The sequence below is a fragment of the Amblyomma americanum genome, chromosome 8 (genome assembly GCF_052857255.1).
Source record: "Amblyomma americanum isolate KBUSLIRL-KWMA chromosome 8, ASM5285725v1, whole genome shotgun sequence".
NCBI lineage: Eukaryota > Metazoa > Arthropoda > Arachnida > Ixodida > Ixodidae > Amblyomma > Amblyomma americanum.
In genome coordinates this window covers 41,053,664-41,125,752 of record NC_135504.1, presented here as the reverse complement: position 1 = coordinate 41,125,752, position 72,089 = coordinate 41,053,664, and the positions used below count along the sequence as shown (strand labels likewise).

The 72,089-nt window shown below is 46.9% G+C and overlaps 1 protein-coding gene and 4 pseudogenes across 2 annotated transcripts; 2 read left to right on the top strand and 3 right to left on the bottom strand.

The window, feature by feature from the left end:
* Nucleotides 1-2,529: 2,529 nt before the first annotated feature.
* On the bottom strand, nt 2,530-4,115 carry LOC144101459 (legumain pseudogene; annotated as a pseudogene).
* A 22,061-nt stretch (nt 4,116-26,176) lies between these two features.
* LOC144101455 (legumain pseudogene) lies at nt 26,177-27,635 on the top strand (annotated as a pseudogene).
* An 8,792-nt stretch (nt 27,636-36,427) lies between these two features.
* On the bottom strand, nt 36,428-37,785 carry LOC144102328 (legumain pseudogene; annotated as a pseudogene).
* Nucleotides 37,786-39,012: 1,227 nt separating this feature from the next.
* Nucleotides 39,013-40,408, bottom strand: LOC144100237 (legumain pseudogene; annotated as a pseudogene).
* A 17,807-nt stretch (nt 40,409-58,215) lies between these two features.
* LOC144101458 (uncharacterized) lies at nt 58,216-64,909 on the top strand. 2 transcript variants are annotated; one of them, XM_077634638.1, is made up of 5 exons: nt 58,217-58,600; nt 61,329-61,472; nt 62,412-62,576; nt 62,665-62,867; nt 64,175-64,902. In XM_077634638.1, the coding sequence occupies exons 2-4, from the start codon at nt 61,463-61,465 to the stop codon at nt 62,841-62,843; spliced, it is 354 nt and encodes a 117-aa protein (XP_077490764.1). In that variant the 5' UTR covers nt 58,217-58,600; nt 61,329-61,462; the 3' UTR covers nt 62,844-62,867; nt 64,175-64,902. The 2 variants fall into 2 exon arrangements, with proteins under 2 accessions (XP_077490765.1, XP_077490764.1); XM_077634639.1 differs by lacking the exon at nt 62,665-62,867 and having other exon boundaries at nt 58,216-58,600; nt 64,175-64,909.
* The last annotated feature ends 7,180 nt before the right edge of the window (nt 64,910-72,089 follow it).

The following is a 72,089-nucleotide window of genomic DNA, read 5'->3' as shown; positions in this document are numbered from 1 at the left end:
AGACAGCAAGTGAAACAAAAGCGAGATAAAAACACTCAATATGCGTGTATACAAATAACACTTAGCAGAGGCACATACAATCCAGCAATACATAAACAATATACATTCTAGGCTCATTTGGGGCAATATTCTCTAGGGATTTGTATCTGTTAACAACAGATGATAAGTTGTGTTGCAAAATCTGTAGTTTATAATCATTTTAAAAATGTGGAATAAACCAGAGATCGACTTTGCGGGTGCAGACTCCATTTGGTCAGAATCTTAAATGTGCAGTACCTGCTTATTTATTAATTCTGAAAATTAGAGGAATTAATATTAAAAAAGTGGCAAATTCCAAAAACACACGCATGGCCAAAACAGGTTATTTTACAATTGTGAAAAGCATTTTGCGTACGAACGAGTTAAGGAATGTTAGCAATTTAGCAAATCATTGTGCAGAAATCTGTTTTTGTTTTATTTGTTTTTGTGGCGGTAGCCCAAAGTTGCAGCATTTAAGAACAAACAAAGGGCAGCATATTAAATCTTAGCTCTGACCTACATGGGAAGAGGCCGTCGACACGTGACAACAATCCTGCTATACAAGCAGGCTTTTTACGAATTTTATTGACATAGCAATCCCAACTTGTTGCGTTGAGAAGGCAACCCAAACAATTTTATTGCTATCTACAGGTCGAATTTCTTGTCTGCGTATTTAAGAAGCTGCAGGACCTCAAGTGGTTTGTTCCTTGTACGGAAGATTATTATCTTCGTGTTACTAAGATCGATTTGGAGGCAATTAGAACATGACCACTTCTGCAGTTTTGCAAGCATGGCATTGCACGTTTCTGTTGCATCGCTTCATTTATATAGAGGGCCAGAGATAAGTAGACTGGTATCGTCTGCATTTCTACGAACAAATTTCTCGGTATAACCAATATGCGAAGTGCCATTTATGAACACATTCAAAGCAATTGGCCCTGAATGCCCCCATGAGGTACACCATTTAGTACCACCAGAAACGAAGACTGATAATTTACTGTCTAGGCAGATTGTTGGCGATAATTCAAGTATAAATTCATGAAGTTTAGACGAATTCCACGAACTCTATTCTGAAAAAGTTTGGGAGTTGATATATTGAGGTTAAAGAAATCAAAAGCTTCACAAAATCAATGAAGAACCCGAGAGCAAAAATACCTATTTCGGTGTTTCACAGTATAGATCTCTTAGGTGAAAATAAAGCACTTTTATTCGAGTTGATCATTCGGAAGCCAAACTGAGCCTCAGACAATATTTTTGTTTGCATTTACGAACTTCGATAGACGACAAGAAGTTACAATTTGAATTTATTTTGAAAAAAAACCGGAGTGACAGATATTGGTCTATCAACTGATAAAATTTGTCGGATTCAGTGATAGGCTCATAGGCTCATAGGCTGATAGAAGTTACAACATGAAACAAAATGTAGATAACGCTTATTTTTCATGGTTCAACCTTGCACTCCATTTCATGGTTCGAACTTCGAGAGTGCTATTCCAAACTAGCCAGTCTTTTTTCCCAAGTTCGATGTCTTGTTTATTGGTGTCTAACATTTGGAAGTAAGCATGTCATCATTCTTCCCTAGGTTTGCGCTTTTTTAGTCGCTCAGCTTTATGCTTCTTAAGTTTCTCATTTTAGAGTGCGCAAAATCAAGGCTGTCTGTCATGCTGCGTTGTTATGTGGTCAGCTCTCTCCTACTTCATTGCTTAAACCTTTTTCAGTGAGTCTTTCAAAGTCTATTTATTGTTTATATCTTCTTTATACTCAGCAAGGTCAGCTTTTCATTGCTCTTTCAGCTTCTGCAAGATCCTTCAACATACTTGAAGTGCACTAAGGAACTGTGGTCTCTTCAAAGGACTATATACACCAAATTTTTGCTTGCGTGTTTTCTTCTTTCAAACGATGCGTTAGACATTCTTATTGATGAAGCACCCTGTGGTATTCGTGTACGACCGCTAAATAGATTATAATTGAATTTCTTGATGCTTTTCGGATTTCAGTGTCATCGTCTGAACAAGGACTGTGACGTCAAGTTGATGTTTTGGTCACGTGATTCCTTAAAAAAACTGTAATATAATCACTGACAGGTCATTTTTTGTCATTCCAGGTGTTGAAAGAGGCTGGATTAAATGTCGCATTAAATTAAAAATACATATCAGCGATTATATTGCAGCTTTTCTGGAGCATCACGTGACCAGAACATCAACTTAACGTCACAGTCGTCCGTCGCTCGATGAAACTGAAACCGAAACAGCAGGAGAAGAGGATTTCAATTATAAATTGTTTAACAGTTTAGGCAAACACTGCCCTGCAGTCCATGTATTCTAAGACATGATTTGACAGAAGAAAACGCGCAATAAAATTAGGTGTCTATAGTCCTTTAACAGGAATTAATAAGTGACTCATGTACCTGCAGTTACTGCACAACAATTTCAGAAGTGAACACATCCCACCTTCTCCAATGAAAACAGGAAAAATAATAGCACGATTTTATACGCAATGAAGCGACAAGGCTAAAGAAACGATTAGTTTTTATTGTCTTCTCGCGCTGCTTTGTGAAGACCCACATGAAAGCTCGGAAAAAATCTTGTAAAGGAATCCAAACGTACTAATATTAACGTATGCCTCTCATGGTGGCGTGAGTGCAAGCAGAGTTCATTGCATTTAAGATATCCCTCGATTGGTACCCGGACTCGCATGCGTTGACCAACACACGCAGCTGGTGTAACGCGTAGGGGTTCTCATCGAGATTGAAGCACTTGTCGTTGAAGTAGCTCACAGCGTGTTCGTAGCAGTCAAAATTTTCTAGATTTCTCTCGGTTGACAGGAGCGACTCGATGACGTCTTTCTTCTCTCGAGCGATGAACGTTGCGATCTCTTCAATTTTTCTGTTAAGGAAGGCTCTGTTGTTCAGTAGTTGATTGAGCTTCTCCTGCAAAGATTTCTTTGTGGCCGGGTCGGTGGCCTTCTTCAACTTGTGCTCTAGAATGGTAATGGGCACATCACGGTTGGAAGTTGGTCTACACGACACCTTCGGAAGGACGATAGGTTTCGCACTCTTGCTGCCTTGAAACCTGCTAAGCCTAATTTTTCCGATGTTGGTGTCGCCGTATACCATGACGCTACTGTTTCCAGATTCCTTTCGCACTTGGTTGTACTGGTCAATAAGAGTTGTCTTAATGAGTTCCTTTGTATCCGAGTCCTCCATCCATTTGACACTGTACTGGTTGCCCAAGTACGCCCCTCTGCGACCGTCCCAGTAGCAGGCGTACGACTGCTCCTCAGGGCTAGCTGCAGTCGTGACATACACGTTCAAGCCTTTGGGCAGCAGGCGATGGAAGAGAGATCCAGAGTGGCTAGCCTGAATATACAATACCATCCTTGAAAACTTTCCTTTCCTGCGCATATTTATGAGGACATTAGTAAACTCCCTGGCTTTCAAATCAGGGCCAGGGAACCCGAGTGCACCTCTTCGCCCATGGCCTGAGAAGAAGACGAAGATGTGGTCTTCGGGGCCGCTGGCGATAACCTTGCCGCTACCACCGTGCACCTTGTTTCCCTGTAGTATTTCAAGGAAGTTGTTTGCGCTCACCATGTATTCAGTGTAATCCTTCGGAACTCCCTTGTATACGTCCGATCCTTTGGGATGGTTGAGTATCACACCGGGCGTTTTGTTTTCTGTGTTGTTGGCGATGTCGTCGTACATCATGACAACGATGCGCTGGTCGGGGACGCCGTGATTATGCAGCACATGGTACGCGTGGCAAATGTCCGCTTGATGCCGGTAGTTATCGTAGGTATTTGAGCCAGCCACAAGAAAGGCCCATATCCTTGTCGGAGGGCGACTAATGTTTTGCATGACGCCGGACTTCGCAGGGAAAGCGAATACGCTTAACGTGACCGCCAGCAGAGGCAGAAAACGAGGTCGCGACACTGCCATCGCTGCTTTCCGGGTGATTCCGTTCCAACACGGTGGGCCGTTTTAAGGAGAATGAATGAGCAGTCGTGGGAAATTATTGGTGCTAAGTACGCAGGCGCACATACGTAACAATAAGACTTGCGCCACATGCGAGAGGTCTTTCAGTGAAAGCGAGCAGTTAGTTGCAATGTGCCGCTGCGGTACTCAAACATCAGGTGACCCGAACAATGCTGGAGTTTGCTGATTGCAGACCTGAACACAATGGATGAAGGATAACAGTTATCGGTTTTGCCCACTTTAGACGTCCAGCTTCCGTGAAGCACAATAGCGTCACCTGCTGATTGTATTCATCATGAAATATTTGCCCGATCTTTAATTACAATCAACGCAGGAGTCTTTGAATGTGGCTTAAGTTGAAGGAATCAAGCCGTATTTGCTTTTTGTCTTTCTTCGAGCAGCAGGCGCGGTGAGATTCTTTACACTCTCTGAGTTTCAAATAACGCTGATGCAGTAGCCTCATTTTCCACGTTTTTACCAATATTAACGCTAATAGTGAGGGCATATGAATTCCAATACCGCATATATGAATTGATGCTAGAATTGATGCTAGATAGCGCCCCAATTTTCACTTCTGCAGTGATGACTTCCGACCACTTCCCTAATGCATTGGTTGTTCCCCGCATGCTTTAACATTTCTTTCAAAACTTTGTCACACTCCAGCAGAGTTTACGCTTTGCAGCATGTATGAGTATGCTGAAAAAAAAAAAAGCTCCTCGCATCACCGAATCACTGCCTGCTTGATCGAAGGTGAGCCGCGGGTTTGAACAAGGCGGGCGTGGACACTGGGGTGCTTTGAAAATTTGTTATTGGAGGTCACCGCACTATGCGTCTGCAAAAATCCCCGAAACTTCTCATCGTAAGAAAGAACGCGGATGCTGGCTTACAACCCAATTCATTATTCAGCGTTCACGTTGATAGCTAGTGACTGCTGCTTCGATGGCGAGGTGGCAGCGAGGGCACCAAAAGACCTGGACCATACAACAACGTCTTCGTAACATAGAAGGGGAACTCAAAAACGGAAAATACGTCCAAGGTAAAAACGCAACGAAGCGACATTGTCACCCGTGCGCACTTGTTCCGTGCACTCCCAAGACACCCATAGAGCGTCTGGTGGAGGCATTTTCGGTCTCAAAGGAGATGCCCTCGACTCAGCGTGGCAAGCACAGCCAGAAACCACCTACCAAGTGACAGAGATGGGTGGTCTTTTGGTGCCCCCAGTCTTCGTCGGTCGCAAGATAGAGATTCGGTCGGAGTCAAAGGTTCAGAACGAAGCAAACATTATATAGCAAGGAGGCGATACATAACAAATTGTAATCACTATTGAGAACACCTACAAACTTATCTGCGAAACAATTCAAAACATGAGAAGTAACCCTAAAGAGAGGCCAAAAATTGGAGAGAACGTTTAATCTCTGCCTCAAGGGCATGGCGCGATAGCATAAAGGGTTAATTCCCATATATGCACAAGGTCATTCTCTACTTTACATTCATAGATCCCTGGGCGTGCTCATACCCCTCATGGCGCAGTGGTGCAGCGTTTAAGCAATGCGCCACTACCCTACGATGGCAGGTGATCCCGGGGGTAGGCCTTTTTCGGCGCAGGTTGCTCTTCCCGAGTAACCGATCATTAATTTAACTGCTGCCTGCCACGGTGGACAGTTTGCTCACTATCTGCTGGGCAGGTTTTCATGACGCCGTCAGGTTGCGTGACCTAGGCGGCCCACCTCCCTGCCGCCGAGCGAAAGAGCCCAAGGCATTGTCTACCAAATTCCATGCGCCGACTGCGACGCAAGCTACATCGGCGTAACAAAAATTTCAAGGAAAGAATTCGGCAACACAAGAACGACGTCCGCAAATTCGCAAGAGAGCGCAATCCAGTAGCCGAACATTCCGAGGACTCCGACCATAGAATCAAGTTTGAAGAAACCCGCATCCTCGGAACCGAAACAAATTACCACAAGAGGCTCCTTCTGGAATCCTGGCATATCCAAACCACCCCGAACAATATCAACCGCACAAAAGGAAACCTGCCCAGGGACTTCGCTCTTCAACGCAACGAAAAAAAGTCGCCATTCAGCACCTCCCTGCAGTGCGCCAGCGTGACTAACAGCCTAAAACCCCTCCCCCTCCCCTGCGCCTTGCGCGACACAGCTGTCGTTCTTTTCACCCCCCCCCCCTTCCCCTCCATACTTAAAAGACGCTAGCTTCTGCCCTCAGTCACCTCTGATGAAGGAGCCGAGTCGGCTTCGAAACGTTGGGTTAAAGTTAAAATTTTTGGTTGGAGTTGAGCAGTTTATTATAAGCCCACCTCCCTCGTAACTTGCTCTGTGGGCACAACCTGCCAGAGCCGTGCCCGTGATCTTTCGCTCACAACGCCGACGCCAGATTTTCTGGGCAACGGGGCCTTTATCACTATAGCGTTAAAGTACAAATGAGGTCTTGCAACTAAAGTTCACTAATAAAGGAGAAGAGGAGGAGGAGTAACACAATTTTATTTATCATATGACGGACAGGGTAGCGCTTAGAGATAAGGCTTCAAAAGGCACATGGGCCCTCTCAGCGGTGCTAGGTGGCTTGAAGGGTATGCTTCTTGGCTACCTCTAGGGCCCAAACCACTATCCGAAGTTGTACCTCCGGGCCAGGGCTGAGCAACACAGTGTCCCACTGATTTTGCTTTGCGATTAGAGGATCAGAGGTTGGCTGTCGTCTGGGCGCTCGAATAGGATGAGATTAAGGTTTGGTTTCTATAGGGGTTTTAGCGTCTCAAAGTGACTCAGGCTATGAGAGACGCCGTAGTGAAGGGCTCAGGAAATTTCGACCACCTGGGGTTCTTTAACGTGCACTGACATCGCACAGTACACGGGCCTCTAGAATTTCGCCTCCATCGAAATTCGACCGCCGCGGCCAGGATCGAACGCGCGTCTTTCGGGCCGGCAGCCGAGCGCCATAACCACTATTCCACCGCGGCGGCTGAGATTAAGGTTTGCTTAATAGTGACTGCAGAGATCGTATTAAAAAATATATTCCTGCCGGTACACTAGAGAGTAGATATAAGGATTTGGGATTGTACCCGTCTGAAGTTGCCGCCAGGCAACCTGTTCTACTTTGGCGAGGTATTCTTGTGAGGGCGGGTATTTAAGTGAATCTTTTCTATAGTGGAGGGTTATTTCATGGTATATTACCAGGCGCTCCCTCCCAATCCTGGGGCACCGGTCGCTGTGTGTCCGGCTGACAAATCCTCGGGCACATTCATGAGCTGCTGTGTTCCGTGAATAGGGTGGGAGGTGTGTGCTGGCACCCTTGTGAGCTGGAACCGTTTTGCGAATGATTTTGCTCTCGCCACGATGGAGAGAGCTGGGGCATGAAGCATTCTCTTAGCTTAATTCCTGATTGCTGCCTTTGAATCGCTGAGAATGGGTTGTGATCTGGCACCGGCTATGGCGAGCGCTATGGCCGCCTCCTCAGCCTCTGTCGATAGTCCGGCATTGAGGGAGGGGGCCATCACCAAGGGTTGGAAAAGGTCCAAGGAAACAGATCGCAATTTGCTCACCGGGCACTGCGTCAGTCCGACAACCGAACGCTCTCACGAAGACTACCGCGCTCTCCCTCGCTGGTCCATGGCTGGGCGTCTGAGGCGCTGACCCGAGAGTCGCGTGGGAGCGCTTCGTCGAAGCTAAAACTGCGGCACAGGATGACAGATGGCGCTAAACTCCCTTCCTATATCGGGCGTGCTGTGTCTGTTCGTTAACTTCGCGCCAAGGCAGGCGGGACATACGCATACGTCGGCAGTACTGCGCGCTCTAACCCTACCTTCAATTAACCCTGTCCTTTGCCAGCTGCGGCCACCGCATCCAGCATGCTTCGTAATCTTATCCACCAACCTATTATTCGGCCGCCCACTGCTCCACTTGCCCTCTTTTGAAATTCATTCCGTTACCCTTAAGGACCAGTGGTTACCTTGCCTTCGATTAACATGTCCTGCCCAAATCCATTTCTGCCCATTGATTTCGACTAGGTTGTCATTAACCCGCATTTGTTCCCTTACCCACTCTGCCCGCTTCCGGTCTCTTAACGTTACACAGATTCTTTTTTTTTAATAGCTCGCTCCATTGTCCTTAAGTTAAGCTTAACCCTTGTCGTTAATCTCCACGTTTCTGCCCCGTAGGTGGGCGCCGATAAGATACAGCTGTTGTACACTTTTCTCTTGAGGGATATTGGTAAACTGCCAGTCATAACCTCGAGGGAACCTGCCAGATCCGCTCCACCCCATTTTTATTCTTCTAGTTCTTTGCCTCTCCTGATCCAGATCAGTGGTCTCTACCTGCGCTAATTGAACGTATTCTCTCACCACTCCCAGCACCTCACTACCAATTGTTAAGTGGTGTTCTCTTACTAGAATGTCGAACGTTATTTGGGTTTTCTGCATTTTAATTACAGGCCCACCATTCTGGTCCGCCTGACTAAGTTGAAAACTGTGATATTCTTTATTTCTCTCGCAGGAACTCATTGACTGTGTTTCCCGGATCATCTCCTGAGTGACCTAGCAAATTAATGTAATCAGCGAATCGTTGATTACTTGAGTATACTCGATTAACTCTTATCGCCAACTTTTTCCAATCCAGGCCTTGGGATGCCTCTTGCAAACAGGCGGTGGATGACAATGCAGAGGTCGTACATCTCTGCCTGACACTTTTCTTATTAAATTTTATTGCTTACTTTATAGAGGACTATGGTTGCTGTGCACCAGCTGTTTCTGGGCATAGCACGGACTAGACCGCCACCTTTGCAGGAGCTAGTTAAGGTGAGCTGTCGGTCTTTGATCCTAAATTCTCCGTCGTCTTGACACTGAAAGGAAGCAAAAGCGTCTGATGTCTGCGACCATCATTATATTTATAAGACCACAACCAAAACATATAAGGGTAGCATATGTTCATTATTGCTTCAACAGTTGAGTTTTTCCGGGCCAGTGGCATCAAGTATTATGCAGGTAAACTGCTGTCTAAAAAGCAATCAATTCGCTTCGTGTTATCGAAGAAGTGATCTGTTATATGAAGGCAGCGTGCTTTTGAATGATTGATTTCATTTGATTTATTTCCGTCAAATCGGCAGGGACTCGAACAAAAGTGAAAAGAAAAATAATTCACTTCACGAGGTTCAAAGCCCTGCGTACAAGGCATACAGCGGTTGTACAACATAATTACATATATAATGCTTAATTTTCAGGACAAACTTTATACATAAATAGATGTGCAAAGCCACTGCATGAACTGAAGCTAACCTAATAAAATAAGAATATAGCATTCTCATGTCGGAAGATTGCATAAGCATAATACATAATAATACCTAATAATAATAACAATAATTTAGTAAAATAGAGGATCGAAAAAAAGATAAATCTTCATTATACAATTCATAGTGAAGGTACCATCTTTACTATGACGCAAAAAAAATCTTCAACGTTGACATGCTAATATTTTATAAATTGATATTATGACTGTGCAGATAGTTAAGTAGCGATGGAAGGGAATACTCTAACATTTGACGGCTAAAATTTGTACGTAAAAAAAAGGAACCTTCCAAATTTCTGGCGACCGAGATGTCAACTTACCTTCTCTTAAACTTAAGTTTGCTTTGGATGGAATAAGGGCCTCCTCGCTATGAAGATCTTGTTTATATCTTCCGGCCAAGGTGAAAAAATAAAGGCTATGTATGGAAATCATTTGTAACTTCGTGAACAGGACTCTGGTGTGTGTATTTGGCTCAACACCTGCGATGAGTCGAGCGGCTTTTTTTTTGTAGAGTGTGAATTTGATTTAAATTTGTAAATTTAGTGTTACCCCAAATAAGAAAACAGTAGTTCACATTAGACATAAACAAAGAATTAAACAAATGAAGTTTAACAGCAGGAGGTAAGAAATATTTCGATTTAGCTAGTATACCCACTGTCCTTGAAATTCGAGAAATTACGTTATTTACATGGACATCCCAGAACATATGTTTAAGAATAAATACACCAAGAGTTTTAATTGTATCGACAACTTGTATTGTTGTGTGACCAATAGATAAACTGATACTTTGTGTCAATGTAGACCGTCTTGGGGTGAAAATACTGCCTTTGTGTTTTAGCCATTTAGTTGTAATGAATTTAGCGTGCTCGATAAATTTATATCGCTGAGAGTTCTCTTTTCACATTCTAGGCAATTATAATTATGACTACGAAACAACAAAGTTGCATCATCTGCATATATTATAAACTTTGCAACCGGGGTGCTATTTATGACATCATTAATATAAAAATTCAATAATAAAGGTCCCAATCACAATCAGCAGCACCGGCCTCTAGGCTACGTCCACTGGGCGACAAATGCCTCTCCAATCCATCTCGAATTATTCATGCTTGCCTACACTGCGGCCAGACTATGTCCGCAAACTTCCTAATCCCTTCGCTCCACCTGACTCTCCCTCACCCTGCTATATTCTTTCTCTCCTATCCTCGCCGTCACGTTACCCTATGTGGGAATCGCTTGTAATTTTTCTAGGTTACATTCCCTGACAATTTTTATTTCCTCCATCATTTATTTCGTGTCATCCTCATAAACACCAGCCTAACTACAGCGACTTAAGAACGAAGGCCTTTTCTATAGCGTTGCCATTATCCCAGCACTGCGTCACTGCGGCCACTTGATCCCCGCAAACCTTCTAATTTCCTCCGTCCACCTGACAATCTGACAGCCCCCTCAACGCTTGCCTTATCTTAAAATTCAGTGTATTGCACATAACGACCTTCGATCATCTTCTGGTAGCATTACTTCCCCCCTCGTGCCCATTCTTGACTTCAGCTAGGGTATCACTACCTCGCATTAGTACGCTGACCACTATGCTTCCTTCCTACCTCTTAATGATTTCCAGCGCTAGCTGCACTATTACTGATTTTTAAAAAATTTGGCTTCCATATTTTCACAGAATAGGTGAGCAAAGGGAAAGCAGGTGTTAATATAGTACACTCTCCTCTTGAGGCACTCTCGCAGGCGCCGTTTCTTGCACATACACTACCTACTCTAAGTGTATGTATTGTCTGCACCCCTCGAATGCTTCACTGCCTATTTTAAACTGCTCCTCCTTCCGAGAATGTTGGACCTTACTTTAAATTTCTGCACTTCAATTTTTAAGCCCACCGTTACGGTTTGCCTCTCTTGGTCATCAATTATACATTCCAGTTCGTCCTCTGAGTTACTTGGCAAGCCATTGTAATAAGCGAAAAGCTAATTGGTATCGTATTCTCCATACTAATTAAAACCGAGATGTTGTCAGTTGAAATCTCTCAATTACCTCCTGCAAACAATCGGATGCTTGTACCGGAGAGATCGAGCCTCCGTGCCTGACACCCTTTTTCACTGGGATTTTATCGCTTTCTCTATGTAGGACTACGGTGCTTGTGCAGCCTCTGGAGATACTTTCCCGTTATTTTACTTGCTGTAGCGTATATATTCAACCTTATCTTAGGGCGGCATTGTATGAGTATAGCAAGTGCGGCCACACGTACGCATGCATGTTCTCGAGTACTGCGTCAGCCGAAGATCGATGCCGACGTCTGGAAGTCTGTGACGGCCAGTGCCCTCGTAGACTGTTTACGGTATTATCCTCTTCAAAACTGCATCAGTGTCAACGTGCCCTCCGAATACAGCCTTCAATGGCAAACCTGAAACCACTGAAGCAACGTTACTCTCTGACATTTTACGTTGACTTTAAGGCGCGTATACGGCCATGTCGCTCCAGGCGATCTTTCTCTTGTGTCAAACACATCTACATTTTCGGGATTTCCAGTTAACTAAATGTTGCCAGTAGTGTTGTCGGTTGTACGAGTATCGTTAAATGCTCCATGCACATATAGTATAACGTGTTTTTTTTTTCCCGAGCCAAGATGTAGAACGATTGCAAATACTTTTGTGCCTTAAATAATTTTTTAGGATCAATTTTGTTTCTTGGTGCAAGTGAGGACTTATCTGCTCAAAGAAGAAGAGAAAATTATTTGCTGTTGCTTTTATATGCCAGGCTCTCGCCGAGCGTAAACCAAGACGGTCACAAATAGCTGCTGGATGCACAGAAAAGGAAGTTCTCCAAATGTTTGGTATTCGAAATGGAGAGGAGGGGCCCCAAAATAACAGTGAATACGATCCCTTCCTACATAACGAGATGCGGCAAACTCTGTAAATGCTTGAGAGCAACCCTTGCTGAAATAAATCTTTCTTCGCTTTACATTAAGCCAACAGAAAAGCTGTATCAAGAAAGTACCCCTAGGAAAAATGAAAGTCGGCGATTTGAGATATAAGTATGAGAGCTCATATGAAATTCACCACAGCGATCATGCCCAATATCATCTGGCCTGCGTTTCATCGGCGAAAGCAGTGAAACGGTGGAAGTGTATTTTTTATTAGGCTTCAAACGTGACTACTGAAAGGACACACCGATTATAAACTTTCCTTTTGAGGGGCGATACTAACGTTTTAAAGCTTGACAGCACCTGCGATATGCATATCAACCCTATCTCTCAGCTACGAGGACATTATTCTTTCGGTGAGATTTTTCTTCTTGGTACAAATCTGTTGTCGGCTGAGATATTGATACGGACATCTTTAAGACTGCCACGAAAAAAGCGGTTTGTCCTTCTTTTCCTCCGGTGGGTGGGTAGCTCACTTCTCCAGGCGTATATCTAGGTCGAAGTGTGCACATTGTACCTAGTTACAGCCGAAAATATGGTTACTAGGCCCTGGGAAAGTTACACAGTCTTTGTTTCACACACAATCTGTCATTCCCAGTCTTTCATGTTGTCTAACTACCTTAGTGATCAGAATACGGTTTTTGTAACCTTTAATTGTAATCATGACTGATATGCATGCATTGAACGACTCTAACAAACATTGTGTCATATATCAACTGTGCGCAATCCATGTCATGTGAGCACTCACAACACATAGAATGCACTTGAAATACCACTTTAATCACACAGCAATATCAGGCATAACAGATCACAAACACTCTAAGTAATGCAAAACAAGGATAAACAATGCCGACATAAGTAAAAAGCGCGAATGAAGGTGCCAGAAAGGAGCGCTGATCTGATAACTGACTTTTATTGAGCGTAACGAGCAAAATATATAGGAAGGCAGTGCCAGAAGTAATCATATGCAGTCAACGTCGAATTTTGTAGAGGGCCATAAAAGCTTTAAATGCTTAACAGGCTGATAAGTCTAAAAGACGATGAAATCTCAAAAGGGGTGGTAAAAAAACAATTATAATGTATGCTGAATGACTATACAACACTAAATTTCAGATGATGCGAAGAGCCATAAAAACCTACAAACGACATCTATTACAAGGTGACAAAGGTAAAACCGATAAAATATGGCAGAATGATTGGTAGAAGAAATATACACCGATTGTGACAACGTGTAGGTAAGAACGGTAATGACCTTAACGATAAGAACGCTAAGCAGTGCAAACTATGGCCACACAGTGGTAGCGCACCTAATTAGAATTATCCTAACTACACAAATCATCCGTCGTTTTTATTTTTTCGCTGCTTTCCGTAGTTGATTCGGTGAGCTTAACTGATCTGATGCTTATTTGCCAAGCCGTTGAAAGTTCGTATTGGTTTTCACATTTTAACTTCTAACATACAAGAGCGCAGTCCCCATATAGATGCACTTGCTCTCTGATTATCAATCAATCAAAGGAAGCTTTATTTCATAATTCAATTAAAATTTGTGCAAAATATTTGAACCGATAGCCTACATGCTCCGGTCCAATACAAAACAAGACATTTAGGCAACCGAATAAATATGTAAAGTAAAAGAATGAAAACAGCGAAATAAGACAGCAAAAGCATCCAGTGTCCGATCGCATGCAAAACAAGGCATTTGGACAAACGCATAAGGAAGCTACACACCAGCATTTCAACAAACTATACGCAGCGAATTCAGACAAAGTACAAAGAAACACAAATGTGCAATCACATCATTACTTGATTATGCAAGAAATATAATTTCGAAGACAGTTTAAAATTTCTGGCAAGCTTTATTTCCAGTGGCAATGTATTCCAGACTTTCGTCCCAATTAACTCAATTAATCTTTCGCCGTATGTGTTCTGATGGACCGGAAGATTAAAGTTACCGTTGGCAGCATGTCTTGTGTTGCGAACAGGCAAAGTGAATAAGCTCATCGGGAGTGGAGAGTTAGTTTTTACCATTGTAATGGGAACAACCGGCAGGAGTTGAAGCAGCGCCGCGAAGAGGTAGACGAAGTGCAGCTGGGATTTCGAGTGACGCCTGTGTCCGTCGTGTCGCCGTTCGACCAACGCCAACCGACCTGCGCTTCGAATGAACACCTTTACAATACGCAATTTATTAGAAGGGAGCTTTTGTAGTCGTGTAGAGCAGAAAATTTTAGTACTCGAATTTCTTCAAACCGATTGTTTCTTGGATGATGCAGTGAAGAAAATGTTATAATCCTTAGTACTCGCTTCTGCAAGAGTAGTAGAGGTGTGAGATAAGTCGAGTATGCGTGCCCCATGATTCGCTGCAATAACTCAGGTGACAATGAACGAATGAAAAGTACAAGCTGCGTAATATGTTGTGAGGAAAGTATTGTCTAGACTTAATAAGGACGTAGCAGCCACACGCAGCTTTATTACAAAAGCTGTTCCCTTGTATCTTCCAGTTAAGGCTGTTGTCAAAGATAACACCAAGATATTTAAATGAAGGAACTGATTCGATTACAAAACTGCTCAAAGAAATCCTAATTTGATTAAAATCCGGTATCTCCAGTAAATTTCCAGTATCTCATCCCGCATGGTAAACGACCGCTGTCTTTCCGCAATTATAGCTTCGGCATGGCGTTGGTCTTCTTCATATTAATTTCCATGCCTAGTGTCAGGCGTTTTTTCACTCTGGTATTGAATTATTGAAGGCATTCCATTACACCTGTTGCGTAAACTAACTATGACGTTTGTGATTTGCGTCGTTCTGGATGGGGAAGGGGGGGGGGGGGGGGGGGGGGTATTCCACTAAATCTTTTAAAAGAGAGACTCATATAACTCGCACAACATGAATAAGATCTCGCAAGAAACGCTTTCATATTAATCTCGTGTTTCACATACCAGCCTCATACTAATGTCATAATGTTCTCATTGGAATTTTCCCGCAGGGTAGGCATACTAGATGCAAATCAATATGGCTCCCAGTACGGTTCACAAAGCTTGTAGAGAGGGTGCGCGCTGGCGTGAAGCTGCCTTCCTTGCTCTAAGATAATACAGCACAAACTCTTATGCAGAGGTTTCCGGCCTTCGCTTAGAGCTGTCGTGAATGGTAGTGAAGCGCACCCCGAGGGATCCGTGGCAGAACTTGGTGTCAGTGCAGCTTCCTTGCCAAATAAACCAGGGATGACGATAGCTCGCGTTCGATTTTTAACCTCTCATAGCTTATGAAAACTTTACAGTTAAAGTAACCATTTCATATAAGAATAAGATTATCGACACATGTCTAATTTAATAGGTCAATTCCTTTGAGTACTGCCTGTGAGTATTGCCTTTACAGAACCTGAGAAAATAGTAATTAAAAGAGATGTTGCCTGGGTGACGTAGTCTGTGCATTGTTATTCGCAGAATGCTTTTACCGCTATAGCGTAAAGCTCCCGTTATAGAGAAAACCCAGCGTCCTCGGCGGGAGTCATCACAACCTGTCCACCGGATTGTGAGGAAACTGACCACCGTGGTAGGTGACAGCTCAAAACGCCAAGAGCAACCTTGGTCGCACAAGCACCACCGGTGACAGCACCTGCCATTGCCAGGCATCCGGGCAGTGGCGCATCGCTTAACCGCTGAACCACTGAGCCAGGAGTGATATGAAAACTCCCAGGGATCTGTGAATGCAAAGTCGAGAGTCACCAATTGCGCATGTATGGACACTCATCCGTTGACGTTATAGCGCCATACTCTAAATGTGGAGCTTAAGTGTCCGCTTCAGTTTTTTTTTATAGTTGTTAAGACAGCTACAACTGACAGAATTAGGTGTAAAAACGAGGAGACGCACCCCTCAAGCCCCAGTGATCATGTGATGTTACTGGCTAGTGCACAATGCTTTTTTCTCAGCCGACGCTGTGACTCAGTGGTTTTAGCGTTCTGCTGCTGATGCCAAGGTCTCAAGGTCGAATCCTAGCAGCGGTGGCTGCGTTTTGATGGAGGCGAAATGCAAAAGCGCCCGTGTGCTGTGCGATGTCAACGCAAGTTGAAAAACACCCCATTCTCTACTACGGCGTCCCTCATATGCGACGTGTCCCTTAGACGTTAAACTCGACAATTTTTTAACGTGCCAAGGGAACATCGTGAGCTATGACGCCCACCGTATTGGAAAGCTCTAAAATAACTTCGACCAAACTTTGTTCTTTACCATGCAAAAAGGTGCTTTGCATTTCACCTCCGTGCAGTTGTGCATGCTCCTTCTCAACTCTAACATAAACACTTTACTCAGCAGTCGAAGACCATAGATACTATACCGTCCTCCTAGTGGAAAACTGCAGGTATGAATAGCAGCAACTGAGTGGTGGCCCAGACACTTGGAACGCACTGGTAAATTCGAAGTTAATACGAGAAGAACCATGATCATTTGAGTGGCGGTGAGCCAGGAACAAGTGCGGACAGGTAAATAAGATACTGCAAGCACTAAAGTACGACCTATAGTATTGCCAAATAATCACATCACATTCAGATCACCAGGAAGTTAAGCAGGAACTTAACAACACGGCCGACCAATTCGTTTGGTTACGAGTAAAAAATTACGAAGTACACTTAAAACTACTTACGTGCTCTGAATGCGAAAGCGTTGTTTTTTAAAGTTTATTTCCTTTTATTTTTATATAATATATCTTTTCCTTTCTACTTGTTTGTTGCGTGCTCGCCTCGAAACCCGAATGTCTTGGGTTCAATTCCTCGCACCTTCGGAATAAATTTTATTTTTCTTTCAGAACACGGTGACGTAATCTGAGATTTTCGAGACCACTGCTGCTGGTCAGTGCCGACACAGGGTTTCGATGCCTATGAGCCGTACAATGCTCTGGTACTAAAAGTGTCACCTTCGACCATCCTGCCACTTAGAGCAACCTTGGCTCCGAAAAATATTTTTTCTCGAGCAGAAATTTTGTGAACTTTTTTCAAGTTACTGAAGCATCGTTAAGAGATGTGTCGTCAGAGCATAAAAAATGTCCATAAATTTTACTATGCTCTTTTTAAGCGCTGCTTCGAAGCCTCTGGAAAGATATTACAATGCGAAAAGTTTAATGATGCGCTCTTGAAGGTAACACTACTGAATAAAGTGCGAACAACAATTCAGTGGCAACGCCTAGTCTCCATGAACTTCGATGGATTATGAAGAGCCCCACGCGCCAGCTAAGAAGTCCTTGCTTGCGTGCAAGCGGGGCGACAACGTTCTGCGTTGGGCTGTTTCACCAGCTGTCTACATTGCTCGTTCGCTGCCTTGTATCTGTTTTTGTCGATAAGATGTTTTGCTCGTCACCTTACCGCCGTGCCCCTCAAGTTGCGCACAGCGAAGCAAAGATAAAGCCGACCACAAGGATCGGCAATTCGAGGTATAGTCCTTTTGCTTGTACCGGTGAGGATTTTGTTCGATGGTGTGGCTGGCGCCGAGCCTTACCGAGGAAAAATATTGATGTCGCGCCCGATGGGGTTATGAACAGCACCTGACCAGAATATCTGAAAAGATATTGTAGACAAACCTATAGTGGACAAAGCGAGAGGATAAAGAAAATGCTGAAATGCTTCCCAAACTTACGTACCGAGCAATAGAAATGATACTAGCAACATTAAGAGGAAGACTGGCTGGAGCATCACTCGGACGACTAGCACAAGTTGTGTTCATTTAAACTCATACTTTTGAGAGACAAGAAATGAACATGGGCAGTGCACACGACACGCTGAGAACATAACTAATTGCCCGTTTGTTTACACATTTGATTCCAAGAGACCAGAAATAGCATCTGCGCTGGTTGAGAGTTGAGGCAATGACGTGCTCGAGAAATTTGCCGACATAAATTAGATGAAAAAGCTAACCGCAAAGGATTATACGCCGGAATACACTATATTAATGCTCTTCTCTTCTTTGCATCAGCAAAAAGTAGTCAAAGATACGCAGCGAGACGAAGTAGGCAAGATTTAATGGACCTTCCCCATCCATAACGACGCAAATCACAAACGTCATAGTTCGTTTACGCAACAGATGTAATCGAATGCTTTCGATTATTCAATACCAGCATGAAAAAACGCCTGACACTAGGCAGGGAAATTAATATGAAGAAGACCAACGCCATGCCGAAGCTATAATTGCGGAAAGACAGCGGTGGTTTGCTATGCGTGATGAGATACTGGAAATATACTGGAGATACCGGATTTTAATCAAATTAGGATTACTTTGAGCAGTTTTGTAATCGAATCAGTTCCTTCATTTAAATATCTTGGTGTTATCTTTGACAACAGCCTTAACTGGAAGATACAGGGGAACAGCGTTTGTAATAAAGCTGCGTGTTGCTGCTACGTCCTTATTAAGTCTAGACAATACTTTCCTCGCAACATATTACGCAGCTTGTAATTTTCATTCGTTCATTGTCACCTGAGTTATTGCAGCGAATCATGGGGCACGCATACTCGACTTATCTCACACCTCTACTACTCTTGCAGAAGCGAGTACTAAGGATTATAACATTTTCTTCACTGCATCATCCAAGCAACAATCGGTTTGAAGAAATTCGAGTACTAAAATTTTCTGCTCTACACGACTACAAAAGCTCCCTTCTAATAAATTGCATATTGTAAAGGTGTTCATTCGAAGCGCAGGTCGGTTGACGTTGGTCGAACGGCGACACGACGGACACAGGCGTCACTCGAAATCCGAGCTGCACTTCGTCTACCTCTTCGCTGCGCTGCTTCAATTCCTGCTGGTCGGTCCCTTTACAATGTTAACAACTGCGCTGCTTCAATTCCTGCCGGTCGTTCCCTTTACAATGTTAACAACTAACTCTCCGCTCCCGATGAGCCTATTCACTTTACCTGTTCGCAACACAAGACATGCTGCCAACGGTAACTTTAATCTCCCGGTCCATCAGAACACATACGGCGAAAGATTAATTGAGTTAATTGGGACGAAAGTCTGGAATACATTGCCACTGGAAATAAAGCATGCCAGAAATTTTAAACTGTCTTGGAAATTACATTTCTTGAATAATCAAGGAATCATGTTATCTCGCTTTTGTGTTTCTGTGTTTTTATTTCGTCTGAATTCGCTGCGTATAGTTTGTTGAAATGCTGGTGTGTAGCTTCCTTATGCGTTTGCCTAAATGCCTTGTTTTGAATCCGAACGGACACTGGATGCTTTTGCTGTGTTATTTCGCTGTTTTCATTTTTTTACCTTACATATTTATTCGGTTGCCTAAATGTCTTGTTTTTTTATTGGACCGAACCATGTAGGCTATCGGTTCAAATATTTTGTACAAATTTTACATGAATTATGAAATAAAGCTTTTTTTGATTGATCGATATATAGAGAGCGAGTGCATCTATATGGGGACTGCGTCCTTGTACGCTAGGAGTTAAAATGAGAAAACCAATACGAACGTTCAACGGCTTGGCAAATAAGCATCAGTTAAGCTCACCGAATCAAGTATGGAACGCAGCGAAAAAAATAAAAACGGCGGTTGATTTGTGTAGTTAGGCTGATTTTAATTAGGTGCGCTAGCACTGTATTGCCGTAGTTGGCACTGCTTATCGTTTTCATCGTAAAGGTCATTACCGTTCTTAGCTACACGTTGTCACAATCGGTGTATATTTCTTCTACCAATCATTCTCTCATATTTTATCGGTTTTACCTCTGCCACCTTGTAATAGATGTCGTTTGTAGATTTTATGGCTCTTTACACCATGTAACAATTAGTGTTGTATAGTCATTCAGCGTACATTACTGTTGTTTTTTTTTACCGCCCCTTTTGTGATTTCATCGCCTTTTAGACTTGTAAGCCCGTTAAGCCTTTATAGCTTTATGGCAATCTACACCATTCGACGTTGACTGCATATGATTACCTCTGGCACTGCCTTCCTATATATTGTGCGCGTTTCGCTCAATAAAAGTCACTTATCAGTTCAGCGCTCCTTCCTGTCCCTCCTTCGTTTCGCCTTCGGCCACCTCCTTTCGCGCTTTTTGCTTATGTCGGCATTGTTTATCTTTGTTTTCCATTGCTTATAGTGGGTATGATTTGTTATGCGTGATATTGCTGTGTTATTAAAGTGGTATTTCAAGTGCATTCTATGTGTTGTAACTTTTCACATGACATGGATTGCGTACAGTTGATATATGATACAATGTTTCTAGAGTCGCTCAATGCATGCATATCACTCCTTATTACATTTAAAGGTTACAAAAACCGTATTCTGATCACTAAGGTAGTTAGACAACATGAAAGACTGGAAATGAGAGACTGTGTGTGAAACAAAGACTGTGTAACTTTCCCAGTGCCTAGTAACCATATTTTCAGCTGTGACTAGGTACAATTTGCACACTTCGACCTAGATATACACCTGGAGAAGTGAGCTACCCACCCACCGGAGGAAAAGAAGGACAAACGGCTTTTTTCGTTCCAGTCTTAAAGATGTCCGTATCAATATCTCAGCCGACAACGCATTTGTACGAAGAAAAAATCTCACCGAAAGAATAAAGTCCTCGTTGGTCAGAGAATGGGTTGATATGCCTATCGCAGGTACTGTCAAGCTTTAAAACGTTAGTATCGCCCCTCAAAAGGAAAGTTTATAATCGGTGTGTCCTTTCAGCACTCACGTTTGAAGCCTAATAAAAAGTACACTTCCACCATTTCATTGCTTTCACCGATAGAAACGCAAGCGAAATGATATTGAGCATGATCTCTGCGGTGAATTTCATATCAGCTCTCATACTTATACCTCTCAACGCGGACTTTCATTTTTCCTAGGGGTTCTTTCTTTATACAGCTTCTTTTTTTGGCTTAATGTAGAGCGAAGAAACAATTATTTCAGCAAAGGTTGCCTCTCAAGCATCTACAGAGTTTTCCGTATCTCGTTATGTAGGAAGTGACCGTATTCACACTTATTTTGGAGCCCCTCCTCTCCATTTCGAATACCAAACATTTTGAGAACTTCATTTTCTGTACATCCATCAGCCTTTTGTGACCGTCTTGGGTTACGCTCTGCAACAGCCTGGCATGTAAAAGCAACCCCAAATAGTGTTGTCTTCTTCTTTGAGCATATAAGTCCTCAGTTGCATCAGGAATCAAAATTGCTCCTAAAATATTGATTGAAGGCCGAAAAGCCTTTGCAATCGTTCTACATCTTGGCTCGAAAAAAAAACACGCTATACTATACGTGCATGGAGCATTTAACAATACTCGTACAACCGGCAACACTACTGGCAACATATAGTGAACTTGATATCTAGAAAATGTAGATATGCTTGACTCAAGAGAAAATTGCCACGAGCGACTTGGCCATATACGCGCCTTAAAGTCAACGTAAAATGTCAGAGAGTAAGGCTGCTTCAGTAGTTTCAGGTTTGCCATTGAAGGCTGTATTCGGAGGGCACGTTGACACTGATGCAGTTTTGAAGAGGATAATACCGTAAACAGTCTACGAGGGCACTGGCCGTCACAGACTTCCAGACGTCGGCATCGACCTTCGACCGACGCAGTACTCGAGAGCATGCATGCGTACATGTGGCCGCACTTGCTATACTCATACAATGCCACCCTTAGATAAGGTAGAATGTATATGCTCCAGCAAAGTAAGATAACGGCAAAGTATCTCTAGAGGCTTCACAAGCGCCGTAGTCCTATATAGAGAAAGTGATAAAATCCCAGTGAGGAAGGGTGTCAGGCACGGAGGTTCGATCTCTCCGGTACAAGCGGCCGAGTGTTTGCAGGAGGTGATTGAGAGATTTCAACTGAGAACATCTCGTGTTTAATTTGTATGGAGAATGCGAAAACAATTAGCGATTTGCTTTTTACAGGGGCTTGCCAAGTAACTCAGAGGACGAACTGTAAAGCATGATTGAGGACCTAGAGAGACAAACCGTAACGGTGGGTTTAAAATTTGTAACGGTGGGCTTGAAAATAGTGACGCCCAGCTTGCTGGGCTCTACTGTTGATCCGTCATAGTGGCTGCAGTTCAAGATGTGGACTCTTAGAGCACAAAACAAAAACATTAAGTACGGCCTTCATCACCTGCGCACGGGAAAGGGGAGATCAGCTATTAGTTTTTCGTGTTAGCATGTAGGCCACAATATGCCGCTCTTGCAATCAATTAATTATTCTAACATTCGATTCATTCGTCATTTGAGTAAGCCAACGTATTAGTGCAGGCTGGTCGTCGAATTTTCTGGGAATGGAGCCATGGCAAAAGCTAACTCTAAAGGCACACACATATGAATAAAGACCACAGTGATAGAAATTGAAGAAATCACGGGGGGATCTTCCTATTTTTTTAGTGGTATTGATAAATAAGAGCTTGGTAGGGTGAGATTATTTTACATGAAATATCACTGATACAAAGTAGAAGGAAAAACTTGCTGAGATTCAACCCTGATGAACATAATTTACAAATTGGAAGCGCGAAGCGGAGTCAATGGCAGCGTCCGCTACCAGCTTCCCCAGTCGCTGTTCACGCCGCCGCTTCTAAAGGCGAGTCTATCGTTCTTCTTCCATTTCTGCTTCAATCTTAGCACGTTTCCTTGCTCTATCCTTCTCCAACGTGCCCCGTTGACGTTCTTAATCAAAAGAATCGTCAGGTTCAATCAGTCGTCCCCGATACACAGCCGAAGCCTTGGTTACAGCACGCAACTCTTCAACGGTTATTTACGAAAGTCAAGCAACGTTTTCCTCTTTTTATCATCTCATCAGATGAACGGCGAGTCATGTGGTTCAGCGCAACTGCGAGGTGATCGGTGAGTCACGTTGCTCACCGCAGTTCCGAAGGCGAGCGAACGCCGCCGGCTACACGCGCCGCAGCTGCTCCGAGGGGCGGCGAGTCACATGGTATGACGTCACAACCCGGCTTGAAGGTCATTCTTCGGAGCCACATGACCTTGAGATTCCGCATAGAGAGGAGTAGAGCTTCCGCTCTAAATAAAACCGAAGTCGACACATTCCATTGTTCCCTTCGTTTTCGGTGACTTTTGGCTTTCTTCATGCACGTGTGTTCACCAGCTTTTCAATCCTTGTCGCTAGCTAGGTTAAGAAAGGCCTCGGTTCCGGCACTGTTCATGCTATAGGAAGCACCACAGTGTTCTCGCACGGGCGGTTCTCTGACGGTTGGAACACGTTCTACGCGGAATTCGCTGTATAAGAGGACGCTCCTACGGCCCCCGCCACGCTCGAGGGTGGCGCTGGTGAAGGCTCTCAAGGTCAAGTTACAAGTAAGATAAACATCTCCGAAAGTAGAAGGTTGGACAGTTGCTCTTTTAGCTCAACTACTACAGCAGAGCACGCGAAATTCGGAGGTCATGGAATCTGATACCTTCGGCCGGATGCGTTTATATTTTTGTCTGATTTGTAATCAATTATTCTGCTCTAACAAATGGTTACACTACTTAGTTCCCATTGATGAAGACCACTAATAAAAAAACTATAAGATCTCTACTCTGCTTTCCACTGTTTCATGGACTTGAGATTCTGATTGTTTGCACGAACCGTTTTATTCAATATCTTTGCTTATTGAAAGACCAGATTTCAGCTTCCGCTGGCGATTCTGCCCAGAATGAGGCATACATTTTCGGTCTGAATTTCTCATACGCAAAGTATTTACGCGGGTGCCATGAGGACCGCCGCATGTACACCCCAACTTACCGCAGACTAACTCGAGAAGAAGCTGCGGAAAATCGGTGACTACAAACAAGTATAACTTCCGCTCGCCTGCAAACCGGCATGTTCGTCACTGAACCGAAGGCCTTGCAACAAGCAACTTTTGCACAGGTCAAATACACTGCACCAAACGGCGTGGGAACATGCCAGCACTCCCAATCGTCGATCCGCAACTCCTCAAGGGCCTCGGGCCACCACCCGCTGACCCTGCATGCTCGATTACCGTGCGCGGGAAATTGCAGCGAGCGCTGAGGTTTTGTAATAGGAGGGTTGCCCTCGACTCAAAAATTGAATTTTTACTTTTCGTGTTTTTCACTGTGATCATGTTTTCTCGAACCGTCTAAGGAGAATATTGTTCAATACCGAGAATAAAAATAGTTTAGTTCGAAGCATGTTGTAAATAATTCAGTCGAGCCCACTTATAAGGAACCTGATGGTTACGCGGACAGCGTTCGTCGTATACGAAATTCGTAGTAAATGGGCTTTCTACATTACTGAAAAAAATACCAAGTCCCACAAAAGCGGCGCCTATTTTTTTTTCAAGTGAGTTATGTCTATCTCCTCCTTCGAGGCCAATCCTATCGTGGTACTTTCCATGCTCATGAGCGCGATCATGTTCTCGCGCCGAGGCCTTCGCTACCAACTATCTGATTTATGTATGCTATGTAGCTAAACGAAGTGGAAACCTGAACGGCAGCTGGTGGAAAGTCGGCCTTCTTAATCAGATCATAGCGGTCGGAGAATTCTGATACTTGGCCTACACTGTCTTCGTTACAGCATATTTCTCCGACATCAACATCCGTGCCAACGATGTTATCCTGCAGATGACATCCGACCAGCCGTCCATCAAAGACGCTTTGCTTCAAAAACACATGCCTCTGATCACATGTGCTTTTGGCATCATCGTTTGTCGTTCGTGGACCCATGCAGTCAAGAAGGCAGCCCAGCCCACGTGAGCACCGAACTTATCATACACACTGTCTGCGGTCGGCGCGTTCTCTGCACTCGGTAGCAGCAGAAAATTGGGAGAGACGCGATACTTGACCAACGGAGCCAGCAAGGAACTCAGTGTGCTCTAGTCGTTACCGTTGGTTGCTCCCCTACCGTGCTCAGTATCTTCGCTTACGGCGGTGCCCTCTCTCGTCGCTTTTGCTGACGCTAAGCCCAGTCGACACATGCGCAGGTTGAGCGACCTCATAGACCATCGTTGCGCGCTTGGCCGGCGGTCACCTGCGGTTTCAATGCCGCTTTTTTTTCACTTTAATTGCTTTTAAGGTTCGCCATGTTCTTTCTGTAGTGGTGTCATGGTGGGCTTTGAGACACTCTACGCTGTCTACGCTTGCTCGAAGCGCGGGTTTTTCTACTGCAAGGCAGAGTCTTCGGCGGCGCCTCCTCGTTCGCTATAACCGAGTGGCGCAGTCAGAGCAGTTCGTTGTATCCGAGATGCATTGACATCGCCCTGATACAAATTTTAACGGTAGCGACGCTCTTGTTTGTAACAAGCGAGTGTTCGTTTTATCTGTGGCTGGTATAAGTGGTCTCGAACGAAATTCTTTTAATTAAGCTCCGAAAAACGTAAGCCAAAGATTATAAAAATTTAAGACCTGAATGAACAGCATTTCGATTACTTAAGTAGCTGCACGTTTCTAGACGGAGATCAATAGAGTGTATATATTGGTTAGCATCAGAGACTATAACCCTTACCCACATCTCTTGCAGATATTATGTAGTCTGGGGAGCACTCGAGCAAGGCCTGCTCCTCAACAAAGAGCCCTATTTACGTGAAGGAGGAGCTGCTGCTGTGCCGACTGTGAAGATGTATGCGGTTTGTTTGGAACGCGTTATCGCTGCGTAGCCACTTGAATCCACGGATACTGTTAAGAAATTATCACTAAGCACTCAGCAGCGCATTCTGGTGCCAAGGAACTAAAATCCTGTGGTGTACATCGACATAGCGCTAGGAATAAAGGACTATTATTCGAACATTGTCGAAGAAAAACAGCGACACTCAGTACACTGGTGAGGTGGCGCCATGTCTTTAGGCTCTCATAAGCAGTCAGCAACTCGAGACGACCGCTCCGTCCTCGCAACGTGTCAATCGGTGGCCCTTTCCTAAAAGATAAGCGCAATCTCTTGCTCAAAGTGTACCGGCAAGCAGTGCAACGTGCATTATCTACATGCCCCTTCCTTTGAACGCGATAACCACATTACACGTGACGGCCCCTTTAAAAGAAATCTCTGGGCCTCCCAGTCTCCCGCAGGCAGAGCAGCCATGGACCTGTGGACACTCCTGGTCTCTTTTCTGTCATGGGCGTCTAATTTCGGCCCCTTACCGGAAAACTTCAATAATGCTGACGACCTCTTTGCGGCTAGCCCGAAGCGGTGGGCTATTCTTGTGGCTGGGTCTAAAACGTACAAAAACTATCGCCACCAAGCGGACGTCTGCCATGCGTACCAGGTACTGCACAGGCACGGTGTCCCGGACAGGCGCATCGTTGTGATGATGTACGATGACATCGCCAAGGATCCACAGAACCCGGACAAGAGGAGGTTGTACAACCGACCAGACGGACCGGATGTGTACAAGGGAGTTCCTAAGGACTACACGGAAGATCTGGTGACACCTTTTAACTTCCTCCAGATACTTCAGGGAAAGAAGATCAAAGGCGGTAGCAAAAAAGTCATCGCGAGCGGACCCAAGGACCACATCTTCATCTACTTCTCGGGCCACGGCACGACGGGCTTAGTCAGATTCCCCAATGGCGAAGCATTGTTCGCGACAGACTTTGTTAATGTGCTCCAGACAATGCACGCAGAAAAGAGATACGCCAAGATGACCATCTACGTTGAGGCTTGCAAATCCGGATCTATGTTTGCAAACCTCCTTCCCAATAACATCGACATCTATGCCACGACAGCGGCAAATCCTTTTGAGCCGTCGTACGCTTGCTACTGGGACGGAAACAGAGCGGCGTACTTGGGTAACAAGTACAGCACGAGCTGGATGGAAGATTCAGACGCGCAGGATCTAAAAACCAGGAGCCTGAACGAGCAGTACGAGTTTGTCAAAGCCGAAACTACAAGGAGCCATGTGATGCAGTATGGCGATGACGCGATGGGAGCCCTTAAAGTTGGTGACTTCCAGGGCGACAAGATAGTGAAACCATTCGTTTTTCCATTTTTCCCCTGCGGGGGCACTCCGGACTGTGATACAAACGTCGCCGTCCTGAAGCACCAAATAGCGGAGGCTACAGACCCGGTCAGGCGGATGTCTCTGCAAAAGAAGCTCAACCAGACTCTCGAGGAAAGGTACTTCGTAGAGATGAAAATCGCAAAGATCGCCAAGTACGTTGCCCAGGAGGGAGGAAATGCTACCAAAGCACTACTCTCCACCAGGAGAATTGTGACGAACTTTGACTGCTACAAAGGTGCCGTGCTCTACTTCAGCGAACGTTGTTCCAGCATTTATAAGCATACCTACGCACTCGAGCATCTACATGTCTTGGCCAACGCATGCGATTCCGGCTATACCCTGCCCGTGCTGACGGCTGCCATGGACAAGGCTTGCTCGCATGATGACGTTGCAGGCACAGCTTAAGGAAAAGCTATACGTATTCCTGCAGAAAGTTCTAGGGCCTTTAGAAAGTATAATTGCAAAACTCCGGCGGGTATAGAACAAGGAAATACAAACTGTTTTCTCATACTAATAATTGCATGTCTTTGTCAAAGTGGTGACTAGTGACAGGTTAGAAGTTGATATGTTTTTTTTTTCTGCGGCATTTTGTTGCTCTTTTGCTTGTTTGTATTCTTTATATTTAGAAGTGTTTGTGTGGAGTCTTCTGGATTGGGTCCAACTGCAATGACCGCGAGGCTGCTGTTGACATGTGTGCTCTGACCTCGACAGACGCGTGGCACAAACACAACCCTGCCACGCAAAAACAAACTGCGCGGAGCGGTTTCTGGCAGCCGCGATTTTTCGCCGCATTGAAGTGCACAATCTAGTTCTTCAAGTAACGCTAACAAGCGTTACTAACTACTCGCACCAGATTCGAAAGGTCGTATAGATTTCCGATGGAAGGTTCAACTAGCAGAATTATTTTAAGCGCAAGGCGGGGGTTTATTTAAAGGAACTGGGACAGCAGGAGCAGCGGCGAAAAAAGTCCGAGATCATCCGGGTCGATTACCAACACAAACGGCGACAGCGATGCTGCTGAAGCGCATCTTCATCACCGCTTTTTTCACCCATGTTCGTGTTCTTTAAAAAAGATATACAGAACGCATGTCTTTGTACAATGCGCTTATTATTTCAGTACGAGCATTAAATTTCCTACCAGAGAGAGCTTTTCATCCCACATAGTAGTCACTTGTTATAGTTCGTCACTTGCCTAACTGCAAAAAAAAATTGATACAAAAAAGGTAGGAAAACGTACTAAATTAACAGTAACATAATAACTAAACCAACCTTAGCCGACTGAACTTCCGCATCGAAACCGCTTTTAATTTGTCATAGTATCTTCCGTCATACTCTGCTTACATTGCTTGCGAATGCGAGGCTACCAGGGCACACAATCTAAGTACAGCGTGAAAAAGAGTAGTGTTTCGCATTATCAATCAGTAGTTTTTTTTTTCGGCACTGACGCATGTGTTCTATGCCATGGGCCGTATTGTTGAGTGCATGTTTTTCGATCGTTTCCACAAGAACAGCATTGCCAGTTACCGAGAAATGGCCAAACGCGGTTTCCAGGCCGACAGCCAACCTGACTGGCCAGTCATGCTCGTTCCAGTGGGGGCCCGTCGTAGGCTTTCTACCAGGTTAAGTGCTAGCTGGAAAGCGAGCCCGGTCCAAGCACACGCGCCGAAAGTAATGTCGACTTCATCCGTCAGGCGGCATCGGAAAGGGGCAGGTGCCACGCTGGCTCGCTTTAGAGACCAACCGGTCCCAGCGGAACTCTGCACACAAATTCAATAGCCGCTGTCATTTCGACTGCTTCACACTGCGCTTTTTATTAGGATTGTTCAATTTGATAAACAATTTTCTGTCAAGGCTTTAGGAAAGCTTCATTGGCGGCTGGGTATAAAATATTACTTTTGAATTTTGAGCATACAGTGGCTTGAAAATCGAGCTGAGCTCGAAGACATTGCGCAGTAGGACGTGTAGGTTGCTACCCGGCTACTGTTTAGCACTGGCGAACGGGGTTGTGGAGGGTGGCCGTGAATTCTCTAGCATTATTTTTGTGTTTGCTTTTGCGCACCCGGCTGTAATAATGGCCTAAATGTTGCCCGAGCAAAAGCTTAGGCTATACTTAAACTTTCTTCACTCGGTCCCCACAGAGCACTCAGTGTTGTGGTGACTGACCAGACAAAACCAGACAGGGCAGAAGAAAATTTACTCTGTGTGGACAGCTGGCAACAACACGAAAAGGCAGCAGGATGTGAAAAGTTGTACTAAAAAATTCAGGGGGCACTTTGTTGACCTAAAGTGCGTTGAGGCGAAAGCATTTAGAGCGGTGTTGCTGCTTGTGTCATTGGTGTGTGCTTCAGATGTTGATTAAGTACACAATTCGTTGTGAATATTAAATGCTGGAGACACTGGAAGGCATTTCGGAGGCATCCGTCTGATTCGACGCCTTTCCGCAAACGCTCTCCAGCGTCCTAGACAAGGAAAACTACATACACGCTGCATCAAAGCGTTCTTGGGCAGTCAATTTAGCGTGAAAACGATGCAAGACTCATACAAAGTACATCTCTACAGAAAACTATTTATGACCAGTTCATTCGTGTCCAAGGAGGAACAATCCACAGCCACGTGAGTGCGTACGGTGATATGAAAATAGCCAACGATTACGTCAGCGCATTTCAAGGCAGTGAGAATGCGAATCCAGTCAACCTTCCCGAGGTCGTGTGAGCGCCCACTTCTAACCGCGATCTTCCTGTCACCGCTCTGAAGAACAAACTGGACAAAGCCGGCGACCTGAACGTGGAGACGTCTTTAAGGTATAAGCTAAATAAAATTCTTCGGAAGAGATATTTTCTGGAGGCGAAAATGAACCCACTGCCTTGCTTGTAGCTCGAGAGAATGGCAAGTCGCTCCTCTCGGCCAAGAAGCCTCTCACAAATATTGACTGTTACGTAACGGCTGTGCAAGAGTTCAACAAACTGTGTTTCAACCTGGCTGAGAACCCCTACGCGTTGCATCAACTCCATGTCTTTGTCAACGTCTGCGAGCTTAGGTACAAGCCGGCGGAGATCATTAAGGCAATGAAGGTTGTGTGCACTCATTCTTCTGAAACGCGCATAGTCTAAGCGACCAGCGCCTTTTTTTGTCTGTACTGGGTTTTTCGTGCGCGATGCATAAAAATACGCAAAAATATTATCGCTACTTTTGTACCGTAGATATACATGTTTGCTTGTAAAACAGGATTGTGTACGGTAAAATGTTTTAGATTGCAGTGCATTCCCCTATGTGCGATTTTGCTTTGCAGTGTTTTTTTAGGTTTTGAATATGGAGTAGTAAGCTGAATGAATTTTTGTTTGGCATGTTATATTTCAGCAAGTGATTTTGTTTTGCCTTGAGCAAGGAATTAGTGAAAACTTTAGCTTATGGTAAATATATTTTATCATGTTCAAACAGGAGCATGAAAATAAATTGAATAAATTCTATACATGCTTCTTTGTTCTCCATCTGAGGCTGCTCTCTGCGGTAGTCACATACGCTGTGCGGAATGCCCATGTAGGGTAATCGTTCGGAGTGTGGGGAACGTGAAATAAGCGATGCTGTAAATCATTTGTCGAATTTCCCAACATTGGTATGCAGAACTTCTAGCTATGAAAGGCCACTCATTGTGTCTGACCAGAGGTGGGCGAATTCTCTGATCTTGAACATTCCTTCCTCACTCTCACTCTTGAATTCATGGCCCTCTCTCACCCCCGCCTTCGTTTTGAAAAATTATCCGGCACTCCCTCACCTTCACCCTGATGACGGAAAACTTGCTGGCCCTTCCTAGCCCTCGCCCACACAATGTCGACCCTCCCTCACCCTAACTAATAGTTGCTTTAAGACAAGAGTTATGTTTTTTTTTTGTCGGCAGCTTCCGGCGATATTGCGGAGCGTTGTCTTCATCAACTTCTATCTGCTCCATCCGGCGGCATTGCCCGCTGATCATCGCCTTCTACGAAGCACGAATCTGTGCTTTAGCACTGATTCGAATGTAGTAAACATTCTCTGTAATTTACAAAATTACAAAATTTGGCCACGCCCATTCCTGAAATTCGACTTCGGCCAATTTGGACAGTAGTCGATGTCCAACCATAACGGAGCATGTCCGACACGATGGCGGCCTCAAAATTTGGCCCGGGCCATTGCCAAAACGCTATCATTCAATATTTGAATATAACTGCGGTTAAACACTGCCGAACGCTTTTCTTCCGGTTCCTGAAATAACGACGCCGCAACTGCTATTGCTGCTGCTTATGATGATGACAGTTAAATATTAGTCAGTCAGTCTGTACCATAACATTCAGACCTCGCATGTTCCGATGAGATCCTTGAGAAACTTAAGAGAGGCACGCAAAATTCCATCCTAGATTATCAGTCTCATTATTTGGCGGTTATAACGTATAATACTTAGCTGCACGTCTGCCGGATGCGGCATGAAGGAAAATTAATTTCTTCAATAAAGTTAAGTTATTTCTTACATACCATCGCGTTTATTATTATAGTGGAATAAAAATAAAGAACGAAACGGCGGATGTACCTCAAAGGAGACCCACCAGCCGATGGCGTGGACTGCTTTCCATGACACGGCGGTTAATCCAATACATCCGTGGTTAATCCATTTTAATCTATCTCCCTGTGGTGCCCCGCTAGCAGGTTCAAGAGGATTAACCACGATCTCATGAGAGTCGGTCGGCGCCTTTTGTTGAAGGACCTCCCTTGAAGGGCATTTGCCGCTCCGGTTTCGAGTTGTGCCCGACTATAAGTAATACAAAAATGAAGTGGTAATGAACTAATCAGAAATTATTTCTCGCGAAGGCTGATCATTCTCGCCGGGAAATATGAAGCAAAATATATTTCCTAAAACCACTTTTACGCTCGCACTCCTTTCGCCGATGGAACTGCAAATCAATCGAGGTTCACAATGAAAACAGTAGTGAATTCCTTATGAGCCCACATGCCGGCGTCTCATTGCCGACTATCGTCATTTCTAGCGGTTCTGCTCCTATAAATTTGTCCTTGCTTACTGTAAAGCAGATTAATAATTTTTGCACAATGGTTTCACTTCAAGCCTTTTCGGAGTTTTTTTTGTATCCCATTACAAAGGAAACAATCATACCAACGGTTATTAGCAGGAGCACGCCACCCCCCATTTTACATCGTGAACTTAAAAAACTTACGAAACTTCAGCTCGTGTGCGTCCAGCAGTGTGTGTTAAGACTTTTTTGTAATACCTGCCTAAGTTTTCAAAACAAAAGTAGCCACCGATGGTGTTGTTTTCGGCTTGAACTCTTCTTAAAGCAGCAGCAACAAGAAAGTGAAATTTTTACATTTTGCCGAAGAAAAATTAACGATATAATGTACAGGGTGGTCCACTCTTAGGGTGAACATGCGAATTTGTGGCCTCGTAGTGTGTGTGTATTCTACACGGCCGCTCACAGAAGAAAAATGATGTACGTGCAGACGGACCTGCAGGTGGTGTTGGTTCGAGGCGCTGACCACTTTACCTTGATGCGCGGCTGGGTCGGATGCACGTGCGCTCCGAGAAGCGCCACCCCACACCTGCGTGATCACCCTAAGAGTGGATCACCCTGTACGAGCTTGGTGATTTTACCGCGACTTTTAAAGCCGCTAACATTACCGGAAACTTCGGAAAATCCGAAGTCTATAAAATTTAAATAAATTCATCACACAAACAGCGGCCGATGCAACCTAGAACAATTATGTGCGGTTACGTCAAAGTAAAAGGTCAGAGAATAATACTGCTTGAAACGTTTCTGGTTTACGCATGCATGCTATATCCGAACGTCACTGCGAAACTGCTGCAGCTTTCAAGAGGGCAATAGCGATTACAGTCTTTCTTAGAGGGCACTGGCCGTCAAACACTCGAGACGTCGCCTCTGCCATCGGCTGATAGACTACTCGAGAGGATGCAATGCATGAGTAGACACACTTCCCTGACCAAGATAAAGCTGCATTATAGAGTTCCACGAGAGATGACTCAGCATTTAGAAGTACTGAGAAATATGTGTAGCAGCCGCAAAGCCGTAACAGTTCTCCGTGGAAGAAATGATAAAATTCCATTCAGAAAGGGTGTCACGCAGGGAGGCACGATCTCTCCAGTGCTATTCACCACAAATTTACAGGAGTTATTCAGGGACCAGGACTGGAAACAGTCGGGGCCCAAAGTTGGCCGTGAATAGCCTAGTAATTTGGCCGAAGTGCAGAACATTATCGAGAACGTACACAGGAAAAGAACGGTAGGTTAAGAAATTTTTATGGATAAATCTAAATTAATGCTAAGCAATCTCGAAAGGGAACCCCAGATTACAACAGGAAGTGAAACGTTTTTTGTGGTTAGAGAATACATTTACTTACGGCCAAGAGTGACCGCAGATCCATACTACAGGAGGGAAATAAGCGATCAGAATAAGAAAGGAGTGAACTGCATTTGGCACGTGCTCTCAGATCATGAATGGCAGCTTACGAGTACTCGATAGTTAGTGTCATGACACGAGTTAGTCATATCCTAGCGGAAATTAGGATGAAGAAACGGGAATGGGCTGGGTATGTGACGCGAAAGCAATACAATCGACGCCCGTTAAGGGCTACAGAGTTGATCGACAAAAGAGTAAACTAGTAGTGTGCAGGCCGAGTCAAGTCTGAGAAGAGAAAGCGAAGTTTGCGTGGTTGAGGCGTGCGCAGCCTGCGCACACCTCAACCACGCAACGCAGCCTGCGCAGGCATAGTTAATTGGAGATGTATGGGTGATTCTTTTGCCATGCAGTGTTCAGCACGGGGATAATACGGCTTGTGATGATGACGATAACATGATGAGAGACAGAAAACCTTGGCGAAGTGCGGTGACCGCAAAAGGGATGTCCCATGAAAATGCAAGTGAACTTGCACAATACTGCAAACTCTCCGACCCTGGATCGCCTTTGTGCGAGCGAGCTTACTGAAGGTAAGGCTTAGCCGATGTATGAAGCTTCACCTCACGCTGTGAAGTAAGTGAACACCAAACTAGAAAAAAATTGGCGGTGGTTTAGCAGTGGTTAAACCTGGAGTGACTCAATAGCTGCAGCTGGCCGAGTGGAACTTGCTCAGTTGAAATGCAAAGTCAGTCTTTCGCCGCTCCGTTTCGCTGGGCGTTCCTTCATCATCTTCGTCCCACTTGACACGGCGCATGCGCACAGCTGTGGAGGCTCGGTTTCGCCGGCGCGCTGCGCCGCCAGCAGCAGCAGCTGCTGCGCACCACATGGCTGGTCACGTGACCAACCACGTGATCAGCCACGGCGCCACACCGCTAAATCCTATTACCATTCCTTTTCCTGTCAAAACTTTCCTGTATCCAGCAATTAGCCGCCTGTGTCTTGGCCACTCCCCCGTAGTGGGTATGTTCCAGCAACGTCTGAGGCCTTCCTTCATTCCTTCCGCCGGCAGCTGCTCCGCACCACGTGACAGCGTGGCGGCGTAGCCACGGGGTGGCGGTGCAGCCACAGGGCGGCGGCGCCGCCACGCTGAAGGCTCGAAATGCTACCGTAATGTAGCTGTCGCTACAAAACGTTAAAAACGGCCTGAGTCATTTGGCCTTGGAGAAGGTGAGAACAGATACCTATTTCTTCTCTCAACCGTTCTCATAGCACTTCTCCCATACCTTATCACAACTTCACACAATCATTTTTTTGAAGTTTATGTGCCATAGAATTTTGTATTACCCAACCAGGTGGACAGAAACGCTTATGTTTCCCTTAAAAAAATATGTCTGAAGTACTAAGGCTACAAAAAATCTTATTTGTATTTGAGCAGTGTGGGAGGCCAGATATCCATTTTTCAGGCCAACCTCTCTGCCTTTCCCGTTAATAAACCCTCTCGTGTCTCTGATTAGCATTTACTTCAAAATGAGGACGAATGCCGTTCGAATCGATGATGAACATACATTCCGGAAGCTTTCCTGAAAACAAGCTAGACATCAACTAACAGTTAGGCAGTGCGGATGTCGCATAGGAGCAAATTCACCGGCTCTGAATTGTTCCAGGGCTTACGAACATTAATCCAAGAATAACGCAAGAGGCTATAATGATGAAATGCCACTGTTTGACCTGCATTATTGACCACTTTTTTTCCACCGAACGCACGGAGTATGGTGGAGAGAGTTCTGATTGTCGTGTGCGAGCAGCGACCGTTACCTCGTTATTACTGTCGCGCCGAACTTTGAAACGTCATGGGTCGTATACCTCGTTTTCTCACAAACACTGTTAAATGGTGTGTGTTGTAGGTCAACTAGCAGTAGCCCCGACTTTCCCGCAAGCTTAACATCATGAATAAACTAGTTTCAATGCTCATAAGGCAGACATCCTCCTAATTGGGGATTTCCACTAACCAATTATCTATTCGAATGATCAACCATTTCAGCACGCATTTAACAGCACTGCCCGTCGACAAAGCGCCGAGAAAATGCCGGAGGTAAGTCACACTTTAGTGAAGGAAAACAGTTATAAGCAGTCAAACACTTGAGATGATCGCTCAGGCCTCTCAATGTGTTTATTCGCCGTCCTACCCAGGCAGATAACAGTAATCCTTGACTCTAAGTGGTTCTCCAGCGAGTATTATCACAGCGCCTTCTTTGTACAGCTGTGACCACAGTGCTCATGACGGCTTCTTTAAAAGGAACCTCTGGGCCTCATAGTTTCTGACACCGAGTAGCCATGGGGCTGTGAACACTCTTGCTCTCTTTTCTGACATGGGCTTCGAATTTCGGCCTCTTCATGGAAGACATCGATACGGTGGATGCAATGCACGGCCGCAGGATAAAGTTGGGGGCTATTCTTGTGGCAGGATCTAAAACGTACGACAACTATCGGCACCAAGCGGACATTTATGAAGGAGATTACTATTGAGAGGATAAACATTCTTATCCCTTCTCCTCTCCTTGTTGTTGCTGTTTACAGGTATTTCACTGCTTAGATTTAGGAGAACGGAGCGAGTGCAGTGTTTTGTTTTGGCGCGTGATGCTCGTTCTTCGTTGTAGTTTATTTTTCGTGCACCGTTTCATTCTTTCAATCTCTGCGCACAACATTTTTCAAAGTGCAGGAGCGCGTTGCTTTAAAAGCAAAACACTAAACGAGAACTAGAACGTAGAGTGTAAAGCATCACGCGCCAAAACAAAACACTGAACTCCGTCCTCCTAAATCTAAGCAATGAAATACCTGTAAACAGCAACAACAAGGAGAGGAGAACGGATAAGAATGTTTACTCTCAATAGTAATCTCTTTCATAAATACATCCTCCTAACGTAACAAAACTGCCAATCTTTCTTATTATTCTTCGCCCCCTTTAGAATTCATATCTCTGAACAACCTAGACCTTTCTTCAGATACACAAGCAGCTATCTCAAAACTATGCTTGTAACAGGTTCATGTGTGCAAGCTTTGTCCATGGCAGCCGTCACCTCCGAGAGGGTGCAGCCGAACTCGCACGCGTTCGCCAAGACGTCGAGGTGCTCGAGGGCATAGGTGTTCTCAGAAATGCTGAAACAATGGTCACTGAAGTAGAGCACTGCAATTTTGTAGCAGTCAAAGTTTGTCAGAACTCTGTGTGTCGACAGAAGTGCCTTCGTGAGATTCCTGCTCTCCTGTGCAACGTACGTGGCGATCTTCGCCATTTTGGTCTCTAGGAAATACCTGTTGCCGATTGTCTGGTTGCGCTTTTCTTCCAGAGACTTCCGTTTCACCGAATCTGTGGCGGCCGCTATTTTGTGCTTCACGGCGGCTACACCAGCGTCACAGTCCGGGGTCTCAACGCATGGAACCTTCGGAGAAACCAGTGGTCTTTTTTTCTTGTCGCCTAGAAACTCCCATCGCGTCATCGCCGTACTGCATAACGTGGATCCCTGTAGTTTCGTCTCTGACAAACTGGTACAGCGCAGCGATGCTCCTGATTCGGGTATCTTGTGCGTCTGAATCTTCCATCCAGCTCGTGCTGTACTTGTTACCCAAGTATGCATCTCTGTATTCGTCCCAGTAGCAAGCGTATGAGGCCTCATTAGGATTCGCTGCCGTCGTCACATACACGTCGATGTCTTTGAGAAGGACGTTCTCGAACATAGATCCGAATTTTCACGCCTCCATGTGCATGGTCATCTTGGCGTACCTCTTTCCAGCGGGCATTACCTTGAGCACTGCAGCGAAGTCCGTCGCGAACAATGCTTCGTGATTGGGGAAATGGACTAAACCGTCGAGCCGTGGCCCGAGAAATCGATGAAGATGTGGTCCTTGGCTTCACTGGCGATGACCTTTTTGCTACCGCCTATGATCTTCTGCCCCTAAAGTATCTGGAGGAAGTTAGAAGGTGTCACTAGTATTCCCGTGTAGTCCTTAGGAACTCCCTTGTACACATTCGGTCCATTTGGGTGGTTTTATATCTTCTTCCCAGTTGGGTTCTCTGGGTTCTTGGCGATGTCGTCGTACAGCATCACAACAATGCGCCTGTCGGGGATACCGTGCCTGTGTAGCACCTGGTACGCGTGGCAAATGTCCGCTTGGTGCCGATAGTTGTACGTTTTAGATCCTGCCACAAGAATAGCCCTCAACTTCGTCCTGCGTCCGTACATTGCATCCACCGTATCAACGTCTTCCATGAAGCGGCCGAAATTCGACGCCCATGTCAGAAAAGAGAGCAAGTGTCCACAGCTGCATGGCTGCTCGGTGTCAGAACCTATAAGGCCCAGAGGTTCCTTTTAAACAAGCCGTCATGAGCACTGTGGTTACAGTGTACAAAGAAGGCGCTGGGATAATACACGCTGGAGAACCACTTAGAGTCAAAGATTACTGTTATCTGCTTGGGTAGGACGGCGAATAAACACATTGAGAGGCCTGAACGATGATCTCAAGTGCAGATTGAACAACAACAAGTTGATGAAAACGACGATTTGCAGTATCGCTGGAAGCTGCCGACGAGAAAAAATAACTCGAGTTTTAAAACGACTATTAGTGAGGGTGAGGGCGAGGAAGGGCCAGCAAGTTTTCCGACATGAGGGTGAAGGTGAAGGAGCGGCGGGTAATTTTTTAGCATGATGGCGAGGGTGAGGTTTAGGTTTATGGGTGTTTAACGTCCCAAAGCGACTCAGGCTATGAGAGAGGCCGTAGTGAAGGGATCCGGTAATTTCGACCACCTGGGGTTCTTTAACGTGCACTGACATCGCACAGCACACGGGCCTTTAGAATTTCGCCTCCATCGAAATTCGACCGCCGCGGCCGGGATCGAACCCGCGTCTTTCGGGCCAGCAGCCGAGCGCCATAACCACTCAGCCACCGCGTCGGCTGAGCATGAGGGAAGGCCATGGATTCCATGGTCGCTCTGGTCGGACACAATGAGTGGCCTTTCATAGCTAGAAGTTCTGCATACCAATGTTGGAAAATTCGGCAAATGATTTCAAACATTGATTATTTCCCGTTCCCCACACTCAAAACGATTACCCTACATGGGCATTTCGCACAGCGTATGTGACTACCGCAGAGAGCAGCCTCAGTTGGAGAACACAGAAACAAGTAGAGAATATTTTCGATTTATTTTCAAGCTCCCGTTTGAACATGCTAAAGATATCTTTGCCATAAGCTAAAATTTTCACTAATTCCGTGCTCAAGGCACAACAAAATAACTTCCTAAAATATAACATGCAAAACAAAAATTCATTCAGCTTACTACTCCATATTCAAAACCTAAAAACACTGCAAAACAAAATCGTACATAGAGGAATGCAATTTAAAACATTTGACTGTGCAAAATCCTATTTTACAAGCATACATGTATAACTACGGTACAAAAGCAGTGATAATATTTTTGCGTTTTTTTTTAAGCATCACGCACGAAAAACCCAGTAGAGACCAAAAAAGGCGCTTTTCGCTTAGACTATGCCCGTTTCAGAAGGATGAGTGCACACAACCTTTATTGCCTTAATGATCTCCGCCGGTTTGTACCTAAGCTCACAGGCGTTGACAAAGACATGGAGATGATGCAACGCGTAGGGGTTCTCAGCCAGGTTGAAACACAGTTTGTTGAACTCTTGCACAGCCGTTACGTAACAGTCAATATTTGTGAGAGGCTTCTTGGCCGAGAGGAGCGACTTGCCATTCTCTCGAGCTACAAGCAAGGCAGTGAGGTTCATTTTCGCCTCCAGAAAATATCTCTTCCGCAGAATTTTCTTCAGCTTATACCTCAAAGACCTCTCCACGTTCAGGTCGCCGGCTTTGTCCAGTTTGTTCTTCAGAGCGGTGACAGGAAGATCGCGGTTCGAAGTGGGCGCACACGCAACCTCGGGAAGATTGATTGGATTCGCATTCTGACTACCTTGAAATGCGCTGACGTAATCGTTGGCTATTTTCATATCACCGTACGCTCTCACGTGGCTGTGAATTGTTTCTTTTTGGACACGAATGAACTGGTCATAAATAGTTTCCGTGTTGAGGTCTACTTTGTCAGAGTCTTGCATCCAGTTCACGCTAAATTGACTGCCCAAAAACGCTTTGATTTGTGCGTCCCAGAAGCAGGAGTACGACGTGTCATAAGGATTTGTTGCCGTCATGGCGTACACCTGCGGTGATTCGTTGCTATCAGCACTGAACATGGATCCAGCATTACTAGAATCCATGTAAATGACCATCTTCGCGAACTTTTCACTCGTCCGCATCCTTTTCAGTACATCAGACAAACCGAAGGAGAAAAATGGCTGGCCTTCCGGGAACTGAATAAAACCAGGAGCTCCGTTTCCAGAAAAGACGAAAAATATGTGATCCTTGGGGCCGCTGGCGATAACTTTGCCACTACCTACTGTCACCTTGTTACCCTGGAGTACTTGAAGGAAGATTTCTGGGGTCACCAGGCCTCCTGTGTAGTCCTTAGGAACTCCCTCGTACACGTTGAGTCCGAAAGGGTGGTTGTATATTGATCCACGTTTTGGATTCTCCGGGTTGTCGGCGATGTCATCGTACATCATGACAACGATACGCTCATCGGGGACACCGTGGTTGCGTAGCACCTGGTACGCATGGCAGATGTCCGCTTGGTGCCGGTAGTTCTCGTAGCCCTTGGAGCCAGCCAAAAGGAGGGCCCAGATTCTTGTTGCGCCATCTTCACCGCCGTCGTTGTACTTGGAGTGCCCTGGCAAAGCATTACTGGTGACTACGAATGCAAAGAAAGGCAGGAGTAAGAGCCGTGACATGGTGCGACAATAGCGGGAGGTGTCTTCTTTCTCGGTGAGTGTTAAATGGCCAGTAGAGCTCCTTTATAGCTAGCAGTTGAGCCGCCTGGAGCAATTCTGGCGAATCGCACCAGGATGTGTGCGTACGCGATAGGCACGTGACAGCTTTGGCCAGAACACAGGGAACGAAAGATTGCAATTATCTGCTATGAAACGAGGTCAAACAGAGATTCATGTTGTTGGGCTACTTGGTTCCTCATATTGTCAGGGATGAGGACGCAGCAAAGTAGACGATTGGGCGTTCACCGCTATTTTTGTAGCTGACGCTTCACGCTGTCTGCCCCTGCCTTTTCTTCTCCTGTGTGAACACAGGGAGATATCGGCGGAGCGCACCAACACTGCCGATTCGTATTTTTGTTTCATGAGTGCAAACGGGTGGCGCCACTTACGTTGTGCACTCTGCGTATCGCTTCCTCTTTTTGTGCGCCTTGCACGGGCAGCAGCTTCGGCGTTAGATTTTAGTACAACTTTTCACGTCCTGCTGCATTTTCGTGTTGTTGCCAGCTGTCCGCACAGAGGAAATCTTTTTTTGCCCTTTCTGATTTTGTCTGGTCAGTCGCCCCCACACTGAGCGCTCTGCGGGGACCGAGCGAAGAAATTTTAAGTATAGCCTAAGCTTTTGCTCGGGCAACATTTAGGCCATTATTACAGCCGCGTGCGCAAAAGCAAATATGAAAATAATGGTAGAGAATTCACGGCCGCCCCACTACAAACTCGTTCGCAAATACTAAACGGTAGCTGGGTAGATGCCTACAAGTATTACTGCGTGTTTTCGTATTTAGCTCGCAATGTCTTCGAGCTCAGCTCGATTTTCAAGCCACTGTATGCTCAAAATTCAAAAGTAATATTTTATACCCAGCCGCCAATGAAGCTTTCCTAAAGCCTTGACAGAAAATTGTTTATCAAAATGAACAATCCCAAAACAAAAAAGTGCAGTGTGAAGCAGTTGGAATGACAGCGGCTACTGAATTTGTGTGCAGAGTTCAGCTTGGGATTGTTGGTCTCTAAAGCGAGCCCAGCGTGGCACCTGCCCCTTTGCGATGCCGCCTGACGGATGAAGTCGACATTACTTTCGGCGCGTGTGCTTGGACCGGGCTCGCTGTCCAGCTAGCACTTAACCTGGTAGGAAGCCTACGACGGGCCCCCACTGGAACGAGCATGACTGGCCAGTCAGGTTGGCTGTCGGCCTGGAAACCGCGTTTGGCCATTTCTCGGTAACTGGCAATGCTGTTCGAGTAGAAACGATCGACAAACGTGCACTGAACAGTGCGACCCATGGCGTAGAACACATGCGCCAGTGCCGAAAAAAAAACTACTGATTGAGAATGCGAAACACTACTCTTTTTGACGCTGTACTTAGATTGTGTGCCCTGGTAGCCTCGCATTCGCAAGCAATGTGGGCAGAGTATGTCGCAAGATACTTTGACAAATTAAAAGCGGTTTCGATGCGGAAGTTCAGTCGGGTAAGGTTGGTTTAGTTATTAAGTTGGTGTTCATTTAGTACGTTTTCCTACCTTTGTATCAATTTTTTCTGCAGTTAGGCAAGTGACTAACTTTAACAAGTGACTACTATGTGGGCTGAAAAGCTCTGTCTGGTAGGAAATTTGATGCTCGTACTGAAATAATAAGCGCATTGTACAAAGACATGCGTTCTGTATATTTTTTTTTTAAATAGACGAACATGGGTGAAAAAGGCCGTGATGAAGATGCGCTTTAATTCTGCTAGTTGACCCTTCCATCGGAAATCTAAACGACATTCAGAAACTGGTGCGAGAAGTTCGTAACGCTGGTCAGCGCTCTTTGAAGAGCTAGATTGCGCACTTGAAAGTGGCGAAAAATCGCGGATGCGAAAAACCGCTCCGCGCAGTTTGTTTTTTGCGTGGCAGGGTTGTTTTTGTGCCTCGCGTCAGTCGAGGTCAGAGTACACATGTCAACAGCAGCCTCGCGGTTACTGCACTTGGACCCACCTTTTATTGTCTCAGGCAGTCATGCGGCTCGTGAGTGGTGATAGCGTACGGCGGAAAGTCCGGTGATATATGCACAAGGAAGTGTACAGCGTTCCAAAGCCTGAACAATGGTTTACGCAATATAGCACTAAGGACTCTATCTAGGTGCCACCCTTCGTCCGCGGACAATGCGCCGCGGGAAAAACTGATCACAATATCCAATGTCTTTCCTCGACTAGGAGCCACAAATCTAAAAGACCTCTTTCACATTTCGCCACTGTTACTACTGAGGAATTCTCTGAGTCACTTGATTCAACAGTATGCCGAATGCTCCGTATGATGCACATTGGGCTTCTGCGTTATACTCAAATTTTGATTCTTTCATTGCACTTTCAAATCATCATGCTGATGAAGTCAAATACCCAACATTTCTGGACAAAAACATTTTTGAGCGGAAAATCGTTTCTGAACGCAATTTTTTTTATTTATTGTAACATATCACTATAACAATCAATATATACGCAGCTCATCCAAATGCGGCCTTGCATTTTTCTCTGCTAACGTTCCTGCTATCATCAAAAGCGTTCCCCATTGGTTTTCTGTGGCAGTTTTAACTGTTCTCTGCGATCGATGGAAACACTTTAAAAGAAATATTTTGCTACATATCAGAATAATGAACCATTACTTTTAATATTTTATTAATGGTATATTACAGTTTTCAAATTTTCAAAATTTTTGTCCGCGAATGTTGGACTGAACTTTTCAATGCGGTTTAATTTCTTCGAGCTCTGCAGCACCTATTCTGAGGTGAGTAGGCGGCGACCCACATGGAACGATCTTGATGACTCATCTACGCTAATCCCTCTAATACTTTTAAGGAGTCGCCGGGCATCCTGCCTCTTGCCGGAAGTGTCAATAATGGTGTTTCTTAATATAATTAGAGGGAAGTTGGCGGGGATAGACTTAATCCACCATGGCAAGGCGCAGGAATGCTGGGAAGACGAGGTTTCTTACTTGGCTATTGTAGGGCATAAAACGTGGATTCAGTCCTAAAATTACGACTTTTCTCGTGGAAAGCCTCGCAGAAATGCTGAAAAAGTTTCCATTCCGGCCCAACACCGAACTTTCACTTGCCTTAAAAGTACTGAAGCGAAAAACCTGGTATTGAAATAGCTTAATCTGCACGCAGAGGAGAGCGTCACGGCGCAGCGACCAGTTTCGTGGTACAATCAACGTTTTCGGCCCAACACTAGCCAAGCTAAGCACGGAACCTCGTCTTCCCGGAGTCCCCGCGATGGATGAAGTGGAGTCTAAGAAACTAGCATAGATGGTGGCGCCAGCTTTTCCTCCATAGGTAATATGTGGAAACTCGACGGGGTGAATGCGGACTTCAGTGCAGATCCGCCACTCGCCCTGCTGCTTTCGACTTTCACCTGCCTCTTTTGAATCGCCTGTACGAGCCTGGCAATGAAAGTATTGCGCATCGTGTACAATAGAGAGCTATAGGAAAGCGCCTTCTTGTTTGCATACGGAAAACGCAAGCATTTTTCTGGACTTTACGTTGCATGTCCCATCAACGCAACTAGTTCATCGTTGGCAAACGTAGCAACGACGACAACGGCACTCCGAGTGGAGCCAGGGGGTTTTCATATAATGTAAACGAAATAAAGAATAAGGAAAATTCATCGCCCGTCTGTTTTGTTATAAAATGGAAAAGTTGAAGCTATGACGAAGAAAGCACTATGAGTTATTTATAGCAAGTGCCAGACCCAAATCATTCAGCAAAACGACAAAATCCCCCAACAGCAAGGGTAGCAAGACCCTCGCCATGTTCGCATGTAGTGCACCACTTGCAACGAATAAAGGGTATTTCCTGGCGAAAATACGCCGGCGTACCGCAAAAAGGTTGTTCGTCCCATGTAGGCTGGCCTTACGCCGTCTAACTTGCATGTGTCTGCAGCACCCTATTTGCTCTCAAGGATGCCATAGTACCTTGAAATGTCCACCAGTTTTTGAAGCTCCTAACTACTAGTATCTCGTAAGTGGCGAGTGCGGAAACTTGAGTTCAAATGACAGTTCTCAGCAGATCTGAAAGGCTGAGTACGCCAATGGCACCTTGCGTGATAATTTTGGGGCAGAGTAGTTCATTTCCAATGTTCCTTCTGCTTTTTTAAAGCTACGCGACAAGTGATGAATCCACTGCCGTTTCTTCGTTCTCTTGTGAATGTCTAACAAATAAGAAGTGACTTTTGTCCAGAGAGTAATAAATGTCATTGTAAAAAAATTCAAGACCGTGACAAGGCAATTATAAATGTCGTTGTATCATAAGAATGGCGAGGTCTCTCTGGCCCGTGAGACGACTACTCTATCCCATAACCTGCTTCACGATCATACTTTCATGGCACGTCGTATCTAGGCCTTATTATTTTTAACTTGAGATGCATTTGAAGTTCCATTAAAACCGTACGCTCGCTGCAACCATCGAAAATTCCTGCATCATAGACCGTACAGGCATGAAACGTTGGCACCAAGACGCACGTATGCGATTGATACGTGTTATTTCTGCTCTTTCCAAAAGATGTCCAGACAATGGTGTCAGTACTAACTGCTTCCGCACGTTAGCGTCCCTATTGGATTTTCGTGTATACTTCAGGTATGTCTCGCGGGTGAAACAAGCATTCCGTTCACGGCAGTCTCATTTTCTGTGAACTTTGGGTGCGCCGCGAAGGCGTCTGATGTCTTTTGACTGGTGTCAGGAAGCTCAGGACGGGAAGTTTAGCGCGGCATGGATCAGAGGTGCTGCTAACGCTTGCAAAAAAAAAAAAGCACAGCTCACGGAAACCCTTCAACAAAAGCTGTAATTTCGGTGAGTTGGTGGGCATTTATTGTAGCATAGCAGTGCAATAGCGGAAGGACATAGCGCTTGTTTTTTCTGTCCCGTTCCTGTTCAGCTACTCCCCTGCAATCAACCCTTACAAAGTTCCCCGGAAGTAATAATACCATGCGTCGCGCCTCACTAGCTCTCTGATACTCGTTTGCCGCTTATTCTGGCCGACTTTCGTATTCACTTCGAACCAAATAGCTCTCCTCGAGGTTTTCTCTTTCATCTCACAGACACTTAAACAAACGTTCTAGCTCTGTATTAGTTACTGTTGTAACACGTCCATGAGGTGTTGCTTCAGTACCGTAGGATCGTTACTGACGGACAACGATGTCACATGGTAGCGCCAGGAGCACAAGATCACAAGGCATCGTAGGCTGCGATGACTTGTTCTCGCCCATAGTTTCCAGCCCTCGTATGTTTCGGAAGATGTTGAAACTAGAAGAAATTCATCGCTATTTTTTGCACAACGACCCAAGAACTCCCACGACGCGGCAAGCGCTTCGCCTATGAACAGTTGGTCGTGAAGCTTTACGAGCACTGTTGAGTCCTTCCACGGAAAAGCCTCCGTCAGAATGAGAAAAACGGCGTAATATTTATGCTTTCAACGCATCTTTATTATTTGCCAAGGTTCGAGCTCAAGATATCAACGACGTTTACGCAGTCTTTTTTTCTTGTAGAGAGGTCCGATAGAGCTTCACCAGCGCCTACGTTCAAGAAAAGCTACAAAACGCAGAATTTTTCTGTGAAATTGAGTACGTTGTGGCGATGTTTGATTTGACGAACTTCTTCCCGAAACTTTCTCCTTCGGTGCAGTTATACAGAGTGTAAGGAGCTTTTTAGAGCTTATATAGGTAACATGGCTCCGGGTGTCTTAGAAGCAATTAAGACTTGAATTGCTGCAGTTTTTGTGAGCCAGGTCGTTATTGACGAAATCATCATCAGCCTTACTGCACCCACTGCAGGGCAAAGGCCTCTCCTATGTCTCTCCAATTAACCCTATCCTTTGACAGCTGCATCCACTCTTTGCCTGTAAACTTCCTAATCTAATCAGCCCGCCTAACCTTCTGCCGCCCCCTGCTACACTTACTTTCCCTTGTAATCCTCTCCGTTACCCTTAAAGACCAGCGGTTATCTTGCCTTCGCATTACATGCCCTGCCGAAGCCCATTTCTTCCTCTTGATTTCGACTAGAATGTCCTTAACCCGCGTTTGTTCCCTCACCCACTCTGCCCGCTTCCGGTCTCTTAATGTTACACCTATCATTTTTCTTTCCATGGCTCGCTGCGTTGATGAAATACGACTCCTCTTACAGATAACCTAGGCCAATAACCTTCTTGCGCTTTCTCCATACACGATGAAAGGAGCGTGGCTCGTTTGAAAAGGGATGAATATCTCGAGCTTTTTGCCGCGTTTGACTCCCGTAAAGCCTCCCGTAAAGGATGCAGCTTGGTCACGTGTCACAAAATCGTTACTAAGAAGAGCACCTCCTTCTTTGATGAGGCTGTGGTCCGGTACGTGACAAACCATTCGCTGGGATTGCTTTCTTTCCATCTCAGGCTACCATTAAAATGTCAATCGAACCGTAACATGAACGCCTGAGGCACACCGGGTAAAGACTCCACCCAATGAAAAAAAGAACGGCGGAAAAAAGATTTCAAATAAAGCGTTTATGCGCAAAACGTTTTGTTTTTGGACGCTTTTTACTCACCGTGGAAATGCATTCACAATGAAGCTGGCTTTCAGACAGATAGGCCGCTCACGCATTCCTGCGTCAATCTAGTCTTTCAAATTAGACTTTTTGTGCGTGTGGAGTTGCTAAAAATTTAATATGCTGTAATACCTGGAAGTGACCATTACTGAGTTGGCAATTCTCATAACATGGCTACGCGAGCGCTTGGTATAAACCTTGGATAGCTTTTCTGTGGTAATGTGGCGCGGCAGTCATACTTAAAAGTTTTGGTTATTCATGCTAACCACAGTACTGACTAACGCTTACGCTAGCGCATATAGGTCTGCTTCCTAAGTCTTGTAAACACTGCCTTTCGGAGAAAAAAACAGCAAAATGTGACTTACTGAATTCAACAATAAGCTCGTTAATTATTTCATCAATGCCATAATCCTCGTGAAGCTGTCAAAGGCGCTTTAGGCTGCCGACCTCTTTGCGTTTGGTGCCACCTTCAGTAAGCAGACATTTAAATTATTCAGTATTTCAGCTGTCGAGCACCATTGCGGAGTTCGTGACGATCGCATGATATATAATTGTGTTGTAATTTTATCACTTATGTCTAAATATTCACTCCATTTAATTAACAATAAATTAGTTCTCTGTAATGAAACATGACTTGTCGGTTCGCGACCCCACTGGGCAAGTTCAGGAGCGCTTTGCCTAAGATGTAAACAGGAAAAGAAAGAATTTTTTTATAAATGCTGCAGTAAGCATAAGGACAAACAAAAACGCTCAAATCATTCCGATGCACCAAATCTAAGCAAACAAATTTATGAAAACGAAGAATTTGACATAAAGGATACTAAGAACTTTTCGCACCACACAGTCGCATCTTCCACAAGAGCATGAGGCTAAGATAGTGAAACAAATTTTTTCACCATCCTTCCGGTACACTATGTGGAATTAATCGCTGGAAACATCCGGATACAGTTTAAAGTTAAAGAAACACATGTAGCTGCCATTTAAACTATGCCAGTTACGGTCCCGTGCGTACACGCTTTGTTCATGGCTTCTTTCAGCTCTGAGAGCGTAAATCCTAACTGGCACGCATTGTTCAAAACGTGGAGGTGCTCGAGCACGTGGGTGTTCTTAGAGAGTCTGAAGCACCGCTAGTTAAATTATAGCACAGCCCCTTTGTAGAAGTCAATCTGTCAGAAGTGTCTCAGTCGAAAGGAGTGAGTCGGTTACATTTGCGCTTTCCTGGGCCACATACACGGCGATCTTCGCGATTTTCGTCTCCATAAAATGCCTCCTATCGAGGGTGTGGTTGAGATTTTCTTCCAGAGTTTCTTGCAGCGTACCAGTGGCAGCCGCCATTTTGTGACTCAGGACGGCGACGGGACCATCTGAGTCCGATGTAGGTGAGCATGGCCACTTCGGACGAAAGAACGGTTTTACTTTCTTTTCCCCCATAAACTTACTGATTTTGAGATCTCCCATCACATAATCGCCGTACAGCATCACGTGACTCCTTTTAGTTTCTGCTTTGACGAAACGGTACTGCTCCGGAAGGATTCTCTTCCGCAGATCCTGAGCGTCCGAGTCTTCCATACAGTTAGCGGTGTGCTCGTTGCCCAAGTATGCATCTCTGTAATCGTCCCAGTATCCAGCGTATGAAGGCTTATTAGGGTTCGCTGCCGTCGTCGCATAGATGTCGATATCTTTGGGGAGGAGGTTCTGGAACATAGATCCGCATTTGCAAGCCTCCATGTAAATGGCCATCTTTGCGTACTTGTTATCTGCACGCATTTTTTTTAATCGCTCGGAAGAAGTCCGTCGCGAACACGGTTCCTTCTTTCGGGAAACTCACTGGGCGTTCCTTCATCTTCGTCCCACTTGACATGGCGCATGCGCACAGCTGTTGCAGCTGTTGCGCGTCGCGCCGCTGGCACCAGGAGCTGCTCCGCACCACGTGACCAACGGCCGCCCCACGTGATCAATCCACGTGACCAACCACGTGACCAACGGCGCCGCCACGGAGCTCAAGCGGTGCCATGCTGAAGGGTCGAATAGGTAGCGTAGTGTAGCTATCCCTACAAAAGAAATAAGAGCGCGCAAAAGAAAACACGTCAACGGAGAAGACACGGACAAGCGCTGACTTTCAACAGAGCATTTATTGCATAATCGGCAGCATAGATATATGCGTGTGCAAAAAATGCACAAATGAAAGGGGACGATGACAACGTCATTGTAGCGCAATAACAAGGCAAAGACTTAATAACACAGGATAACAGAACACCTACACAGCGCTGACTGTGTCCTGTTACCATGCGCGCTTCTTTTAACCAATAATCATGCACCAACTGGCCCGGCTACATTCCGCGATGCACATTCACATGCCCCGCTCGTAACTAAGAAGTCTAGTACGCACGTAAGCGTGGAACCCCTTAGCCACAGACAAAAAAAAAAGCTCAACAGCACACAGGGACAAGTGGGATCACACGCTCGCGATTATCATTGAGGGAGAAGTAAAAGATCGCCAAAGTGACAGGTGCATCGCTAAAGAACCTCATAGCCTATTTCGCAAAGAAATAGACTATCTAAGAAACCACTACAATCTTCGTCGCGTGCGCATGTGCAATATATGGCCACGTCGTGTACATGTAACGCCACGCGGTTAACAATAAACTGTTGGAAATCAGCGTCAGTGTGTGTTCTTTCCCTTTGTGCTGTCGCTCTGTTTGGTGTGTCATGAGCTACAAAAAAGCCCGAACTTCCACCTTATTAGCCGCAGGCCCGCCACTTACACTTGAAAATGTGTCGCACTTTAGACACGACCGAATCGCCTATCGTCTTTAGATTTTGAGGGCCCACAGGCTTTACATGTTAAGTGGAGGAATGGCAGCACAACATTGTCTATTTGGAGTCTCTCTAAGACGCGCGTTTTCAATAGCTATGCTCATATAATGATTCAGAGATTGCTCTGACAAAGCGGTTTTAGAAATTACCCTCTGAGACCAAGTTGTCTCAGAGGCATTTGAATGGGGAAGACGGGACACCGACACGCCCAGAAACAGCGCGTAATAATTGTGCTCTCTGACTTTCTGCAATTCACATTTAACCTTTCTGCGCTGTTTGAAATCATAAGGCGCACCTAGATCTTTTGTTCTAAACTAATTTCATTTTTAGAAATAAGCAGTTGCAAATGCTTCGCCAATGTTCAAGACTTTTGAAATGCGCCATTTATGCTTGGAAACATTACGCCGAAAAGCAGTAGCTGTAGTCACTTACAAACATTACCAAGAATGGGAATCACGCCCCATCAGCAGTGTTTTGATTCTTAAATATAATCCAATTATATTAAATTGACCATTTATCTTCTCGCAGTATTATCCAATTTTTAAGCGGGTTTGCTGTGTCAACACGTTAATTGCGTCGTGGGTGTCCGGTGGGTGACGTTATTTATTAATGCCGTGCGGCCACGATTACTGGGCCACACGATGAAGCCGTCGGAAAGATTTTATTTCGGGGTCTTAGGAGAAGAACCTCACGGCTTCATCATGTGACACAGTGTTCGTGGAAGCACATCATAAATAAATGACGTGACCAACAGGTAACCCGCGACGCATGTAACGTGATAAGTTGTGACATATCATGCTCGTGCCGAATTGTATTCCAGAGTTAATCACTACCGGAATAATTGCTTCTTTAACAGCAAACTTAGGCAGAGCCGTTTTCTTCGATGGGGCAGTACTTGAGTAGACTTTAAAAACTCTGCATAAGCTTCAGTCACGTCAAGAGTGGAATGCCAAAGCATTATATTGCCGCGAATATTTGCAGTGTGTTCGTTTTTCAAATCTGCCGCCACATCACTTTATCGCTTTGTTTGCTACGCAAGACGCGACTAGAATTATCTCGATTGATCGCAGCCAGGCAGAGCTTATTCTACGTTGTTCCGTAATGTTCTGGTAACTTTGCGCTCTTCATCTCGAAAGTTCGCTATCAGCTTTAAATTGAGCACGGCCGACAGCGGCCGGCATTCTGTTCGACGACCGCCGAGCACGCTTGTCGCTTCGCCGCCGCCGAGTGATTCAGTCCATTTTGGGTGCAAGTCATCCCAATAAACAGTTCTTTTAGAAGACCCTTTCGTCCGTCTTCATCTCTGCTTCGACTGCCGTCACCACTACGTGACATCTAGTGGAGGTGCTGGGTAGCCTTCCATGTTCCGGACGCCCCCTTCAAGTCGTGAAGCCAGCCCTGAGCGCTTCGCACCCGAGGACGAGCCAGCAGTTCAGCGAGCCAGCCGACGTCTCCAGGGAGAGGAGCCTGAGTTCGGGAAACTGCCGGACCGCACAAGACAGCGAAAAGACGCGGCTACGAGCACCGCAACCTCGCCGAAGATGTCGACACCGATCATACTGCAGCAGCCGCGGGTGCCGCCAACTTTCAATGGATCCCTAGGCGAAGACCCTGAAGAATGGTTGGATCAATTTGAGCGCGTGGCGTCATTCAACAAGTGGGATGATGCGGCAAAAATTGGACACGTGTTCTTCTCATTGGATGGCTCCGCACGCACGTGGTACGAAAACTACGAGTCGTCCCTTACGACATGGGAGCTATTCAAGAGAAAACTATTGAATGTATTCACCAGTGTCGTGAGGAAAGAAAGAGCCGAACGACTCCTCGAGTCCAGGATCCAGCTTCCGAATGAGCCCGTCCGCGGTTACGTCGAGGAGGTGAAGCGCCTATTTCGCCGCGCCGACCCTGGGATGACCGAGGAAAAGAAAGTTCAGTTTTTAATGCGCGGCGTAAAAGAACAACTCTTTGCAAGCCTCGTCCGCCAGCCGCCAAAAACAGTCGAGGAATTCATGCAAGAAGCCTGCACGATTGAGAAGACCCTCGACGTCCGAGCTCGGCAGTACAATCGTCCTTCCTCTGCCTGTGCAATAACACCTCTTTCTGGGCTAGTTGGTGCATACTTGATTTAGCAAAACCTAGCGCAAAAACATGCAACCACAAAGACAGATCAGACGAGACACAAGCGCTTGTGTCTCGTCTGTTCTGTCTTTGTGGTTGCATGTTTTTGCGCTAGGTTTTCTCTAAATCTGCCTGTGCAATCTGTTCGGACACGCCGGCCACCAACAGTGACAGCTTGCTGGAAGTTATACGCGAAATCGTCCGAGAGGAGCTACGCCGATTACTGCCATCCTCCCCACAGCCACAAGCAGCGACTCTCATGGACGTGATACGGGAAGAAGTGCAACAGGCACTTGGCACCCCGACGGCCACAGAACCCCAGGCCATGACCTACGTCGCTGCAGTAAGGACTGCCCAGCCCCAACGACAGCCCCCACGTCCTCCCAGAGATGAGCCACTTGTTCCACAACGCCGCCTCCCAGCCCCCCTCCCGCCCAGCCTATGATCGACGCTCAAGCCCCAGGAAATGCGACGCCCGGAGGACTTCCGACAACCGGCCGTTGTGCTTCCATTGCGGTGAGGCCGGCCATATTGTTCGTCACTGCCCGTACCGACGTATCGGTCTTCGAGGATTTGCCATTAACGCCCACGACCACTCTTCGGGCAACGTCCGCAGGAAATCGACGAGTACCTGCGTCGAGAAGAGTACACGCCGAACCGCTTTTCGCGCTCACCATCGCCGTCAACCTCGCGCTTTGCGTCGCCACGCCGCAGCTGCGCAGAAGCGGTACGAGGAAGGTCTCCCAGCCCCCGTAGGGGAAACTGAAGGCAGCAACCTCTGGAGGTGAGGTTGCTCAAGAGCGAAACGCCGAAGATCCTCCACAGACCACGCCTCATGAAGACGCTGCACTCGCGACGCCGCATGAAGAACCGGCACTCGCTGCACCGACGCCGCACACAATGAGAACCCCGACCACGACGCAGGCTGCCTGGAAAACGACGCCGCCACCCAGAAGAGCTTCGACCACACGCCCCACCCGCGACTCGCATACGCGACGAAGCCGTGACCCGACGCCAAGAGCGACGTGCAATGCAAGAGCCAGGACCTCTGATTTAGAAGTGACTATCGACGGCCGGAAAGTTACAGCTCTAGTCGACACAGGAGCCGATTACTCGGTGATGAATGGAACATTCGCTGCGCGGCTGAGAAAAGTCACAACGGCTTGGGACGGCCCACAAATTCGCACCGCAGGGGGCCACCTCATTACCCCATCAGGACGATGCACAGCGCGAGTGACTGTCAAAGGACATACCTATCCTGCGACCTTTGTTGTGCTACCGCAATGCTCCCGCGAAGTGATCTTGGGTATGGATTTTCTTAATGAGCATCAGGCGATCATCGACCTGCGATCTAAGCTGATCACGCTTTCGAAGGACGAAGTCATCGCTTCGATGAAAACTCGGGAAAATCACGTTGCCCTGAGTGTCCTGGAGGAAGAAGTGAGCGTCCCACCCCGATCAAGCGTTATCGTGACCGTAGGCGCCACGAAAGCCATTAACGCTGAAGCCATCATCGAGGGCAACATGCAGTTGCTCCTAGACCGAGGAATCAGCATCGCAAGAGGCATCGCACATTTGCGCAATGGCCAGGCCGAAGTACTGCTGACTAACTTCAGCGAAGAATCCCGGCACATTAACAGAGGAACGACAATTGCTTTTTTCGACGAAATATCTGGCGTATGAGACTCCTTTGCCCTTTCCAACCCCTCCGCAGAGGATTCGCCTGACCAAGAGAACTCGCCCACGTTCGACATCAACCCAGCCCTGCACCGGAACAGACAAGACCAGATCCACAATCTGCTTCAAAACTACAGTGAGTGCTTTTCGACATCGCCGAAGGTGCGACAGACGCCAATTCCCAAGCATCGCATTATAACCGATCAACACGTCCGACCTCTCCGTCAAAGCCCCTATCGTGTGTCTCCGCGAGAACGACAAGCCATCCGGGACCAAGTCGAAGAAATGCTTCGCGACGACGTCATCCAGCCTTCAAACAGCCCATGGGCGGCACCGGTTGTTCTAGTGAGAAAGAAAGACGGCACACTTCGATTCTGCGTGGATTACCGCCGCTTGAACAACATAACAAAGAAGGACGTCCACCCCCTCTCCTGCATCGACGACACACTGGACCGCCTCTGCAATGCCAAATATTTCTCATCGATGGACCTCAAGAGCGGCTACTGGCAAATTGAGGTCGACGAAAGAGATCGTGAGAAGACAGCATTCATAACTTCGGATGGGCTATTTGAGTTCAAGGTGATGCCATTTGGTCTCTGTTCCGCACCAGCGACATTTCAGCGAGTAATGGATACAATGCTGGCAGGCCTGAAGTGGCAAATTTGTCTGGTATATTTAGATGACGTCGTTGTCTTCGCCTCGAACTTTGAAGAGCACCTCAAAAGACTTCGAACAGTACTAGACGCAATCAAGTCGTCTGGCCTAACCTTGAAAGAAGATAAATACCACTTTGCTTACGAAGAGCTGCTGTTTCTAGGCCACATCGTTAGCAAGGAAGGAGTACGCCCAGACCCGCAGAAAACAGCCGCTATTGAACAGTTTCCACCGCCGGCCGATAAGAAAGCAGTGCGCAGATTTCTCGGACTGTGCGCATACTACCGACGATTTGTAAAAAACTTTTCGCCCATCGCCGAGCCCCTGACCCAACTGACGAAGGCAGACGTGCCGTTTAAATGGGAACCGCCGCAAGCAGAAGCCTTCAAGGACCTTCAGCGTCGATTACAGTCCCCACCGATCCTTGCGCATTTTGATGAAAACGCCGATACTGAAGTTCATACCGACGCAAGCAGCGTGGGACTAGGCGCCGTCCTCGTTCAAAAAAGCGACAGGCTGGAGAAAGTCATCGCATACGCTAGCCGATCCCTTTCCAAGGCCGAGGCTAACTATTCGACAACTGAGAAGGAGTGCCTTGCCATCATCTGGGCTACGTCAAAATTCCGCCCCTACCTCTACGGACGGCCGTTCAAGGTGGTCAGCGAGCACCACGCGCTCTGCTGGCTTGCCAATTTGAAGGACCCCTCTGGTCGACTCGCTCGATGGAGTCTGCGTCTCCAGGAGTTTGACGTCACCGTCGTTTACAAGTCCGGACGCAAGCACTCTGACGCCGATTGCCTCTCACGAGCCCCTGTAGATGCACCGCCGCCGGACGACGATGAGGACGCCTTCCTCGGACCCATCAGACCTAGCTCTTTTGCTCAGCAGCAACGCTCGGACCCCGACCTAAAAGGCCTCATCGAGTACCTGGAAGGCAAGGTTTCTTCACCCCCCCGCTTCATTCAAGCGAGGACTGTCTTCCTTCTGTGTGCAGAATGAGGTCCTTGTAAAGAAGAACTTTACAGCTAACAAAACAGCCTACCTCCTTGTTGTACAGGCTTCACACGACGAGCCGACAGCTGGACATCTCGGGTTTACTCGCACCCTCCGCCGCATTCAAGACAACTATTACTGGCCCCAACTGTCTGCCGATGTCGCACACTATGTGAAAACCTGCCGAGATTGTCAGCGACGAAAGACTCCTCCCACACGACCAGCAGGATTTCTGAGCCCCATTGAACCTCCCTCAAGGCCCTTTCCGCAGATTGGCATGGAGTTGCTTGGCGCTTTTTCAACGTCAACATCTGGAAATAAGTGGATCATCATAGCGACCGACTACCTGACCCGCTACGCCGAGGCGAAAGCGCTACCGAACGGAACTGCAGCAGAAGTCGCCAAATTTTTCGTGGAGTGCATTCTTCTTCGACACGGCGCCCCCGATGTGCTCATCACGGACAGAGGAACAGCATTCACGGCGGACCTAACGCAAGCCATCCTGCGCTACAGCCAAACCAGCCATCGGCGGACAAGTGCATACCATCCGCAGACCAACGGAATGACCTAGCGCCTGAACAAAACCATCGCCGATATGCTCGCCATGTATGTCGATGCTGAACACAAAACCTGGGATGTCATCCTGCCTTACGTCGTCTTCGCCTAGAACACAGCAGTGCAGGAGACCACCCGGATGACGCCTTTTAGGCTCGTCCATGGCAGGGATGCCACGACCACGCTAGACGCCATGCTGCCCAACGTTACAGAAGAAGAGGACGTCGACGTTGCCGCCTACCTTCAACGCGGAGAAGCTCGAAGGCTTGCCCGATTACGGATCAAAGATCAGCAGCGGTCCGACGCCAGACGCTACAACCTACGAAGACGTAATGCGGAATACAAGCCAGGAGACCAAGTCTGGGTGTGGACGCCCATCGCCGCCGTGGATTGAGTGAAAAGTTTTTGCGCCGCTATTTCGGCCCGTACAAGGTTCTTCGTCGGCTAGGTGAACTGGATTATGAAGTCATCCCTGACGCAATGACTGCATCCCAGCGACGCCGCGTACGACCAGAAGTTGTCCATGTAGTTCGTCTGAAGCCGTATTATGCGCGCTAAAGGCCGCTGCATTTCCATGCTCTATTTTCGCAAGATTCGTTTTTTTTTTCCTTAATAGTCGCATTATTTGTTTTAATGCATCGGGTCGATGCTTCTTTGAGATGGGAGTAATGCCGCGAATATTTGCAGTGTGTTCGTTTTTCAAATCTGCCGCCACATCACTTTATCGCTTTGTTTGCTACGCAAGACGCGACTAGATTTATCTCGATTGATCGCAGCCAGGCAGAGCTGATTCTACGTTGTTCCGGAATGTTCTAGTAACTTTGCGCTCTTTATCTCGAAAGTTCGCTATCAGCTTTAAATTGAGCACGGCCGACAGCGGCCGGCATTCTGTTCGACGACCGCCGAGCACGCTTGTCTCTTCGCCGCCGCCGAGTGATTCAGTCCATTTTGGGTGCAAGTCAGCCCAATAAACAGTTCTTTTAGAATACCATTTAGTCCGTCTTCATCGCTGCTTCGACTGCCGTCACCACTACGTGACAATATTTCACATTTTGTGCAACCTCTGTGTGTTTGTTGTCAGTTTTTTTTTGCAATTTTTTCTCTATGAACCGCTATATTTGGACTCTAGCTGCAGTAATAACTATCCGCTGTGAGGGTGCTGACGTTTCCATGTCATATTTCTTTTCTTCTTTTAGTTTGATTCACTATCTAGGTTGCTGTCTAAAATCTAGAATGCTCACAGCCCCATAGTCATGTTGTCATGACGTCACAAGGTCAGGTGACCTCTATCGACTAGTCACTAATTCATTTGCCGTCAGCCACGGTAGGCAGGTTGCTCACAGTCCGCTGGCGAGGTTGCCACCTGCCACAGTGGTCTGGTTGTGACGATGTCGCATGGACACGTGACACATCACGGTCAATCAGAGAATTTTTTCCCAGACATCGCCGGGGTTTTGGTGTGAAGACAACAGTAATATTATCCCATGAAAATAAATGCGGCAGTAGTTCATGATGGTTTCGTTAAGTGTGCCCGAAGCTCTTTTTTTTTGTCAGCATTTTCCATAAACGGATAAAGCTTTATAGAGCTGGTCGACTTGACACGAGCGGATGTTGTGGTAGCGTTTTGGCAGCCGGAGAGTTATCACTTTTTCTACTTTTTAGGAACTGCTGCTTTCACCCGCAGAATGGATCGCCCTCGAAGATATGGCAGTACCTTCTACAGCCGTCCTGATTTTTAGTAATACTGCGCGAGCGTCGACCAAACTGGTGTTCAGCGCCTTATAACGGCGATAAGTATGCAACACGGCGACAGTTCGCGAACTAAGAGAGAGCGTCGTCTGCTGCGCTGTTCCGATCACGAGGACATACGCCCTGCCACAATATCTGCTCACAAAGAATAGGCGGGCTGTAGAGCACATGTGCATGACTAAGATGTGACGCTGACACGCTGCGATGCCTTTTTACACCGTCTATACCCTGAAAGACTGATTGAAGAGCCGGTTGGTGCCCTTTTTATCGTGTTCCCACCTCCAGACGCTGCTCAGATCAGAAGGTTCGCCTTCCAGGCAATGGTTTCCACGCGCTGGTTTATTTCCTTCCGTTTATTTTTGTTCTTATCTTAAGTCTGCTTTATCAGCGCGGCCTCCCGTAATAGGAAAAAAAAGTTGGAAAGCAGTTCTCACTGCCACATCTTAGTCATGCACACGTGCCCTACTGCCCACCGGTTTTTTGCGAACAGATATTGTGGCAGGGCGCGTGTCCTCGTGATTGGAACAGCGTAGCAGACGACGCTGTCCCTTGGTGCGCTTGCGTGAACTCGCGCCGTGTTGCACGCTTGTCGCCGTTACGAGGCGCTGACCAGCAGCTTGGTCCACGCTCGCGCTATATTGTTAAAAATCAGGACGGCTGTACGTGATGCGGCGTATTCTGGAAGTGTGTCAATGTAGCAAAGACAGTTATCGGTGTTATCGTAAGCCTGCCCGTGCAAGAAAACGAAATATTCGTCTGCGCGATTCTGTAGTTTGCGAGGAGAGAAAGACGAAGCTGAGCTGGGTCATGTGACCGCACGAGCGTATGCGAGTCATCTGGGCGTTCGAAGCGATTGCGGACGTGGCACTGCTAGTTGTGTTGTTCGATGCTAGGCGCTGTTGGAGCTCGGCGTCTGAAGCCACCTTGCCAGTGCCGTAGGGACATTAAGAGCCGGAGACTAGTTCCCGAGGGCCGTCCATTTGCCTTGGCGCAGTCCAGCCAGCAGGCGTCAGTGGGCGAGCCAGCTTCACCGGGGTGCCGACTGACGCGGGCAGCTGAACCAGCCGTCTCGCTCGCTACCGGCCTCAGGAACAGTGTGAGTCCTTTCTTCTTCGATATTCCGGTCTTGTGACTCGTCCATAGGTATACTTATTTCATTCCTGTGCGTTGTGTTGTTGAACGTTCTGCATTTTTTTCGCTTCGGTACTGAAGCCAGCTTTTGAGCATTTGTTAGTTCCTCAAAACTTAATATTGAGAGCAATTTACGCTACAACGTTATCATATATCGTTGAATAGCTTATATCGACTACACTTACATTGAGCTAATTACATATCTTAATTACGGTTAATTAATTAATTGTGGCTAAATTTTAACTTCCCGCTACAATGTCTGCACATATACCGTTGAAAAGGTCTCGACGAGTAGAATTTCAAAAATGTATAGGTATCAACCGCCGCGGTGACTCAGTGGTTATGGTGCACGGCTGCTGACACGAAAGACGCGGGTTCGATCCTGGCAGCGGCGCTTCATTTTCCATGGAGGTGAAATTCTAGAGGCCTGTATGCTGTGCGATATCAGCGCACGTTAAAGAACCCCAGGTGGTCTAAATTTCCGGAGCCCTTCACTGCGGCGTCGCTCATAGCCTGGGTCTCTTTGGGAGGTTAAACCCCCATAAACCATAAAAGTTAATTTTGAAATCAATTTAACTTTACGCTACAACGTCGAGTCATTGAATAGCTTATATCGAGTACAATAATACTGTACTAATTACACGTCTTACTTAATTACCGTAATGTACTGAATTGACTTAATCTGAACGTTATGCTACACTGTCGCGGCATATACCGTTGAAAAGGTCTCTGAGGGTAGAATCCCAAAATATAATCATCGTACAGCTGTCCCTCGATGTTAGGTTTAAGCAGGGTTAACGCCTATGATTTTTCTGTGAGTGCATGTATAAGACTGTTACGTAATTTCCCACTAATTCCTTGGAGAAACATCTAAAAACGCCTTTGTCAACAGTAAAGAACAGGAGATTTTCTAAGGCATTCTCTTTCGTAGCTATCGCACTGTATAAAATGAGGGGAACAGATGCATTTCAAGCACTTTTAGCAATTTTTTATGGCTTCAGCAGCACTGCTATTGTCCCCGAACTGCCAGCCGGCAATGCCTGGCGCTCATTGCCTAAGTATGGTCAGAAGGTGGTATTCTCTCACGTAGTGCTCCAGTTTCATGCGAAGCAGTCGTCGTGGTGGCTCAGTGGTTATGGCACTCGGCTGCTGACCCAGTGGACGTGGTTTTCATCCCGGTCGCGGTGGTCGAAACTCGATGGAGGCGAAATGCTAGAGCCCCATGTACTGTGCGATGTCAGTGCACGTTCAAGAACCCCATGTGGTCGAACTTTCCGGAGTCCTTCACTACGGCGTCCCTCATAGCCGGAGTCGTTTTGGGACGTTAAACCCGATAACGTCACAAAATCTTTTCTGCATCACCCACGAGACGGTGTTTCTATGCTGCGCCTATTCCCCAGGCCATTCCCATGGTGAATTGGCACCATGTCACGAGTGGCGCCATGTGCTGATAGTAAAGACCGCGGAACTCAAAAGAGATATTCTATCTTCGTTTTTATGGAGGAAAAACGCTAAGGCGCCCGTGTGCTGTGCGATGTCAGTGCACGTTAAAGATCCCCAGGTGGTCGAAATTATTCCGCTGCCCTCTACTACGGCACCTCTTTCTTCTTTAACTCCCTCTTTTATCGCTTCCCTTACGGCGCGGTTCAGGTGTCCAACCCGCCGCGGTGGCTCAGTGGTTAGGGCGCTCGGCTACTCAGAATCCGCAGTTCCCGGCTTCGAACCCGACCGCGGCGGCTGCGTTTTTATTTAGGCAAAGCGCTAAGGCGCCCGTGTGCTGTCCGATGTCCGTGCACGTTAAAAGATCCCCAGGTGGTCGAAATTATTCCGGAGCTCTCCACTACGGCACCTCTTTCTTCTTTAATTCCCTCTTTTATCGCTTCCCTTACGGCGCGGTTCAGGTGTCCAACCCGCCGCGGTGGCTCAGTGGTTAGGGCGCTCGGCTACTCAGAATCCGCAGTTCCCGGCTTCGAACCCGACCGCGGCGGCTGCGTTTTTATTTAGGCAAAGCGCTAAGGCGCCCGTGTGCTGTCCGATGTCCGTGCACGTTAAAGGTCCCCAGGTGGTCGAAATTATTCCGGAGCTCTCCACTACGGCACCTTTCTTCTTTCACTCCCTCCTTTATCCCTTCCCTTACGGCGCACTTCAGGTGTCCAACGATGTATGAGACAGATACTGCGCCATTTCCTTTCCCCAAAAACCAATTATTATTATTAACGATATAGGAGACAGATACTGCGCCATTTCCTTTCCCCAAAAAAACAATTGTTATTTTTAAGTGTGAGAACAGCGCAGAATGCGGCGAGAAGATGAGGCAACGTCGCGGCTGCAATGCCCTCTTTAACGGCGAGAACTTTTGACTTCGAGAACAGTTCCCACCTACGCCCATACACATACTGACGGCCATAAAAGAAACAATGTATTATACTACGAATTCCACATCTCCGAAGTAATTTTTGAAGTTCTGGGCCGCCGTAGTACGGTTTGGCGGACCAGGAAACTAAAGCTGTTTCCCCATATTTTCTTTGTTTGCAATTGGCACTGTACTGTGTACTTCCAGTGAAGCAAGAATTTGATGACAGGCAAAAAAAAGCCCATAATATTTACTGAAAACTGAGTAAACATCTTATTTTGATGTTTTTGTCCTTTTTCGGTCCTAATATGTAACGACCTCCTGAATTTTCTTACTGCAGGTTTGTCTCGTCATATTCGACATTCATGGAAAAAGAGAGCACGACAACCTGAGTTTTGGGCTCGTCCCCGCCGGCCTTAGTGTCTTGGGGTCACATGTCGAACTTGTTTGAAGGGAACGCACAACCCGAGAAACATGGTTTTCGGTACGTAAACAGCACTTAAAATTTTTTCCGTCCATTCTTTCATTTTCATTTTTCTCTTTTTTCTTTCTTTCCTTTCCTTCTTTCTTTCTTCTTTTGTTCCTTTATTTCTTCTTTCTTGCTTCCTTCTTTCTTTCTCTCTTCTCTCTTTCTCGCTTTTCTCTGTTTCTTAATCTGTTTCTTTATCTCTTTGTTCCTTTCTTTCTCTTCCTTCCTTTCTTTCTTTGCTTCCATTTTCAAGAAATGAGGAGATGGAGGTAAAAGCCGCAAGCAAGCGCCTGGTCAGTCCTCAACCACCCTAGAAGCCACCCCGGTGGCTGAGTGGTTATGGCGCTCGGCTGCTGACCCGAAAGACGCGGCTTCGATCCCGGCCGCGGCGGTCGAATTTCGATGGAGGCGAAATTCTAGAGGCCCGTGTACTGTGCGATGTCAGTGCACATTAAGGAACCCCGGGTGGTCGAAATTTCCGGAGTCCTTCACTATTGGTCTCTCATAGCCCTAGCTGCCTTGGGACGTTAAACCCCCATAAACCAAACCAATCAATACCCCTAGACATAGCGACAGTTTAGACGAGCGGAACGCAGTCACACGATTACAAATAAAACACTGAATACGGTCGGAACACACACTTCCTGAGCCTACTTCGTGAAACGGTAATAAAAATACGATAAGGCATACACATGAAAACGCAAATATATAAATTACAATTGGAGTACATAACTAGAAAATTCTGAGTGTGCACGGAAGGTAACACAGAGCACTTATCACACACAGCACATTTCACAATATCCAAGACTACTGGGGGGATTTTCACCATTATTTAGCACTGTTGTAAGTAATCGGTGGCAAAGAGTTTAATTGGGAGGGTGCAAGGTTAGTTGTGTCCATACAGTCGTTATGGAGGGCGATAAGTATTTAATAATTTACCTTTTTTCTTTTTAGAGTATCGGATGAGATCTACCACGGTCGATCTGGATCGAGAGATGGAGCGATGCGAAGCAGCTAAGGAAATAATTGAGGCAGCTATGACCAACACGCAGTGCGCAACAGCCCAGGAAGAAGCTCGTCGGGCCTACGACGAAGTTTTCCGGAGGCCAATGCCACCTGGTAACTTCCTCTCTTGTTGCTATTAGTTGCTTGCAATTAACAATTATAACTGGTTCATCCGGTTGTTTTGCTCTTCTTTTTCGCCCAGCGACCAACTGGACCAGAACAGTGAATCTTAGGAGGCTGCGTAACGATCTCAACGTACTGAAAACCGCACTGAGGCAGAGGCGCCTTTTGGCGATGTTGGGGAGGAATATTCCTGATTCTCTCATCGCTCTAATTATGAGCCATGAGGATCTCATCGGCAGGTCCCTCAACCTGGCCTAGCAAGTAAAGTTTTTTGTGAGCCTGGTGCGTATTATGTGAAGGCTTTACGTTATACAGGGTGTCTCACCTAAACAACCTTTAAACACGTTTACTTTAGTTAAAAGGCCGCTTTTTCCCGGCAAAACATTGCCAATGGAGAAGTACATCAAAGTACAGCTAAGACGTGCTGACTAGCAGGGTGCTTAACTACTATTGAATAGTTAACCTTTTACCCATTACAGTTAGGCTTAATTATTGAGACTTGTAGCCCATCATATCTAATATCCAGATCAGTTTTTAGAATTTCGAAAACGCGATTACCGTCGTCCGTGCGGCCAAACAAATTTTGGGTATGTTTGACAAGGTGATGGTTCGGGCTAGTGGGTGTGCGTTATGATCCATAGCACAGCAACAAAACCGGGGACAAACACAAGCGCTAAACTTCCACTGAGGCTTTATTTAGTACACACAGAATTTATACATGAAGAAAAGAACGGCACCTGTCAGATTAGACAAGATAAATTTGTGAACAAAAGCTTAAAAAACACATGCAACACATTTCACCGGTTGGCATACTGCTCCGAGTCCAAAAATGCCATATCTTTCTTTGTCAGCGACAATGACGGACTGCTGACGCAGATTTCAGGTCCAGCTCTTTCGCTTGCGGCCAGCCTCATGCGCAGACGAAAAGGGTAATAGGGGCTTCTCAGCTCTGGGCTCATACATCCAACAAACATGTGGTCCAGTAACCAGCTTTAGGTCAAGAAAGCGAATAGTGCCCTTAACCGGAAACTCATGGGTTATCTCCAGAGGGTGCAGACACTCAGAGAAGGTAGAAATAGCGGTTGCGGCTGTTACAGAAACATCGCTATGGCTCTTACGAAGGACCACTAGGTAGTCATCAACAAATCTAAACGTCCAAATAACAATAGCAACATCCAGTTTATTTTGCAGTCGCCTGTTTGCAGCTGGCCGATCAGACTGTCGATAGACATGTCTATAAAGTCTATAGACTCTCTATAGACAAATCCTACAGAGCAGTCTATAGGCGATACAAATCCTATAGACAGTTGTAGACAATCTATAGATTTACGGGCATACACATTTAGTAGAATTTTTCGGTGGACAGTATATAGACTGTGAATGGGAAAAAAATATCTAGCGAAAGGAATACTCTAAGATATCTATAGATTGTCTATAGACCTTTTTTATATGCGCTATTTCATCAATCCTTCCATAGTCACTTATAAGGATGACTACTCTGAGGCATATGGAATAGAAATTCCTCCTTTGTTAGTTTCGCTTTTCCTAGTAAAAATTAAGCGCAATGTTTGCTCTTTTCTCTTTTGCAGAACCCGAAGTTTGCACAAACAGGCGAAAAGACAGCCATTAAACTCATGGAAGGAATATACATTGTTCAGAAAAATAGCAACACCATCCATGTCTTCCATCTGTAGAAGATTCGGAATCCACTGTCGTTGAACATGTCTTCCTGTTGTGAAGAGAGTCGACATTGGGCAGCCCCCTAAAAATTGGCGGTGGTTTAGCTCTGGTTAAACCTAGAGTGACGCGATAGCTACAGCTGGCTGAGTGGAAATTGGTCACGTGACCAACCAAACCACGTGATCAGCCATGGCGCCGCGCCGCGCCGCCGGCAGCTGCTCCTCACCACGTGACCGACCACGTGACAGCGTGGCGGCGCAGCCACAGGGCAAGTGCTTTCTGAAGCTTATCTCGAATGTTCCTCATCACCTTTAAAATGGGCTCGGCCGAGACCGGCATCCGTTCTGACCTTCGACGCCCGACGAGAGCACGTGGGACTGTGGACTCAGTCGGGATGTTTTGCCTCATAGTGACTAGTTCGCCCATCAAAAGGGTTGAGTTCTGCGCCTGCCCTTTTTCCTGTCGTCCATGCCTATGCCTTCCGTTATAACTATGTTACCTAGGTCATTTTACGGCAACAAGGAAACTCAATTTTTCAAATTTCATTACGGAGATCTGCCATACATATTAGAAGATATTAGAATACCAGAACGGCGTAAAGTTCAGTGCTTTCCGAAAGGAATTTGGTGCAGCGCTGGTTGCGGTCCTCTCTGGAGATGCGGTGGTTTTTCATCTTAACCGTAAGCGACCATGAAGATCTATAACAAAAAAAAACAAGCACTTCGAATCACTAATGGTGCATAAGCACCAGAGTGATCTGCGTAGGTTGACTGAAACTGGGACAGTTCAGACAGGCTGTGGAGGTTTATGCGCACAAATATTCTCCCAACATTACGCCAGTCTGTTTTAACTGACGCGCAAAATACTTTGATATGTGCAATAATCCAACACTTGCAGTATTTACGGATAATAATTTATTGTGGTATTTAAAGGGAATGTTGGCGAAAAGAAGTCTTCAGGAGTATACTCACGTACCCACCCGTAGAATACGGAGGCATACGTCGTTACCGATTGCTTGAGCATTGAACTCGGCAAGTGATTTTGAAACAAGAACTACTGCATCATCCTCTTCAGTAAAGTCCGCAGGGAGTAAAATTTAAGCACTGAAACATGTGCTGACCCCCAAGATGCGTGCCCAACATATACTGTACTAAGGGCATGTCAGAGCAGTCTTTATTACAATTTCAGTTGTTTGTTGCTAGCGTTCCCATGTCTTTTTCTATCGTTTTTCACCGCTTTTTAGCTGGCGTTGTTCATACATGGAAAAAGTAGCCCCACGAAAAGTTCCATGCTAGGTTCTCTTTGTAGTCTAGAGGTCCAAGAAAACCTCCTCGCGAGGATAGGCCTTTCTGCTGGGCGGTGGGCCTGTAGTGGTGCGTCTTCAGTTATTTTTTACTTGCTCTCTAGTTTTCCCATAACACAAACACACACATGCACGCACACGCACACGCACACACACACACACACTTCACATTCCACGCATTAAATTGGCCAGTGTCTTTCGCCGGGAACAACGCTCACTATTAGAGCAACCCTCCCTTCAACCGTCCCGTTCTCTGGGCGTTGCCGGTCAGACGCAGAGTCGTACACACAGGGTACATTCCACAAAGCGGCTTCTCCCCGGCCTCCAGGGCTATTTGAGTAAGTGAACCCGGAAGCATTTTGTCATGATGCACAAAGGTGGCGGCTACTCTGCCTAGGGCGCAGAATGTTTCTCACACACCGATCGCTGTAGAAATATATGTCCCTATTATGCTTTTAGAGGACACCAGACAACGGCGGACAGTGGTCAGCCGTTGGAATGGGAGGCGGCGGTTTTCGATTCGCAGGCCGGAAGCGTTGCGACCCAAGTTGGCCCGTACCATCTTTGAAAGGGGGACCGCAAGTTATGATATACATGTTGGGCTTACCGTCTCACCTTCACGGGAGAAGCGCACGGAGACAAAGGAGCTGTCCGAAAGTCTATGGCGCAGACTGCTCGCGAAACGCGTGCGGCGCACGCCGGACCGCAAGGCAGGTCAAACTCCGGCTTCCCCGACGACTGGGACAGGTAAGGGCATTGACAGACGCCTGTTGCTCCTGTCCTGGTCCGGGCCACCACGAAGGAGTGACAGAGACATACTGTGAAACGACCATCAGTTACCGTCCTCTGTCTCTCTGCAAGTGTGTGAGCACGTCCTTAGCCCCGAGAGCGGGACGTCCTTAATTACTCACCACCCGCTGTAGAGTGGTGTGCTCTCGATGTGCTAGCGTGAGCGAAACCTTCACTGATGGCGGCTAGCGGAGGTAGCCGGTGGGTCAGGGCTGTGCCCTCCAGCGCTGAGGCCCGTGCCTTGTGCAGATGCACTATGGCATGTGCCACCGCGGAGACCATGGAGGACTCGACGCAATGCTTTTTTTTATCGAACTGCAGCTGCATGAGTTATGAGTTATCATGCGTGTTTACGGTGCTTCTATCGTAGCGCTCAAAGCAGTGAGTTGCCTACTCTGACAATGAGGTCAACTTAATGTGGAACAGCAATGATGTGTTGTCACTGTTTGATGGCAAATATGCAACATACAGCGGAAGGCGACCTCTTATTGCAAACTGTGAGAGGCGCCAACCTGAAAATTCATAAATGTGCTACGCCTTGACGCCCTATCTCCACTCTGTGGAGTGGAGAAAACAGATGCATGTCAGGTCTAGAATCGTTTGTGATCGAATTACCCCCTTCGGCTCTGCCCTTGGCGAGGTGCTCATAGACTGCCCGCACAAGCCGCCCCACCCACCGCGGTGCCTGATCCTCGGGCAGCCCGAACGCCCATGGCCCCTACTGACTTCCTCCATAAGGACGCGCATTAGTAACGCGACAGCGTTAAAGGTCCCGTCGCACATAAAACGGCGTCGGTTCTGTGATTACTTGTTATCTCCCAGGCTGCTCTTGCGGAAAGTCCGCCAGCAGCTTTTCTGAGCTGGACAGCGTGCTGTGCTGCCATTGGCCACTTGGCTTCCTGCGGCAGCCAGGAAATGAACATTTACAAGCGCAGAGCCAGCACATGGTATATGAAGAACGCGACGAATCACAGCATGCAATGCTATAGGCTACCAGTTGAGCACGTAATGCGGAAAGGTGTTGGGTCCTAGTATCCTTGTACGTACTGCTAGTTGAGCACGTAATGCGAAAGGGGGTTGGGCCCTAATATTCTTGTATATACTGCTAGTTGAGCACGTAATGAGAAAGGGTGTTGGATCCTAGTATCATTGTACATAGTACTAGTTGAGCACGTAATGCGAAAGGGTGTTGGGTCCTAGTATCCTTGTACATAGTAGTAGTTGAGCACATAATGCGAAAGGGTGTTGGGTCCTAGAATCCTTGTATATAGTACTAGTTGAACACGTAATGCGAAAAGGTGTTGGGTCCTAGTATCCTTTTATATAGTACTAGTTGAGCACGTAATGCGAAAGGGTGTTGGGTCCTAGTATCCTTGTACATAGTACTAGTTGAGAACGTAATATGAAAGGGTGTTGGATCCTAGTATCCTTGTACATAGTACTAGTTGAGCACGTAATGCGAAAGAGTGTTGGGTCCTAGTATCCTTGTATATAGTACTAGTTGAGCACGCAGTTGCTAGTTGAGCACTAGTTGAGAACGGCAGTCCGACGGAGAGCGGAACGAGATGCTAACGCCTATTCTAGCCTGCTGACCGTCGACAACGGAATGGTTACCGCAGCTGCCTGGTGACCCTTCTAGGAAAACCAGCACGAAAGCTGCCGGTGTGCGTCACCTGAAGCAAGACAGCGGACGTCATCTGTCTTATCGTCACGTGGTGCCACAGATATCAAAAAGGGCGGCAACGGACAGAAGCTACTTAAACGGCCTCGGATCTTCGACAGATCGCAGTCCGACGGGGAGCGGAACGAGATGCTAACGCCTATTCTAGCCTGCTGACCGTCGACAACGGAATGGTTACCGCAGCTGCCTAGTGACCCTTCTAGGAAAACCAGCACAAAAGCTGCCGGTGTGCGTCACCTGAAGCAAGACCGCGGGCGTCATCTGTCTTATCGTCACGTGGTGCCACAGATATCAAGGAGGGCGGCAACGGACAGAAGCTACTTAAACGGCCTCGGATCTTCGACAGATTGCAGTCCGACGGGGATCGGAACGAGGTGCTAACGCCTATTCTAGCCTGCTGACCGTCGACAACGGAATGGTAACCGCAGCTGCCTGGTGACCCTTCTAGGAAAACCCTGCACGAAAGTTGCCGGTGTGCGTCACCTGAAGCAAGACAGCGGGCGTCATCTGTCTTATCGTCACGTGGTGCCACAGATATCAAGGAAGGCGGCAACGGACAGAAGCAACTTAAACGGCCTCGGATCTTCGACAGATCGCAGTCCGACAGGGAGCGGAACGAGATGCTAACGTCTATTCTAGCCTGCTGACCGTCGACAACGGAATGGTTACCGCAGCTGCCTGGTGACCCTTCTAGGAAAACCAGCACAAAAGCTGCCGGTGTGCGTCACCTGAAGCAAGACAGCGGACGTCATCTATCTTATCGTCACGTGGTGCCACAGATATCAAGGAAGGCGGCAACGGACAGAAGCTACTTAAACGGCCTCGGATCTTCGACAGATCGCAGTCCGACGGGGAGCCGAACGAGATGCTAACGCCTATTCTAGCCTGCTGACCGTCGACAACGGAATGGTTACCGCAGCTGCCTGGTGACCCTTCTAGGAAAACCAGCACGAAAGCTGCCGGTGTGCGTCACCTGAAGCAAGACAGTGGACGTCATCTGTCTTATTGTCACGTGGTGCCACAGATATCAAGGAGGGCGGCAACGGACAGAAGCTACTTAAACGGCCTCGGATCTTCGACAGATCGCAGTCCGACGGGGAGCGGAACGAGATGCTAACGCCTATTCTAGCCTGCTGACCGTCGACAACGGAATGGTTACCGCAGCTGCCTGGTGACCCTCCTAGGAAAACCAGCACAAAAGCTGCCGGTGTGCTTCACCTGAAGCAAGACAGCGGGCGTCATCTGTCTTATCGTCACGTGGTGCCACAGATATCAAGGAGGGCGGCAACGGACAGAAGCTACTTAAACGGCCTCGGATCTTCGACAGATCGCAGTCCGACGGGGAGCGGAGCGAGATGCTAACGCCTATTCTAGCCTGCTGACCGTCGACAACGGAATGGTTACCGCAGCTGCCTGGTGACCCTTCTAGGAAAACCAAGACAAAAGCTGCCGGTGTGCGTCACCTGAAGCAAGACAGCGGGCGTCATCTGTCTTATCGTCACGTGGTGCCACAGATATCAGGGAGGGCGGCAACGGACAGAAGCTACTTAAACGGCCTCGGATCTTCGACAGATCGCAGTCCGACGGGGAGCGGAACGAGATGCTAACGCCTATTCTAGCCTGCTGACCGTCGACAACGGAATGGTTGCCGCAGCTGCCTGGTGACCCTTCTAGGAAAACCAGCACAAAAGCTGCCGATGTGCGTCACCTGAAGCAAGACAGCGGGCGTCATCTGTCTTATCGTCACGTGGTGCCACAGATATCAGGGAGGGCGGCAACGGACAGAAGCTACTTAAACGGCCTCGGATCTTCGACAGATCGCAGTCCGACGGGGAGCGGAACGAGATGCTAACGCCTATTCTAGCCTGCTGACCGACGACAACGGAATGGTTACCGCAGCTGCCTGGCGACTCTTCTAGGAAAACCAGCACAAAAGCTGCCGATGTGCGTCACCTGAAGCAAGACAGCGGGCGTCATCTGTCTTATCGTCACGTGGTGCCACAGATATCAGGGAGGGCGGCAACGGACAGAAGCTACTTAAACGGCCTCGGATCTTCGACAGATCGCAGTCCGACGGGGAGTGGAACGAGATGCTAACGCCTATTCTAGCCTGCTGACCGTCGACAACGGAATGGTTACCGCAGCTGCCTGGTGACCCTTCTAGGAAAACCAGCACAAAAGCTGCCGATGTGCGTCACCTGAAGCAAGACAGCGGGCGTCATCTGTCTTATCGTCACGTGGTGCCACAGATATCAGGGAGGGCGGCAACGGACAGAAGCTACTTAAACGGCCTCGGATCTTCGACAGATCGCAGTCCGACGGGGAGCGGAACGAGATGCTAACGCCTATTCTAGCCTGCTGAACGTCGACAACGGAATGGTTACCGCAGCTGCCTGGTGACCCTTCTAGGAAAACCAGCACAAAAGCTGCCGATGTGCGTCACCTGAAGCAAGACAGCGGGCGTCATCTGTCTTATCGTCACGTGGTGCCACAGATATCAGGGAGGGCGGCAACGGACAGAAGCTACTTAAACGGCCTCGGATCTTCGACAGATCGCAGTCCGACGGGGAGCGGAACGAGATGCTAACGCCTATTCTAGCCTGCTGACCGTCGACAACGGAATGGTGGCCGCAGCTGCCTGGTGACCCTTCTAGGAAAACCAGCACAAAAGCTGCCGGTGTGCGTCACCTGAAGCAAGACAGCGGGCGTCATCTGTCTTATCGTCACGTGGTGCCACAGATATCAGGGAGGGCGGCAACGGACAGAAGCTACTTAAACGGCCTCGGATCTTCGACAGATCGCAGTCCGACGGGGAGCGGAACGAGATGCTAACGCCTATTCTAGCCTGCTGACCGTCGACAACGGAATGGTTGCCGCAGCTGCCTGGTGACCCTTCTAGGAAAACCAGCACAAAAGCTGCCGATGTGCGTCACCTGAAGCAAGACAGCGGGCGTCATCTGTCTTATCGTCACGTGGTGCCACAGATATCAGGGAGGGCGGCAACGGACAGAAGCTACTTAAACGGCCTCGGATCTTCGACAGATCGCAGTCCGACGGGGAGCAGAACGAGATGCTAACGTCTATTCTAGCCTGCTGACCGTCGACAACGGAATGGTTACCGCAGCTGCCTGGTGACCCTTCTAGGAAAACCAGCACAAAAGCTGCCGATGTGCGTAACCTGAAGCAAGACAGCGGGCGTCATCTGTCTTATCGTCACGTGGTGCCACAGATATCAGGGAGGGCGGCAACGGACAGAAGCTACTTAAACGGCCTCGGATCTTCGACAGATCGCAGTCCGACGGGGAGCGGAACGAGATGCTAACGCCTATTCTAGCCTGCTGACCGTCGACAACGGAATGGTTGCCGCAGCTGCCTGGTGACCCTTCTAGGAAAACCCTGCACGAAAGTTGCCGGTGTGCGTCACCTGAAGCAAGACAGCGGGCGTCATCTGTCTTATCGTCACGTGGTGCCACAGATATCAAAGAAGGCGGCAACGGACAGAAGCAACTTAAACGGCCTCGGATCTTCGACAGATCGCAGTCCGACAGGGAGCGGAACGAGATGCTAACGTCTATTCTAGCCTGCTGACCGTCGACAACGGAATGGTTACCGCAGCTGCCTGGTGACCCTTCTAGGAAAACCAGCACAAAAGCTGCCGGTGTGCGTCACCTGAAGCAAGACAGCGGACGTCATCTATCTTATCGTCACGTGGTGCCACAGATATCAAGGAAGGCGGCAACGGACAGAAGCTACTTAAACGGCCTCGGATCTTCGACAGATCGCAGTCCGACGGGGAGCCGAACGAGATGCTAACGCCTATTCTAGCCTGCTGACCGTCGACAACGGAATGGTTACCGCAGCTGCCTGGTGACCCTTCTAGGAAAACCAGCACGAAAGCTGCCGGTGTGCGTCACCTGAAGCAAGACAGTGGACGTCATCTGTCTTATTGTCACGTGGTGCCACAGATATCAAGGAGGGCGGCAACGGACAGAAGCTACTTAAACGGCCTCGGATCTTCGACAGATCGCAGTCCGACGGGGAGCGGAACGAG

What these genes read in the sequence shown, in the direction of transcription:
- LOC144101458 (XM_077634638.1), top strand. An exon ending in CCGGAGGCCAATGCCACCTG is followed by an intron (nt 62,577 to 62,664) that starts GTAACTTCCTCT and finishes TTTTTCGCCCAG; the next exon opens with CGACCAACTGGACCAGAACA.